The sequence below is a fragment of the Sus scrofa genome, chromosome 13, assembly GCF_054392235.1.
Source record: "Sus scrofa isolate SSC_HxYL_T2T_F1_AM1 chromosome 13, Sscrofa_HxYL_maternal_Yorkshire_Landrace_v2.0, whole genome shotgun sequence".
Lineage (NCBI taxonomy): Eukaryota > Metazoa > Chordata > Mammalia > Artiodactyla > Suidae > Sus > Sus scrofa.
The window spans coordinates 94,415,282-94,487,370 of record NC_139395.1 but is presented as its reverse complement, the minus strand read 5'-3'; the positions used below and the strand labels follow the sequence as shown (position 1 = coordinate 94,487,370).

The window sequence follows — 72,089 nt, the reverse complement described above, 5'->3', positions numbered from 1 at the left end:
TATGCCGAGAACTATAAAACCTTAATCAAAGAAATCAAAGAAGATGTAAAGAAATGGAAAGATATTCCATGTTCCTGGATTGGAAAAATCAATATTGTGAAAATGGCCATCCTACCCAAAGCAATCTACAGATTCAATGCAATCCCTATCAAATTACCCATGACATTTTTCACAGAACTAGAACAAACAATCCAAACATTTATATGGAACCACAAAAGACCCAGAATTGCCAAAGCAGTCCTGAGAAACAAAAACCAAGCAGGAGGCATCACTCTCCCAGACTTCAAGAAATACTACAAAGCCACAGTCATCAAAACAGTGTGGTACTGGTATCAAAACAGACAGACAGACCAATGGAACAGAATAGAGAATCTGGAAATTAACCCTGACACCTATGGTCAATTAATCTTTGACAAGGGAGGCAAGAACATAAAATGGGAAAAGGAAAGTCTATTCAGCAAGCATTGCTGGGAAACCTGGACAGCTGCATGCAAAGCAATGAAACTAGAACACACCCTCACACCATGCACCAGAATAAACTCCAAATGGCTGAAAGACTTAAATATACGACAGGACACCATCAAACTCCTAGAAGAAAACATAGGCAAAACACTCTCTGACATCAACATCATGAATATTTTCTCAGGTCAGTCTCCCAAAGCAATAGAAATTAGAGCAAAAATAAACCCATGGGACCTCATCAAACTGAAAAGCTTTTGCACAGCAAAGGAAACCCAAAAGAAAACAAAAAGACAACTTACAGAATGGGAGAAAATAGTTTCAAATGATGCAACTGACAAGGGCTTAATCTCTAGAATATATAAACAACTTATACAACCCAACAGCAAAAAAACCAATCAATCAATGGAAAAATGGGCAAAAGACCTGAATAGACATTTCTCCAAAGAAGATATACAGATGGCCAACAAACACATGAAAAAATGCTCAACATCGCTGATTATAAGAGAAATGCAAATCAAAACTACCATGAGATACCACCTCACACCAGTCAGAATGGCCATCATTAATAAATCCACAAATAACAAGTGCTGGAGGGGCTGTGGAGAAAAGGGAACCCTCCTGCACTGTTGGTGGGAATGTAAACTGGTACAGCCACTATGGAGAACAGTTTGGAGATACCTTAGAAATCTATACATAGACCTTCCATATGACCCTGCAATCCCACTCTTGGGCATCTATCCGGACAAAGCTCTACTTAAAAGAGACACATGCACCCGCATGTTCATTGCAGCACTATTCACAATAGCCAGGACATGGAAACAATCCAAATGTCCATCGACAGATGATTGGACTCGGAAGAAGTGGTATATATACACAATGGAATACTACTCAGCCATAAAAAAGGATGACATCATGCCATTTGCAGCAACATGGATGGAACTAGAGAATCTCATACTGAGTGAAATGAGCCAGAAAGACAAAGACAAATACCATATGATATCACCTATAACTGGAATCTAATATCCAGCACAAATGAACATCTCCTCAGAAAAGAAAATCAATCATGGACTTGGAGAAGAGACTTGTGGTTGCCTGATGGGAGGGGGAGGGAGTGGGAGGGATCGGGAGCTTGGGCTTACCAGTCACAACGTAGAATAGATTTACAAGGAGATCCCGCTGAATAGCATTGAGAACTATGTCTAGATACTCATGTTGCAACAGAAGAAATGGTGGGGGAAAAACTGTAATTGTAATGTATACATGTAAGGATAACCTGACCCCCTTGCTGTACAGTGGGAAAATAAAATTAAAAAAATAAAAAAATAAAAAAAATTAAAAAAATAAAAAAAATAAAAGATCAACATGGAGTTCCCGTCGTGGCGCAGTGGTTAATGAATCAGACTAGGAACCATGAGGTTGCGGGTTTGATCCCTGCCCTCGCTCAGTGGGTTAAAGATCCAGCATTGCCATGAGCTGTGGTGTAGGTCACAGACGCAGCTCGGATCCCGCATTGCTGTGGCTGTGGTGTAGGCTGGTGGCTACAGCTCCGATTAGACCCCTAGCCTGGGAACCTCCATATGCTGTGGGAGTGGCCCTAGAAAAGGCAAAAAGACAAAAAAATCAGCATATAAAAAAGATCATACACCACAACCTAGAGAGATTCATCCCACGTTTACAATATACGCAAATCAATCAATGTCATACACCACATTAGCAAAAGAAATGTCAAAAACCAGGTGATCATCCTAAATAGATGAAGAAAAAGCATTTGAAAAAATTCAACATCCATTCATGATAAAATAAAAATTCTTACCAAAGTGGGTACAGAGGGAACATACCTTAACATAATAAAAGCCATTTATGACAAACCCACATCAAATATAATACTCAGCAGAGAAAATCTGAAAGCCTTCCTACTAAAATCCAGAACAAGACAGGGATGCCCACTCTCACCACTTTTATTCCACATGGTATTGAAGTGCTAACCACAGCAATTAGACAAACAACAGAAATATAAAAAGTATCCAAATTGGAAGAGAAAAGGTAAAATTGTCACTATATGCGGATGACACTGATACTATATATAGAAAACCCTAAGGACTCCACACAAAAACTTACCGAAACTGATCAACAAATTCAGCAAAGTAGCAGGATACAAGATTAACATTCAGAAATCAATTGCATTCCTATATACTAACAATGAAGTATTAGAAAAGGAATACAAAAATACAATACCTTTTAAAATCACACCCCAAAAATTAAATATCTAGGAATAAACCTGGCCAAGGAGGTGAAAGACTTATATACTGAGAACTACAAAACATTAATCAAGGAAATTAAAGAGAATTCAAAGAAATGGAAAGACATTTCATGCTTCTATGTTGGAAAAATTAATATTGTAACAATGGCCATACTACCCAAAGCAACCTACAGATTCAATGTAATTTCCTATCAAATTACCCATGACAGTGTTTTGTTTTGTTTTCTTTTTGTTTTTTGTTTGTCTGTTTTTGGTTTTCTTTTTTTTGCTTTTTAGGGCCTCACCCACGGCATATGGAGGTTCCCAGGCTAGGAGTCGAGTCAGAGCTGCAGCTGCCAGCCTACACCACAGCCACAGCAACACAGGATCCGAGCCACATCTGTGACCTACACCACAGCTCACAGCAATGCCAGATCCTTAACCCACTGAGCAAGGCCAGGGATCCAACCTGCATCCTCATGAATGCTAGCCAAATTCATTAACCACTGAGCCACAACAGAACTCCTACCCATGACATTTTTCACAGAACTATAACAAACAATCCAAAAACTTATATGGAACCATAAAATACCCATAATTGCCATAGCAATCCTGAGGAACAAAAACCCAGCAGGAAGCATAACTCTCCCAGACTTTGGATAATATTAAAAAGCTATAGTAATCAAGACAGTGTGGTACTGTTACAAAAACAGACATACAAACCAATGGAACAGAATAAAGAACTCAGAAATAAACCCAGACACCTATGGTCAAGTAATCTTCAACAAAGAAGACAAGAATATAAAATTGGAAAAAGACAGTGTCGTCAGCCAGTGGTGCTGGGAAAACTGGACAGCTGCATGTAAATCAATTAAAGTAGAACACACCCTCACATCATTCACAAAAATAAACTCGAAATGGCTAAAAATTTAAACATAAGACAAGACACAGAGTTCCCATCATGGCTCAGTGGTTAACGAATCCAACTAGGAACCCTGAGGTTGTGGGTTCGATCACTGGCCCCACTCAGTGGGTTGAGGACCCAGCATTGCCGTGAGCTGTAGTATAGGCTGCAGACGCGGCTCGGATCCCACGTTGCTGTGGCTGTGGTGTAGGCTGGTGGCTACAGCTCCGATTAGACCCCTAGCCTGGGAACCTCCATATGCCATGGGTTCGGCCCTGGAAAAGACTTTAAAAAAAAAAAAAAAGACAAGACACCATAAAACTCCTAAAAAAAGAACACAGACAAAACATTTTCTGACATCAACCACACAAATGTTTTCTTAGGTTAGTCTCCCAAAGCATAGAAATAAAAACAAAAATACACCAATGGTTGTGCACAGAAAAGGAAACATTAAAAAAAAAAACACAACATACAGAATGGGAGAAAACGGTTTCAAGCGATGCAACCAACAAGGGTTTAATCTCTAAAATATACAAACAACACATACAACTCAACAGCAAAAGAAACAAACAACCCAATTTAAAAATGAGCAGTAGATCTGAATAGACAATTCTCTAAAGAAGACATATGGATGGCCAACAGTTACATGAAAAAATGTTCAACATCCTTAATTATTAGAGAAATGCAAATCAAAACTACATTGAGGTACCACCTCACACTGGTCACAATGACCATCATTAGTAGGTCTACAAATAACAAATGCTGGAGAGGGTGTGGATAAAAGGGAACCCTCCTGCACTGTTGGTGGGAATGTAAATTGGTATAACCACTATGAAAAACAGTATGCAGGTTCCTCAGAAAACTAAATATAGAACTACCATATGATCCAGCAATGCCACTTCTGGGCATATATCCAGATGTAACTTTCCTTGAAAAAAATACATGCATCCCTATGTTCATTGAAGCACTATTCACAAGAGCCAAGACACAGAAACAACACAAATGTCCAATGACAGATGAATGGATTAAGAAGATGTGTATATACACAAAGAATACTACTCAGTCATGAAAAAGGACAAAATAATACCATTTGCAGCAACATGGATGGAACCAGAGACTCTCATACTAAGTGAACTAAGTCAGAAAGAGAAAGACAAATACATGATATCACTTATATCTGGAAACTAATATATGGCCCAAATGAACCTATCTACAGAAAAGTAACTCATGGACATGGAGAACAGACTTGTAGTAGCCAAGGGGGAGGGTGAGAAGGAGGAGGAAGAGGGGGGAGGGAGTGGGATGGACAGGGAGTTTGGGGTTAGTAGATACAAACTATTGCCTTTGGAATTGATAAGCAATGAGATCCTGCTATATAGCACAAGGGACTATATCTAATCACTTGTGGTGGAACATGATGGAGGATAATGTGAAAAAAAGAATGTATATAAATGTATAGCTGGGTCACTTATCTGTACAGCAGAAATTGGCAATACTCTATACCAACTATAATAAAAAATAAAATTTTTTAATTAAAAAAATAAAATGTTTTAATTGAAAAATTACTCCAAATCATATTCTTACCAAGCAAATAGTCTTAGAAAAATGTGGTAAGCTTTCAAAAAGTGCACTGTTTTGGTGAGGGGTATGGGAAGCAAACTCAGTTTTGTAAAAAAGATTTTTAAAAGATAGCTTTTAGAGAATTATTATTCAGTCAAGAAAAAAGCAAAAGGGTATCTTACTCATCTGAATTATATTTCAATATAGTCACTATTTTTTGAAATGTAAATTGCATCATCTCAGTCTCCAGGTTACAAATAATGGTTTCTGAGTTTTTAGAATAAAAATCAAATTGCTTACCAAAAAAAAAAAAAAAAAAAAAAAGGCAGGAGAGGAGAAAAGATGAATCCACAAATTCAGAATCTAGTCCCAGCTGCTCTTCTAACAGATTAAATGAAACTCAAGGCCTCTGTGCCTCAGTTTCCCCTGCTATAATGGTACATTTTATGAATGTGTGCTTCTCTGGATGGGTTTATCAGCTGGTGTATGTGTGTGCGTGTGTGTGTTCAGAGAATACAGCCAGGGAGTCATTTGTCCGCCTATTCCCCAGAGACCTGGCTCTAACACAAACTCTGTTCTGAGCAGAGTTCCTTTTAAATCCATTCGAATTGAGATTGTCATGGGCTCCAAGTCCTGTAAGCTAAGTCTGCACAAAGACCCCTGAAAACACAGGCAGGACCCAATGAATGAACCATCAGCCCCTGTCATGCTCATTAAATAGGGCCTTTGGGTATTTTCTAGAGTTTTCTTCCTTTTCTGTCAAAGTAGCAAAGACTCCAACAGATTACTGCTTATTAACCTGTGTTCCACTAATTCCACTCCCATCCCTCTACCAACCTGTCCATCAAAATCAGGTAGGAGGGAGAAGACTCCCTTTCCCAGAAGTCTTGTCAAAAGCCTAGCCCACCAGCTTCCCCCTTCCCTCCCTCCAGACCTCTGGAAACAGCATTCCAGAAGTTTCCATGCCTACCATGACTATCTGAGCCAGGGATGAACAGTGAACTGCAATAAGTGCAACTGATGATGGGTACTTGAACAGGGCTTCTCAAACATGATTTCATTTAAGCTGCTGTTGGCCTTATTGTTATCTTCATTTTGCAGGTGAGAAAACTGGGGCTCACAGGTTCTTAAAATCAGGTGGCCAAAGTCTCACAGCTCTTAACTGTGATGCTTCACTGTCTCAGGTTGAGTCTCTAAGGATAGCAGCCCAGAGAGGCCCTCCTTGGCGAAAGTCCATAGGGATCCTGGGATACCTCTTTGCCAGGCACCTCTTCCCAAAGCAGGACGGCACTAAGACTCCTACAAATCCCTCCCTGGAAACCATCAGGCGATGGTGAGGGGCAGGGAGGGGCAGCACGCAGGAGAGAGAACTGGTGTACACTTCGAGGAAAGACCTCATGGTTGGGAAGGAATGAGCCTTAGGCACACAGACTCTAGAACAATACATGTAACTAGCATTATGTTTCCCTTAGCTGCATGATTCTGTGCAAATATCTTCCCATCTAGGGACCACACTAGCCCCATCTGTCAAATGGGCAGGTGTCAGACCAGACCTCCAAGGTAGCTTTAGAGAATATTATCCCTGCTCTATCCCTTGAAGCTGAAGACAAGTAACACCCATGACAGGCCAGAGTAGAGCATGATGAACCCGGGGAAAGAGCAAAGGGGTAGGAGAAGGGGAAAGAAGAGCAGTGCCCTAGCAAACTCCTTCTCAGCCTAACTCTCCCAGGAAGCCTTCCCTAAACCCCATCCCCATGGCCTCCTTCTAGAGCAAGGCCTGGTCCTGGCTGAGGGCATGCTGGTGAAGTGAAGGAGCAAAGTTCTGAGAAAGAAGGAATATGTGAACAAAGTGAGCTGCCTCCCCTGTTCAGCCAGCAGGTGCTGGGAAAGCCCCGTGGAATCGAGCTGACATGGTGTGTGAATCAATGATGTGTGCGTACATAAGAGAGTGAGTTGGTGAAAGAAGGACCCAGACTGGGCAGCTGCCTCCACAGAAGGGGGCTTGGGGAGGAAATGACCAGCTAGCTGGTTCTGGGGGTGAGACCAGGGGCTGGGACCCAGAGGCAGTTTCTAAAGACATGCTAAATGCCCCCAAGTCCCAAGTCCAGAACGCAGGTCCGGAGGGAGGAAAGAAGAAGCCAAAAAGCCAAAGAAAGTGGAGGAATTCGTGAAGACACCACTTGACCTCCCAGCTATGCACCTTGCTTGTTCCTGCTCACTCTCCAGCGGTCAGCATTCCAGCCCCTGACCACAAGCACAAATTCCATGCTCCTATCACAAACTCCAAACTCCCCATGCGGCCCCTTGCCCTCCTCTCATCATAATTTTAGCTAAATGACTATTCAGCAAATGATTGCTTTCTCCACAGGATCTATCAGCTGTATAAGGGCAGGGACAGCACCCTGTTCACCACTGAGTGGCCAGCCCCAGCCCTGGGCCTGGCACACGACAGTCAAATAGGAATAGGAAATAACTGCTGAATACAAGAATGAGTGAAAAAGAGCAGGGACCAGAGTCTGGAAGACCTCCTGAGACAAGGCTGTCTTCTCTCAGGGCCCTACTGGGAGTTGGCCTGCAGAAAATGGATGTGCAAGAGTGGCACGCAGGTATGCACCCTCTGCCACATTGGCCATACAATTTGGCCCCAGATCTACCAAGAGAGAGTGACTCTAGGCTGACAGATGGCTGTCTGGAACAACTCAGCACGCTCCAACAGTGTGTCAGTGATTCTTTGCCATGGCTTGAGAGCTGGGTTAAAGGAAGCTTGGGAAATTGTTTCACCCGGCTGGCCTTGCTGGGGCCTGACATCATGCCGCCCTCTACTGTGGTTTGGTGATGACGGAGCTTGCTCATTCTCCATCACACAAGCCCAAGTGAGGCGAGTTCTTCCAATTCGCACATGGAACCAAAACATCCTGGCCCTGGTTTTACTTTCCCTCATAAGCCCTTGTGCTTCCCTGACTGAGGGTCCTTCTGAAATTCTAGAGGTTTGTTCCCAAGCGGTGTATTCCATACACAGCCTGAAGTGGGATTACAGTAGAGATAAATAAAAGATTAGTTTCCGAGTTTCGGGACTAAATAAAGGATCAGATTCTTAGTGATTGAGAGATAAAAGGAATTTTTGGGTTTGTTCATGGATGAACTGATTCAGAAGCAGTTTGGGGCAGTGGGTGGGACCAAGAGCTCAGTTTTCTCTGGGGTCTTTTTGTGGGTCTCCCTCACTACCTACCCTGGCCATCTGGTTTCACTTCGGAGACAGGCTGAGCAAGTTAGGGCAGCAGGGAGCCCAAGCAAAGAGGCTGATTAGAGCCTCTGACTGGGCTGGGTGTTGAATTAGGGACAGCTGAGCATAACTGGCCCTTATGCTAGATTTGGAGGGTCTCCTAGGTCCCACTGGAGTATAATGTCCAGGTAACACTCTGCTTCTCTAGAAGATATCTTCAGGACAATCTTCACTCTCCAAAACATTACTAACAACCTAAGATAAAGCAAAAGCAGGCCTCACGCATTGGATATACTTACCCTTTTTTTTTAATGATTTCATTTTTTTCCTTTATAGCTGGTTTACAGAGTTCTGTCAATTTTTATACTGTACAGCAAGGTGACCCAGTCACACATACACATATACATTCCTTTTTCTCACATTATCATGCTCCATCATAAGTGACTAGATATAGTTCCCAGTGCTATTTAGCAAGATCTCATTGCTTACCCATTCCAAAGGCAATAGTTTGCATCCATTAACCCCAGATTCCCAGTCCATCCCACTCCATCCCCTCCCCCTTGGCAACCACAAGTCCGTTCTCCTTGTCTATGATTTTCTTTTCTGTGGACAGGTTCATCTGTGCCATGTATTAGATTCCAGATATGTGATATCATACCATATTTGTCTTTCTCTTTCTAACTTACTTCACTCAGTATGAGTCTCTAGTTCCATCCATGTTGCTGCAAATGGCACTATTTTGTTCTTTTTATGAGAGTAGTATTCCATTGTGTATATATAACTCATCTTCTTAATCCATTCGTCTGTCCATGGACATTTAGGTTAGTCCCATGTCTTGGCTATTTGGATATACTTACTCTTATCTGTCTTGCTGATTTGTCTTTAGGGCCTGATGGATTTGATGCAGCAAGTTAGAAGGTTAGAGAAGATTCCCAGAAGCAGAGACATCTGAACATATGAATGGGGAAAGGGCATCACAAAGAGAGAGAGAGAGAAAGGCAGCAGGGGAGTGTGCAACTCAATAAGCACTTGCCATGGGCCATGTTGTAGTCTGACAATCACCAGCTGGAATTCTGAGCCCAGGAGACCAGAGGAAAACTGGGCTGTGGCCATCAAGCTTTACTTATATAGGTAAGGGAGTCCAGCATGGCCTCCAAGTCCCAGTGACTAGAGGTACAAAGATCTCCTCTCTTAAAGTATAAGAGTTGAGTTGGCTGAGAATTTAATGACTATAGTAGTGGTAGTAGTAGTAGTAGAGAAAAATGGGCATCATTTTTAGAATTTATCAGACACAGTTGTAAGCCTATTTCATGTGTTAACTTGTTTAATCCTTATAAGAAGTTAATGGAACTTGTTAGCTGTAGGAAGAAGGCCCTGGGAGGAAAAAGAAAGGTTTATAAGTTTTTAATTGGATTTATTTTGAATTTTTGACAAGAGCTCAAAAATTCAACTATTTCTTAATAATTCATTGATTTGGCCTGAATGATGACGATATGACAGGGATGAATGGGACTGTGAAGTAAACTAGCATCATCCAAGGATACATTGTAACCAGTCATCTACTTGCAAGCTACACTATCACACCCTGAAACATCAGGATGAAACATTTCAATTTCCATCTGATACATGGGTGTTTGCAAAGATCTCTATATTTACTAACATGCAGGGAAAAATCCCAAATTTTTGACTATTTTCACTTTCCACTCAGTTGTTGGGGAGTTATGTAGGCAGCCAACATCAGGAATCTCTCTCTTTCCCTCTCTCTCTCTCTCACACACACACAGACACACACACCACCACCACCACCCCCTGACCAAGCCTCAGCCAACCTGCCTCTTGGTTGCCCTTCCTCAAGGATGCTGGCCTGACACTTGTGGTTGGAGCTGGGTAAGCGACACATGATCCATGCAGGATAACGGGTGATGAGCAGCCTTGGCAACCCAGCCCCCCCACACACACACACACACTCCCACTGAACTTGAGATAAAAGGGGAAATCTTCCTGACTTGGCTGCTTTCTATGTGGGCCTCTCAGGTCAGAGAATAGAAACCTAAGAGCATCAGACGGCTGAGGAGGCAGCCAATGAGGAGAGGAGGGAGCCGTCCTTCCAGGTGACCCCCTCACAGATGCAGGGAACTCAGCTCCTGGAGTACAGTTGGTAGCAAGCTGAGGGCTCCCTATTTACAAATTCTACTCTGAGCCTCCTGATTCTGGAGCTATATTTTCCACAGAGCAGACACTGGACCACCTGCAGAATTCCCAGGAGAGGCTGTTGAGCCTGTGGATTCCTGGGTCCTACCCCAGCATCTTGGATCAGTTCCCTGCACTAGGATCCAGCAATCTGCATGCTGAAAGGGCTCCCTGACCAGCCTCATGCTCCATAATTACTGAGAGCCACTTCTCTAGAGAGGTATTTCACATTTCACCCGGTGCTATTTCTTCCATTTCTACAGGTTTCATGTTTTACCCTCTTTCAAAATTCAACAAAAATGGAGTGCCTGCTTGGGATCAGCTCCTGTTCCAGGCACCAAGGGTGCAGTACTGACAGGGACCTAAGCACTATCTTCAAGGAAGATACAGTGATTTCAGTCTCATAATAATACCAACATCTACAGCACACATTGAGGCTCTCTTACAAGTTAGAAAACAGGACTCAGGAGTTCCCACCTTGGTCAGAGTAAATGAATCTGACTAGCATCCATGAGAAAACAGGTTAGATACCTGTCCTTGCTCATTGGGTTAAGGATCTAGCATTGCCGTGAGCTGTGGTGTAAGTCACAGCTGTAGCTCTGATTATACCCCTAGCCTGAGAACTTCCATATGCCACCGGTGTGGCCCTAAAAAGATAAGACCACCAAAAAAAGAAAGAAAAAGAAAGAAAACAAACTCAGTGGGTGTAGGCAACTTGCTGAAGGCCACACAGCCGCTAAGTGATGTTTCTGGAGCTAGAATTCATTCTCCTCATTTCCAACCTATGCTCCTTGCTCTGCGCCTCAGAGCATTAAAGGCTCAGGTAAAAGAGCAGTAAGGAGCCCTAGCAGACAACTGTTCTAGGAATATCTAAGAGGATTTAATTGTCATTTCAACTCTAACCAGTTTCAGTGATTACCTGATTGTGATGGAGGTCACTTCACCCATAACCAGGACCACTGATAATGATGCTGTAATCAACTAATCATGTCTACAGTGGGTGGAGAACCAGACTGGCTGCATGCAGACTGCATATGCACACTGGTCCTGTATATGGACCATTCTCTATTTTATTGATGGGGAAACTGAGGTCCAAAGAGACAGAAGTTGTTCAATTCTCAGACCTGGTAATAGACTAGAATTAAGGTCTCTAAAATTCTACTCAAGGGCTCTATCCAGTGCTGCTTCCCATGTGGCCAAGATGATTAAAATGAGAAATGGATCAAAGTGTCCAGAATCAAAGACCTCCTGATGTTGGTTCAAAGGGTCCTATGAAGCTCAGGGGAGGGAGGAGAGGCTGAAACAGCAGGAGGACCAATTAGGGAAGCAGCCTCTCCTATTTCTCCCCCACAGTGGCGGAAGGAAGGAACTCACATTACTGAGCCCTCACCTGTGCCAGGCACTGTGCTAACTATATTGGTTACCCCATTTAATCCTTGCAGTTACTGCCTGAGGAAGGAAGGAAGCAGAAGGAGAGAAGCGAAGTCACTGAGCCAAGTTCACATAACCCAAGGGGCTAAGCCAGGACAGTCTCTCAGGTCTTTGTGGCTCTACAGCCCACCCATGACTGCAAAGGGGAATTTAGAGCACATGCTTTGGGGTCAGAAAGCTCTTCTTTTGAGTCCCAATTCTCCCACACACCAGCTCTGTAATTTTCAGTAAGTGCTTTAACCACTTCATGCCTTAGTTTTTTCACCTGTGAAATAGAGAGCAGGGCTTAGCTCAGAGGTTTGTTGTTATAGTAGTAAAAGAAATAACACATAGGAAGTGCTAACCCATATCTGGCATATAGTAAATGCTCAATAAATGGAAGCTCTTACTGTTAGCCTCACCACTGCCCTGGGCATATCACCTGGACACCTGCCACCAGAGCTGGCCTGGACATCCCTCTTGGAAAAGGTCCCTTTCTGAGATCATCTTGTTCATTTCACTTTTCCTACAGCTGGAGTTAGGACCCCAGAGCCCCACATAGCAAATATATGCAAGTACTACATAAATCACAAGGGAGGGGGTTCTCTGGAGAAGTTAGAAAGCTGGTTACCCACAGGCAGACTCACCTCGGAACAACTGCCACAAGATGGCAGCCTAAGAAGTAGCCATAAATCAGCAAAACTCTTTCAAACCAGGCCACACCCTGTCAGCCAGGGTCTCTCCCGGCTGTGTTCACAGTGGCTGGAGGACCTGGCTGTGCATAAGAACCTCTTTAGAGCACTTGTCGAGGCGGTCACTGCTTTCCTGACCTCATTAGGGATTGTTAGCACATCAAAGCAGGGTGGTTGGAGTTGTAACCTAAGAAAGTAAGGCACTGTGCCTTTATTTACTCCTTGGTGCCCAAGAACAAGTGAAAGTGATGAGATTCTTTTAAATGCCTTTTCTTACTTAAGAGCCCCAAAGAATATACTGAAATAAAAAAGTGTTAGTCAAAGGCAGTTGTCTGTATTTTGCATTTTTGGAAATCTGATCCAAAGGAGCGGTGAACTTAGAAGTCCTGAGACCTGCCCTCCCCATGGATCCCTGTGTGTGCCCGCATCTTCTCTGGCTCCTGATCAAGGAAGAAGAGCACTCTCAGCCTCATTCATTCCACAAACGGACACTTACGGTGTTTCACAGGCATTATGTCATTGAACCCTCCTCACAAAACCTTATGCAAGTAAGAGAACTGCTATTATGCCCCATGTAATAGGTGAGAAAAGTGAAGCTCAGTAGTATTAACTACCTCGCCCAAAGTTCTTGTCCAGGAGGCAGACTTGGTCTCTCTGACTCTAGTACTTAGTTTCCAACAACTTCAAGGTCATCCCTGTCCCTCCACTCAGAGAATTCTGAAGCACCCATAAGGGCCCAGGTGATGAAGCTGGGGAGTGGGGAGACCATGGTCTCTGCCCTCAAGGGCCTTCCATCTATTTGGGGAGAGGTAGTTTTCTTGAAGAAGACTCTTGGGAGAGGAGGTTTTGAAAGAGAAGCTTGTACCAAAAGCCCAAGGTCTGGGGCTTCTTCCCATGGCCCACTTCTGCCAGAATCCCAGAAACTTGCCATTTTGACTAGCATTTCACTGGAACAGGCAGTGGGGGAGGGCTGGGCCATGCTCCAAGGACAGAGCCTGCCTGCTGTAACCTTAACTTGACCTTGCTGTCTACCCACGGATGTCCTGGTCCAGAGGTAACACAATCTATCACCTTAGGCAGGAGCCAATATCAAGAATGCGGTTGGAATCATCATGTTTCCCCTTGTGAACTGCTGTGACCAAGAGAAGCACTTTCAAAGGGCAGCTGATAAAATTGTTGTTTGACCCTGCTTTTAGCTGAAAACCAGACACCATCAAAATAGCTTTTCTTTTTATTAGCTGCATTACTGGAGAAATAGTGAGATTGATTTCATAATTGATTCTCCAAATAAAGATAATGTCTGTGGAGTAAGCAGGCAAGAGCTAAGCAAGGATGGATACAAGAGTGTGGGTGTGTGTGTGTTCACCTGTTGTGTGGCTGTGTCTCATCTCAGAGCATGTAGTCCCCTCAGACCCTCTGTTCAGCCTCTCAGACAAGACCTTTTTGCCCCCAGACCTCACACGGAGCACATCATGCCTGATTTCAGCCTGAAAGGCAGTAAATGCTAATGGAGCAGCCACTGTATCAACAGCCTCCAGAAAAAATAAAACGTTTCCAATAAAGTTATTCACTCACTTAGGTATCCAACAAATGTTCATCAAGCCCCAGGTGCTGGAGACACAACAGCCATCAAAAAATCTAGTCCTTGCCCCTGAATAAACTAGTGGGGGAGGCAGGCATAAAATAAATGATCATGTAAGTAAAAATAAATTACAAAAAAAATTAAAAACAAAAAGACAAGGGCTTAATCTCTAGAATATATAAGCAACTTACACAACTCAACAGCAAAAAAGCCAATCAACCAATGGAAAAATGGGCGAAAGACCTGAATAGACTGTTCTCCAAGGAAGATATACAGATGGCCAACAAACACATGAAAAAATGCTCAACATCGCTGATTATAAGAGAAATGCAAATCAAAACTATCATGAGATACCACCTCACACCAGTCAGAATGGCCATCATTAATAAGTCCACAAATAACAAGTGCTGGAGGGGCTGTGGAGAAAAGGGAACCCTCCTGCATTGCTGGTGGGAATGTAAACTGGTACAGCCACTATGGAGAACAGTTTGGAGATACCTTAGAAATCTATACAGAGAACTTCCACATGACCCTGCAATCTCACTCTTGGGCATATATCCAGACAAAACTCTACTTAAAAGAGATACATGCACCCGCATGTTCACTGCAGCACAATAGCCAGGACATGGAAACAACCCAAATGTCCATCAACTGATGATTGGATTCGGAAGATTTGGTATATATACACGGTGGAATACTACTCAGCCATAAAAAAGAATGACATAATGCCATTTGCAGCAACATGGATGGAACTAGAGACTCTCATATTGAGTGAAATGAATCAGAAAGACAAGTACCATATGATATCACTTGTAACTGAAATCTAATATCGAGCACAAATGAACATCTCCACAGAAAAGAAAATCATGGACTTGGAGAATAGACTTGTGGCTGCCTGACAGGAGAGGGAGGGAGTGGGAGGATCGGGATCTTGGGGTTATCAGATACAACTTAGAATAGATTTACAAGGAGATCCTGCTGAATAGCATTGAGAACTATGTCTAGATACTCATATTGCAACAGAACAAAGGGTGGGGAAAAAATGTATACATGTAAGGATAACTTGATCCCCTTGCTGTACAGTGGGAAAAAAAAAAAAAAAGAATAACCCACCAGGGAGATGATGGCAACTTGGCTAAAGGGGTGGCGATGGAGAGGAGAGGACAGGATGGACGGGTACTAGGAAGGTTAGACTCAGAGTGCTAACGAGGCCCCTGGGCGGTGAGGTGGGGAGGAGTCCAATGTATTTCCAGTGCCATTTGCTGGGCCTTGAGACCCTGTGAAAAAACCAGGCTGTGGGTGGAGGTGGTTATGAGTTTAGTCATGGGCATGTGAAAGCCTGGGTGCCTTGGAGTCACCAAGACAGATGTTAGGTGAGTCAGTGAAGTATAGGTTTGAGCCTTCAAGAAACAGTTCAGGAGTTCCTGTCGTGGCACAGTGGTTAACGAATCCGACTAGGAACCATGAGGTTGCGGGTTCGATCCCTGCCCTTGCTCAGTGGGTTAACGATCTGGCATTGCCGTGAGCTGAAGTGTAGGTTGCAGACAGCGGCTCAGATCCCAAGTTGCTGTGGCTCTGGCATAGGCTGGTGGCTACAGCTCCGATTTGACCCCTAGCCTGGGAACCTCCATATGCCGCAGGAGCGGCCCAAGAAATGCCGAAAAAAAAAAAGAAAAAAAAAGAAACAGTTCAGTCTGAAAACAGATATCTAGGAGTCAGGTATGATGGAAGCCCTGGGCGTGGATGAGGCTGACTGGTAGAAAGGATAGACTGAAGAGTTCCCATCATGGCTCAGCAGTAATGAACCCAACTAGTATCCAGGAGGATGAAGGTTCAATCCCTGACCTCGCTCAGTGGGTTAAGGATACAGCATTGCTGTGAGCTGTGATGCAGGTCGCAGATGTGGCTTGGATCCCGCGTGGCTGTGGCTGTGGTATAGGCTGGCAGCTACAGCTCCAATTCAGCCCCTAGCCTGGGAACCTCCATATGCTGCAGATGCGGCCCTAAAAAGAAAAAGGACAGACTAAGAAGCAAATTGGATGCACAACTAGGTCTTGAGGAGCTCTACCACTAAGCTAGCCTGGGGGCCTCTCCAGTAATAAGAGATTCTAATCATTTTGCCACCACTCCAATGGTGTGGTTTCCAGCTCTGGCACATACCCTGTATGCACCCTGAATCCAGTTACTTAACCTGTCTGAGCCTCTGTGTCCCACACCCCACACATTCTGTGTCAGCCTTTAGTTTCTCCCTTTCCCACCCATGCCCCATCCCGGCCTCAAAACCTCCTCTATGCCCAGCCCTTGCCCCCAGCCTGTCAGTGGAAGGGAAGGAGAGCTCTGAAACCAGTTGTTTTTCTTCAAAGAGGTTCTCAGGCCTGGATGCTTTTTGGAGTCCCCAGGGAGCTTATCAGGATGCTGATGACCCTCTCTGCCTAGAGATGCTGATGTAATTGGCCTGTGCGGCCAGTGCAGGGTAGACCCTGCAAAGCGCCCCAGGTGGAGGGCCTCGTTTGTTTGTTTGTTTGTTTTTTGGCCACTCCCTTGGCATGCATAAGTTCCAGGCCTAGGAATCAAGCCCTATCTACAGCAGTGACAACGCCCAATCCTTAACCCACTGCACCACCAAGGGAACTCCTCTCAGGCGTCTTTTATAAGGGCACTAATTCCATTCATGAAAGCTCTGTCCTCATGACCTAATCACCTCCCAAAGGCCCCTCCTAATACCATCATGTTGGGCATTATGTTTTCAACATATGAAGTCTGGAGGGAAACAAAGATTCAGGCTCTAGCACAGGCCTTGGGGCTGGGCAATTACCAATGCTTCCTGAGCTTCAGTTTCCTCCCCTGTAAGAAAACACAATGAACTGTAGGGTGGGACCGTCAGCAGGGCTCCAACCTCTGCACACAGTACCCACTCACAGAAAGCGCTCGGTAAATCATCACAAGTGGAACTTTTATCAGCAGCAAAGTTCCTCCTCCTTCCATAGGCTCTCTCCTCATCTCCTCTTTTATTCTTTGGATACCTCCTTATTTCCCCCAAAATGTCAAACAGAGCCAGGGACACAGGACACAGGACACATCCAACGAATAGAAATAACACTGGCTACTTGTTAAATACTGACTCTGTATCAGACGCCTCACTAGTTTAGATTTTGGCACAGCTGCTCATATCAACAGCACAAGGCAACTACTATAGCCTCTGTTCATGAGGTGTCGGGAGTTTAGGCAATGGCATTGCCCACTGTGACACAGGTACGTGGTGACAATACAGGCTTGTCTGACTTCAGAGCCACAGTTGTCCCCTGTCGCTGTCCTGGAACTGCAGTATACTGCGGTTTACAACTTCCTCATTGGTTCACTTGTATATTCAGATCACTTAAAATCACAGAATCTTAGTTTAAATACCTAGAATCTTTAAAATCACGGAATTTTAGTTTAAATGTTAAACTATGCTCCACAGGGCCTTAGGGTTCCATGTTAGGGTATCATGGACACCAGCTCTGAGACCTCCCATCCCCACCTTAATGGGAGCAACCTTACCATCTATTAGAAAAAAATCACTAATTTTACAGATGAAGAAACTTTCAGTTACCACAGGGACAGAGGCCGCCTTCCCTCCCAGAAGGCACATGACTTTTCTGGCCCAGAGCTTGCTCCGCTCTACTAAGCAGAGCCCTTCTTCTGCCTGGTGGGCTGCCACTAGGACACGGGGGGGCACGGCCCACCGCACAGGCCAAGAGGCCTCACTACCCTGTTGGTACTTGATTCCCGGGTCATCCCCATCAGCCGCCTCTGGCAGCGGTGTCAGAAAGTGCAGGTCTGCACTGACAGCCAGGTCACCCTGAGCTGCAGGGCCACCCGCTGGAGCCCCCTGTTTATTTTCCTTCCTGGGCACATCGGTGACTCGGTGTTTGAAAAGCTCCAACAAGGCCGGAATGAGAGTCCACAGGAGAATGGACGGTCACCTCACAGAGGCCTGCTGGTGATTTGGAATGTCCTTCAGAAGGCTTTTTAATAAACTTTGTTTGTATCTGCCTTGATGAGGAACACATTTGCCTGGGACCATGCAGGGATGTTTGGTTTCGAGGCTTCCCTTTCTTGGCCTTAGAAGTTCTTGGTGGCAGTGGCTGCCTGCAGGCCCCTGGGACTCCCCTGTGGAGGGCTGACCTGCCTCCAGCTTTGTCCCAGTAACTTTAGTCGTGCTACTCTCCTGGCCCCCAGTGGCCCTGATAAACTCCAGAGCTCAAAGTGCGGGGTCAGAATGGTTTGAAAGTTCAACAGGAAAAAAGGTCTCGTTACCTTTTCTAAGAAGCTTCCAGGCTCAGCACTGGAATTTGTTTTTTTTAATCCATCAAGTACTGTCTCTTTGACTCCTGCCTCTCCCAGTCCCCCGCTTTTCCAGCCTACATCAATTGTGAGAATTAGTTTCAGTAGCTTACAGACACAGCAGTTTCTGGCCAAGAACCCCCCACTAGAAAGAGGAAAACAGTTAGGGGCCTGTTGCTCCCACTGGGTTTATCTTGTAGGCAGGAGTAGGCAACGGCCAGCTGCTTTCCCAGATTCCCCATGTGCGGTGATGCCCTGGAACCCTGTGCTGAACTGCTCTGTTTGCCAAAAAGCGATGAGCACTCAGCCCAAGGTGCTCCGTGGTCTGGGATATGCACTGATCCGTTACACTCTGGGGAAAGGGTGGCGATGCCCCCCTTGCTGGTACTTCTTATTTCCGTTTGGCAGTGGTGTGCACAAAGCAGAAAGCACTCCAGGTGAGACAGGTTGCCAGTAATTCCAGGTGGGGGTTGGGAAGGAGGCAGCAGAGCCATGCTCCCGCCCCATTTACTCAGGGTGACCTCCACGTGGCCCAGTGTAACAAAACCTCCCCCTGACTGATGATCTGGCAAAAACAATAACAGCATGGAGAAGGGGCAGCAAGAAAGAGACCAGGTGAGAAGCAAACTATGGTTCACCAAGACCAAAGTCTGTGACCTGCTGGGGTCATGGCAGTACCCAAGGAAAAGGGTTTCCTGTCAGTCACTGGAGTCACATGGGTGTGGCTTTAAACCCAGCTCTGCTCCTTCCTGTCTGTGTGCCCTTGGGCAAGTTGCTTAACTTCTCTCGGCTACAGTTTTCTCATCTGCGAGAGGGGGATAACAGTACTTTCTTTGAAGGGTTGTTTTTATGGTTAGAAAATAATATATGATGTGTATGAATATAAATGCATAGAAAGGACTCTAGAAGGATAAATCCCAAAGTTGGGAGATGGGGAAGAGAGTGGGGAGGGGACTGAAGGTGGGGGAGAGGAAGGGGGGCTTTCACTTTCACCAAGAAGAGAAGGATAACACTGCGAAGGAAGAAAGAGAGAGAAGAAAAACTGTGTGATTAATTTTATAACATGCGGAGTTCCCGTCGTGGCTCAGTGGAAACAAATCTGACTAGTATCCATGAGGCAGCAGGTTCGACCCTGGCCTCCTTCAGTGGGTTAAGGATCCGGCATTGCTGTGAGCTGTGGTGTAGGTCACAGACATGACTCGGATCTGGCATTGCTGTAGCTGTGGCATAGGCTGGCAGCTAAAGCTCTGATTCAACCCCTAGCCTGGGAACTTCCATGTGCCACAGGTGCAGCTCTAAAAAGCCCCCCCAAAAATGTATAATATGCTTAGCACACTGCACATAGTAAAGACTTGATAAATAGTAACTACTGTCACTCTTGTTTTCTCTCTAGTCCTAGATACTTATGGATGTGGCAAAGGACCTGTCACCAGCAAAAGCCCCTTGTAGAAGTCCCCTTTGATTCTGACCTGGGACAGAGGAAGGAGTTTTGGTCAAAAGGCCCCTAATCCCTTCTTTATTTTAGTTCAAAACCACCAAAGGGGGAGGAAGCTGAATGTGTGAACACTCTGTGGGTCACTTTCTTGTTATGAAATCTGAGCGTGAGCAGTTCCCGCCTGGCTAGCAAACCTGCAGCCTCCCTTCCTTCCTCAGCTGGAGCCCCTCTTAGGCTGTGCTCGCACCCGGCCCCAGCAGCCCATGAAGCCTCACTCCTGATGCCATCCTGGAGGGGCCAGCAGACATTCGGTACAAAAACACCCCAGCAGCAGCCCATCTCATAACATCACGTGTCCAAATAAATGGAGCTGTTGACTCAGGCTAATTAGATGAGGGGCCTTTCCTAAAGAGCAATCTGTGTGAGGCTAAGAAAAACAGGATTCTTGGCGGACTTAGGCTCCTAATCCCTGGCTTCCCCAGCAGAGCTGTGGCCTGGAGGAGCTGGGGGGCCTCCCTGAGATGCCCTGTCAGAGGCCGGCCAGAAGGCTGCATTCCTGTTCTACTGCCTGCCTCCAGGCTGGTTCATCCTGCCTGGGCAGGAGGATGGAGGCCTCAGGGCCTCAGTGGGGCCAGGGCCCAGGCTGAGGGCTTCCCTGGGGCTGCACACCAGAGCTGTGGGCACTGGGGTTGGTGAAGGAGCCCCTCTGTCCCCTCATCATCACCCCAGATGGGCTTATTTTGATTCCAAGAGTCAGGTACCATTCAAGCCATGGCCACCCAGGCTCAGTTTCCAAGTGGAAATTGATTAAAGGCAGAAATGGGTTTACGGGGAAACACACACACACACACACACACATACCCCAGCATACAAAAGAAAACACAGAAAAACAAGAGGAGGTGAGTTACCAGGCATCTGCAAAGGGGCAAGCCACCTTGCCAGGCCCACGCTACCTTACATTCACATCTCTTCCATGAGTGCCTATGAGCAGGAACCTTGTTCAAGTTGCCTCTCCAAGTCACCTTGGGGACAGTCAAGATACAGGGCTTGCTGCAAGGACTAAAGGTGAAAATCCGTCTGAAGGGCTTAGCCTCTCACCTAGCCTGCAGCAAATGCTTTGGCAGTGGTCCACCACCGTCCATGAGGTTTGTGGGGCAGGAAGGGAGTGGGTTGGAGCTGCGGCTCCTAGCAGAACATGGGGAACTTATCAACTGGGCAGACGAGACAGACTTTGGAAAGAGGCCTGGGCCCCCTCACCTAAGAACTGGGAGAAATAGAGTTTAGAGGACAGGGAGAGATTACAATAAAGGTCAGAGAGGGCCTCCTGGTGGAGCTGAAATTCCCAAGGGACCATGAAGGGACTGGCAGGATCTGAGTAGAGGCGAGGAGAGGGGAGGACATTCAGGTGGAGAAAAGGCAAACACAAAGGTGAGAAACCAGAAAGGAGCCCAGCAGGAGCAGAATGTCTACAAGGGGCCAGAGGGAGAAGAGGGTAGCTTGCTGAAGGAGATCGTTGGGCCTGGAGTGGCCCATGATGCAGGGCCCAAAAAGGATGATCCGCAGGTAAAACGGGACATTTCACCTCACAGAGCACCACGCACAGCCAGCCTGGTCCTGCTCCGTTGCCTCTGCTCACGCAGTTCACCACCTCTCATGCCTCTTGGGCTTATCCTCTCATCTGCCCTCACATATCCCAAAACTCACCTTCCCCCAGAAGCTTTCTGTATGGGAGAAGCATGGGTTTGGGAGTCAGACTAGGCTCGAGCAAGTCATTTAATGTCAACGGACCTCGTCTTTGTACTCATACTTGCTAATCTGTGAACTGGGAAAAGTAACTACCTCCATGGCCGTACTGAGATGAAACTAGATAGGGTACAGAGAGTGTCCGGGAGGTGCCTGACACATAGTAAATAGGTACTCAGTAAACATTTGTGGTATGGATGGATTCAAAGCCATGTAACCTCCAAACTTCCCTCTACTCTCCATCCTGTGAAGCCCTTATCCCTTCTTTCCTCCCCACACTCGCTGGCGTAGGCTCTCCATGGGGATGCCTTCCCTTCACTCAGTCACTCCCTGATGGAGGTTCAGCTCAAGGCCCAGCTCAGCATCCTCAGTTCTGGCATCACATGGCCTCCTAAGGGTATACCCAGCATTACTCACTGCTCTTTCAGAAGACATATCTGGCCATCTGCTCCTTGGGGTCAGAAAAGAGCCCACCTTCCCATGTGCCCTCCCAGCACCCAGGACAAAGCTGGACACATGCTGCATGCTGGGCAGGGGGGTGCTGCCCAGATGTCTTCAAGGACAAGGATGAGGCAGGTAACATAAAGGATGGAGGCAAGTCAGATGATAGACAATAGGGCATGGTGGGGCCCGTGGCAAGCAGGACAGCCTTGCTGTATGTCGACTGGTTGATCAAGGTGCACAGGGAAGAGGTTCTTTAGAGGCAAAAGTCCTAGATCCCTTGTTCAACCAGGTGACTATAAGCCAAGTGGCTTCCCTCTCTGTGGACCACAGGGATATTGTCAATAAACCCCTAAGCTGTGAAAAAGATCAAATGAGTTGGTGCCTTTGAGAACACTTTGAAAGCCCGAGGCTCTGTGGCGACCTGAGGGACTACATTAAGAAGTCCTAACATTTTCCCCAAACCAAGCCCCAAATCTCAGATGATCAGGAACAGGTGTATGGTTAGCAGAGCTTAAAAGGCCCCTGCTGCCCTGCTGAGAGCCACCTCCTATCTCCCCAGGATCTCTGGCGGCCCTGGCTCCACAAGAGGGTGGTAATTGGGTCCCTCTGGAAAACAGCAGAGGCGGCTTAGGGCAGCTGGAGGCGGCAGAAACCCTATCCCCTCCAGAGCCCTGACATTCTCATCAGCTCCTTTTCTGCCTGCCAGCCGGGGCTGTAGCTTCCTGGGACCACCTGGCTTCCTGCCCGCCCCTGTTCCCATGGCTCCCTGCTCTCCTCTCCACTGCCCTGGCAGAGGCCAGTGACTGGAGGTGCCCCAGGGCTGTCTTCACTCCAAGGTCTTGTGGCAGCTGCCAAATGGCAGAGTGACCTCCTCAACCCCAGTCCCAGCATCACTCACCTCCTGGGGCAAGGGGCCACTGAGCCCCAACCTGTGGCCCAACCTGACCCCAGACACTGAAGCCAGCTGTCACTGGTCACCAGGAGCACAAGCTGCCCATGAACAAGTGTGCTCCTGGCTTTGTATCAAAGACGCTACTATGATAGTTACCAGGGCACAAGCACCTGCTACTTGCCCAGCACTTTCCAAACCCTCTAAACAGCTCAAGAGGCAGGGTTATTACACCCATTTTTCAGACGGGAAAACTTCAGCTCAAAAAGGTTAGGTAGCTTGCCAAGGTGCAGAAATAGAATTCACCCACAGCTCTGACTACAAGCTACATGCTTGTGCTGTCAAAATGCCACACGTGTCCACTTCACAGACTTTGAGCATGTACTATGTGCCAATTTCTGCTACAGTACAGGGAATATAATGATGCACAAAATGGCCACGCTCCCTGCCTGCATGACACTTATGGAGTATGAGGAGAAACAGACAGGGTTGAAGTGGAGAAATATATAAGCACATAAAGTGATAAATGCTATAGGAGAACTGTACCAGGAGGCTGCCCTGTGTGGGGGTCAGTCCTGAAGGATCAATCAAGGTTAACTAGGAGAAGCCAGGCTGCTGAGTGGCAGATGGGCAGAGGGACTCTTCCAGATGCAGAAAACAGCATGAGCTGGGAAGGAGAAACACCAGGGTGGCTGGAGTGCAGGTAGCCCAGGGAGAGCTCGGAGGAGGAGGCTAGGGGACCTCAGGGCCAGGCCACTCAGACTTTATAGGCCGAGGTAAAGATTTACTTTTGCTCCAACAAGTCACTGGAGCAAGAACATCTGGTTGGCATAATTCAAGTCCCGCCATAGCTGCAACTTGGATATGGGTTGTTTGCACACACATGCACATGCATGCACACACGGACACACACGCCTCCTGCCCATCCAATTCAATCATCCCTCCTTCTAGAGTCAAGGCTCCAACTAGCAAAGCTCATTCTCAGACTCAATCCAGGACAGGGCCCTTGTCTTGCTCATCTCAGGCCAGGATCCCAGCAAGCTTGGGGTTTGGGATGAACAGAAACATCCCAAACCCCAAGCCCCACCAAGGTGGTGCCAAGCCTACTACATCACAGAGAGGGAGAGCGGCAGGTCCCAAAGACAGTATGACTGAAAGCAGGTTCACTAGAGGTTCACAAAGTGTGAAGCTGAAACCCCATAGTGTAAGCAAAGTAATGATCTTGCTGGTTTACTTTTTTCCACAGACTGAAATACATGTCTCTATCTTCTCCAAACCAACCAACTTTCATCACCATCCAAAGTCTGTACTAAGCGAGTGTTCATTATCCCATTCTTCTCACTTTTCTCTTTAAATCTTTCAAAAAATTTTTAAAAGTTGGGGGGATCTGTGTTACCTCTGTGGACAGCAACTTGGCAGTATCCGTCAAACTTATGTGTGCATGAACCCTTTAATCAGGTAATCCCACTTCTAAGATTATACTCATATGCAAAATTAAATATATTATTTTTGAAGGACTTAAGGAAGATCCCATTTCCTGTGGGATACACATCTGCTTATAAATACATAAAATAGCTCAAAAAGATACACAAGAAGCTGATAATATTGGAAGCCTGTGAAAAGAAATGGTGGGTTACACAATGGAGTAGGGAAGATTTGCGTATTAGTTAAATTTTGAACTGTGCATCTGCATTACCTGTTCAGTGAATTAGGATATATATATGTAAAAAATAAGTAAATAAATTAAATAATAATAATAATTTTAAGTGTTCATATCAGCTTTATTATGATATCTAAAAACTGGAACAGCTCAGTAGTCTAACAGTAGGAGACCGGATAAACTAACTGTTACAACAAAACAATGAAATACTACCCAGCAATAAAAAATGGACAAACTACTGATACACACACACACATACACAAAACATGAATGAATCTCAAGACAGTTATACTGAATGAAAGAATAATTACCAAAGAGTACACCTGGTAAGAATCCATTTTCATGAATTTCTAAACTAGTCCATTGGGAAAACACCTAAAGAGTGGTTGCCTCTAAGCAGGAGCAGAGGCTGGCTGGAAAAGGACAGGAGGGAACTTCCTGCAGAGATGATGATGCGCTATATCTTGACATAGTTTGCATTACACAAATTATAGATGTATTAGTCAAAACTCATAGATGGTAGGGTTAATATTGGCTTATTTGTATCTAGGAGGAAAAAAAGAACCATAAATATTGAACCCTAGTTAATGATATGCATGCTGAACTGTTTAGGGATGAAGTATACTAATGTCTGCAACTTATTTTAAAATGTATCAAAATACAAGATGAAGAGAGATGAACAGAAAGATGGGTAAATTAATAGATACATAATAAAGCAAATTTAGCAAAATGATAATTGTAGAATCTAAGTGGATAGCATGTATATGTATTATGTTTGAAGATTTTCACAAAGAATGATGAGGGGAGGGGATCATTATCAAAAACTTCCTAAATGCTATGTTAAACAGAATCAGAGAAAACTGGAATTAAATTTTTGACAAGGCTATTTCCTACCCGTCTGATCTACGGTAAGACTTAGACTCGTCAAGTCTCAATATCATAATGCATGAAAGGAAACTGATGAAAAACATCTGTGTCACAGAGTTATTGTGAAGATGATATGAAAGAACATATGCAAAGGGCCTGGAAAGGTTTATTGTGACCTGAAGCTATTTTACAAAAAAGAAGAGTCTTCCATTACAAACTCACAGAAACTCTAGATTTAAAAATAACTAATAAAAAGTATACATTTTAATGGAGGGGTGAAACTGTAGATTAGATGGAGCTAAAAAGAAAATTAATAAATTAGAAAACAGCTATGAGGAAATCATCCATAAGATTGTATAGAGAGATAAATAAATGGAAACTATGAAAGATAATTAAAAGACAAAGAAAAGAGAATTTGAAGATCCAACAAATTGCTAATAGGAAAGAACAAAAAGAATCAGGAAAAGGTAATACTAAAATATGTAACAGCCAAGAATTCTCAATAATGATGAAAAATATGAATCTTCATAAAGAAGAATCACTCTCTATTTCAAGCAGATTAAAAAAAATAATTCTGGGAGTTCCCGTCGTGGCGCAGTGGTTAACGAATCCGACTAGGAACCATGAGGTTGCGGGTTCGGTCTCTGCCCTTGCTCAGTGGGTTAACGATCCGGCGTTGCTGTGAGCTGTGGTGTAGGTTGCAGACGCGGCTCGGATCCCGCGTTGCTGTGGCTCTGGCGTAGGCTGGTGGCTACAGCTCCGATTCAACCCCTAGCCTGGGAACCTCCATATGCCGCGGAAGCGGCCCAAGAAATAGCAACAACAACAACAACAACAAAAAAGACCAAAAAAATACAAAAAAAAAATTCTATGCCTAAACATGTCATTAAAATTGTAAAACATCAAAATAAAATCTAAAAGCAACTAGAGAGAACAGACACATGACCCACAAAGGCTTACCAAAGACTTCTCAACAGCAACCACAGATGCCAGAAATTAATAGAGTATTCCAAATAACTCCAAAAATATCAACTTCAATGCTCTATATCTACATTAACATTTAAGAGGGAGAATGAAATTTTAAGATTTCATCAAGACTTTTGGGGGACTTCCCGTTGTGGCACAGCAGAAACAATCCAACTAGGAACCATGATGTTGAGGGTTCAATCCCTGGCCTCACTCAGTCGGTTAAGGATCTGGTGTTGTGGTGAGCTGTGGTGTAGGTCACAGACATGGCTCGGATCTGTGTTTCTCTAGCTGTGGCATAGTCCGGCAGCTGTAGCTCCAATTTGACCTCTAGCCTAGGAATCTCCACATGCCGTGGATGCTGCCCCAAAAAGTAAAAAAAAAAGGCTTTTGGTGAAAGCACTATGAAATTCTATGGGAAGAAGGAAATTTAACTTGGAAGGAAGGAATGAGTAAGCAAAGAAAATGCCCTAAACTGGTATTAACTGTAAAAATACACAGATAATAGTGACAAAGCCTTAGCACCTGATAAGTGCTTGACTAATGTTCGTTAGTGATTCCTGATTGCACGCACCTCTTCAGAGACATAACTGCATGTGTTCTGGACATGAACTCAGAAGTATTTCAGCTTATGGCTGTCATATCCTATTCACCTCTTTATTCTAGGACTGTTTCATCATTTATAGTCTACCAAGAATATCCCTTCACAATTTAAGTACACCTCTCCATTTATTATTTTATGTCTTCAATTTTTTTACCATTTTTGGTTGGTGAGAGAGGGAATTCCAGTTTGAGTTCAGTCTACCATTTTGAAACGCCACTCAATAAATTTTCATCGAACTGGAAAAACCATTCCCACCCCTCTGGTAGTTCACCCAATAAGAACAAATCTCACTGCCTGCAAAACTCCAGGACAGTTAGTCTTACATGGCGACTCAGGGCTCCAACTACAGATCTTTCTTGACTTTGTCTCCCAATAAACTCATCATAAGTTAAAAATGCATTTAATATACCTAATCTACCAAACATCATAGCTTAGCCTAGCCTACCTTAATCATGCTCAGAACAATTACTTTAGTCTACAGTTGGGCAAAACCACCTAACACAAAACGTATTTTATAACAAAAGTGTGAATATCTCATGTAATATATTGAATACTGTACTAAAAGTGAAAAACGGAATGGTTCTAAGTGTATCAGTTGTTTAATCATGGTCTCATGGTCTCATAGCTGACTAGGAGCTGCAGTTTGCTGCCACCAACCAAGATCATAAGAGTACTGTACCACATATTGCTAGCTCAGGAAAAGATCAAAACTCAAAACTCTTATAAAGGTGAAAAATCATAAGTCAGGGACCATCTGTATAAGTAGTCCAACAACCAAAACAATGCCTGTGAAGCTGCACAATGTCATGCCCACTCTACCATATTGGTCCAGGTATTCACAAGAACACCAGACATAGATCCCACACCTCAATGGGAGAAATGTCACAGAATTCGGAAGCCATACTTTAAAACTATCAGCTGCAATTGGAACACGGCTGCAATTTGGTGCAACTAAAAGTGGAAGGTAAGGAAGCAGTAACAACAATAACGAGATCTATATGTTACTCTTAAGGTAACTGAGTAGGGATACCGTACTCGAGTCCTCGTTCACTGAGGCTGCCTGTGAGGAATTCGAGCCTAGAGCCAGCCATCGGGAGAGGGAGGTGGCACCCCAGAGCAGGGGCTTCCTGTATAAACAGGAGGCGCATGGGAAGCGGCACTGCAGTGCAGGGACAATGGGCAGTGAGCAGGCAGGGCCTCCTGTCTCCGGTGGGCGCTCAGGGCTGCGGGCGGCCAGGCAGGAACAGCTGGGGCCCTGACTCCCTGACGCCTGGCCCCAGAGAGGAACTGCCCCTCTCATGGCTTTCCCAGGAGGAAGTTCCCTACTGAGTCTCGGGAAGCCCTTCCCATCCCAGGCCTCAGCTGTGCCTAGACCTCTTCTTTCTTCTTCAGGAGTATGTTGTCTTTAGGGCTAATCTGGGAGACAGGCCTCCTCTGAAGTCCCTGTGGCCTGGAGGCTTGGCGGGTGTGGGCAAGCCAGGCCAGACTCAGATGCCAATCTAGGAGGCAGCCACCTCTGAATGTGTGCTAAGGAAAGAAGCATGGGGCAATTTTTTAAAAAAACTTGGAATATGTAATCAAAAAGACCTGACCCCACATCCCAGCTACAGTTCTAACAGCTGTGTGACCTTGGGCAAGACATGTAACCTCTCTGAGCCACACTTACAAAGTGGGGGTGTGTGAAATAATACCTGTCTGGAAAGACTTGTTTGAAGAGTAAATGAGATAATTTGTATAAAGTTATTAACTCCTAGTAAGAATTGCATAAATAGTATCTATAAGTATTTAAAGCACCTAAGAAGCCCCCTCCCTCATCTTTGTCCCATAGCCAGTCTACTGTAGCATCTGAATTTTCACCTTCAGAGAGACTCTATCACCACTGAAATACTGATCACCCCATAAAAGGCAAGGCACTCCAGGCCCAGGAAGCCAGACAAGGCAGGTCTGAGGGAGGGTCCCAAGCACCCCTCACTACTGCCTTCCCAAGGCTCCCATTACACCACATGCTCTTGGTCACCCCCACTTTTCTGGCTACTCCTGTTCAGTCATTTTACAGGCTCCAATTCTATCCAGCTCTTTAACATTTCTCTCTCTCTCTGCCCCCCCACCCTCACCCCCCCACCCCCGCTCGCTCACTCATTCCACATCCTTTCAGGATGCCCTCATCCCTTCTGTACATTAACGACTCCCAAACCTCTCTCATGAGTCCAAATCTGCAGGTCCAAATGCCTCCTACGCACCTCCACCTGGATGCCCCTCAGGCACGTCAAATGCAACATGTTCCTCACAGATAATCATCTCGCTCAAGAAATATGCGGGCCCTTCCTTGCTCCTTCCTCAGTGCAGGCCCTTCACCTCTTCTCTGAACTCCAAGTACTTCACACCTGTCACCTCCACCCATCCTCCACGCTGCAGCCAGAGTCAGCTTCCTAACACACAAACCCTCCCTTTCACTCCCATTTGACAGCTAAATGACCTCAGGATAAAGTCCAAGTCCCTCAGTGAGGTGCCCTTTGCCCTCAGTGATGTGGACCTTGTCAACCTGTGAGTCTTCATGGCCCACTGGCCACCACCCCTCTCCCACGCCAGGAACTGCCAAATTCAGCCTCTGTAATTCCCTGAGCGCACCATTCCCCCCTCAGCTCTGGGCCTTTACACACATGCTTATTCTTATTGGAATGCTTTCCCCATGACTTCCCTTAAGACTTAGCCCCAGCATCACCTCCTCCAAGAAGATTCCCCACCTTCCTCCATCACAGTTTTTATCACACTAAACTCTATTTGTCTGTTTACCTACCCAACTCACTGCTCAAGTGCACTTCCTCCAAGCCTTCCTCTCCAGATCCCCAGGCCTGGCATAAGACCAGTACAAAGGCAGTGTCTGGATATGTTCATTTGAATGAATGACAAATTCTGCCAACCAAGGAGTAGTACCCAAAGGCCACCCTTGGAGGTCAGCCAGTCTCAAACAAACCCACATATGTGATAGATGCTTCCTCCTCCCAGATGGCTCATGCATTTAATGTGTGCAAATAATTTTGCCCCATAGGACCAGAAGCCAAAGAAAATCTGATGGAGTCAACAGAAATGCCCTTCCCAGGCCTGAAAAATGGAGAAATATCAGGAAGCATTTGGTGACCACCGACTGCCATATATAATAGGCATTCTATGTGGACAGTTTTTTTAAGACTCAAAAGGAAAAGGGGTGTAGGTGCAGATGTGTGTGTGGACACACACACACACACACACACCAGTGAGGACACAAGTGCACAATGTATGTAAAAGTGTGGGCACACAAGGGCAGAATGTATGTGCAACTCTGTGGACACACACTCAGCCTACGTGATTTGTTGTCGATTCATACTCCTGCGTTGAAGTAAAGACCAGCCCATTTCATATAAATAATGTCCAGGAACGTGAGGGCACCCATTTCTCACAGAAAATTCGAGCCGAAGCAGTGCCTCCTGTCCCAAATGAAATGCCAGCCTCCCCACACAGGTGTCCCTTCCCTCTGGACTTTACCTGTCCTCCGGCGACGCCACCATCTAGAGAATGTCTTAGCTACGCCTTCTTGCGGCCACAGGAAGCTGCAGTCAGTCCCGCCGTCTCAGGGCGGATCCTTCATTCCCTTCCCCTGCGGGGCATCCAAGGCAGGGCTTAGCAGAAGGGGCAGTGGGGAAGCCAGCAACCGAGGGCGTCAGGGAGACGTGAAGATGGCGAGGGAAGATGGCAAGGCGACTGCTGGGCGGGGCCTGAGCGGTCCTCTGCGCCCTGGGCGCGCGCGTCTGCGCTGACCCACGTGCCACGCCCGGGTGGACGCCCCGCGCGCTGGGCTCGGGCGGGCTCCCTGCGCCGCGGAGGAGAAGGATAACACCGCCGCCCCGCCTTGGCCCCCACCGCCCGCGCCGCTTCCGGCGCTACAAAGCGAGGAAGCCCCCCACGTCGGGGCAGCCCTGCTTCCGGCCGAAGGGATGCGCCACGCGCGGTCTGCGTCCTACACCCTCCGCACCCGGCGGACCTGGCACACCCGGAAGGTGCGCCTTCCTTCGTCCACCCGAGGGCCTGGTGAGACTACCCGCACCCTTTCCCTTCAAACTCTCCGGGACCCTCTCCCATCCCCAATTGCTTTCCTCCTCACCGTGGCACCTCACTGTCCATGAACATTCACGTTCAGACCCCTAACGCTTGTCCTAGAGTTCCTCCCGCTCCCAGTTTCTACCTCTCACACAACTAATCATGAAATCTTAAACTTATTCATTACTAAAGTCTCAATAATTAATAACATTTGAACGCCTAATATTTTCCCAGACTAAACCTTCACTAAAAAGAAAGAAACGCTAAATATGGTTTCTCAGACATTCATTCAACAAACATTTTCTGCCAGACATACAGGTACATCAGGCACAAAGATGATAAGAACACAGCCACTGCCCTCAGGGAGTTCAGAGTGTAAAAGAAGGAGATAAACAAATTAACACATAATTTACAGCAGAGGGTAATAATTGTGGAGACAGAAGGGAAGTACAGACAAGTTGCCATGGGAGCTCAAACACCCAGCCCAGCCTGCTGAAGTAAATCACTGGGCCTGTGAATACCTCCAAGAGGAGAAAAGTCACCTTTACCAAGGCCTTGTGACAAAGGATGCACCCCTAGTTTGGGGTGAGAGGAGAGGTGCACAGGAATACAAAGCACTCAGAATATGGACATGCTGAAAAGGCCACACAGGCTGTTGAAAGTAGGGGGCATGTCCAACTTACCTTCAAAGCCCTGTTTCTAGCATAAGGTAAACAGAAGTTTCTTGAATTACAGCCAACACTCGTTGACCTATGGTGGATCAAGTGTATGTTGCTTTTCTTCCCAATCAGACTGAAAAAACTCTTCACGGGTAGAAACTAGGCCTTTTCTTAGGTCCACCAGAACCTTGGCACCTGATCAGTACAAAGCTGAAAGCACCCCTTGATTAAGGCAATAACTCGCTATCCTCTGGCCCCCAGTACCTGCAGTGGCACTGGAAGGACACCTCAGCCTCTCCTGGGAGAGGCTGCCAGGCCTTCCCAGATTACCCAGCCAGAAATCACTCCTCTCTTCCTCTTCCCTCCTATGGCCCTTGCATCTTGGGCTGGGGAGCTATGTACAGGCTATGGACTTGTCACCTGGAGCTCCCTGTGGGCAGAAATCACATGTTGCTCCTCTCTGCATCCCCACACTTGGAACAGCCACTGCACAGAAAAGAAGTCCAACACATGTATGGAGAAATAAATAATGTGATTGTGGAGTTGCTGCAGTTGTTCATTCATTCTTTCCTTTCTTCTTTTGGGTGAAAGACATTCGTGATACCTTTCAGGACCCACAAAGTCAGCCATTTCCTAAATGATCACTTAGAGTCCTATTGCCATGAAAACATAAATAAATAAAAAACAAACATAAGAAGAATCCATCATTCATCCTGCCTGTCCTTCACAGATCCTACCTCAGGGCAACCACATAGTTGAAGGAGGAATTTCTCTTTATGGAAGAGTCTATTTGATTAATGAAGAAGAAATGACAGGGTTAGAATATCACCACTTTGAACCCCAATGAATAATGGCTCTAGACAGTGATCATCAATGGCTGTTAAAATCCAAAAGAGAAAGAACAAAACGTGAGTGTTTTTTGATAGAACTATGCAAGACTACTGGTGAAATGTTCTTGTCAAAATATCAAGCCTGATCTAACCAAGCCTTTAGACCTACCAATGTGCAAGAAATACAGAGAACAGAGGCGCATGTTAAAGGATGCCACAGGAATGCCATCAGCAGAATCCAGGCTGTGAGAAGCCTTGTCCTAGAGGACAAGTGGCCGACTATTTTACGGATATAAAGCAAGGAGAAAAAAAAAAGAGAGGAGCGATATCTATAGGTTAAGAGACTTAAGAGATATATTAACCAAGTGTAATATATGGATCTTGTTTGGAAAATGGCTCAAACCAACTATAAAATTCTTTTGAGATTACTGAGAAATTTCAAACATTAACTGTGTACTTGATATTTAAAAATCACCCTCAATTTTTAGGTGTGATAATGGTATTGTGGCTATGTTTTTTTAAGTGCTTATATTGTAGGGATATGAACTAACATATAGATAAGGGACATAATAGATATGATGTCTGTAATTGGCCTCAAAATAATCTGATGGAGCAAAGGTGAAGAAATGGGTGGGGATATAGAGGAAACCAGATGGAGTTTCCTTGTACTAGTACTAAGTTCCTTGTACTAATTGAGGGTGATTTTTAAATATCAAGTACACAGTTAATGTTTGAAATTTCTCCTAGCCTCTCTCCTATTTTGTAGGTTTGAAATGTGCCCTGATAACAGGGTAAAAACAAAAAGATCAAAGATGTTGTTATTATTATTGGTATTATTATTATTAATGGGATTTTTTAGTGCTTCCCCTGTACCAGAGCCTGTGCTAAATACTTTTCACACAGTATCTTATTTAATCTTCTTATTTTAATCTTTACATAGTATCTTGTGACCTAGATACCATCAGCACTGTTTGAGGATGAGGGAACTCAGGCACAGAGAAGCTGAATAATGGCCCACAGTCACACAGCAAGTATATTGCAGAGATAGGATTTAAGTATAGACCTACAAAATGCAAGCCCACGTTCCCTCCCACTCCACCATCTCACTCACTGACACTGACTTCCCAGGGTGCAGGCATCACTCTCTCTGTTCGACAGATGAAGAAGCTGAGGCTCTGTTCAGCAATAAGTAAAGTTGAAGATATCTGAATCTTCTGACCCAGCAGTCTCTACTTGTAAACTGTAGGTAGCACATGCACACTAACAGACATACACAGGAACATCCATAGCAGGCCAGTTGGTAACCTTAAAGAATAGAAATAGCCCCACATCCCTCAACAGGAACATGGATAAATAAACCCGACTGTGTTCATACAATGGAATGGTGCAACCCAGTGAAAATGAATGCAGTTCATCTTTATGTATCAACCAGGAACTTTTCTCAAACATAAAGTTGAATGAAAAAGCAAGCACCCATCTTTCTGCAACAGTAGGATAACATTTATATAAAGTTATTAAACACAAAGCAATACTAAGTATTGCCTAGGGATGAATACACATGTTGTACAAGTACTAAAATGGCTATGGGGAGTTCTCATTAATGAACAGTGGTTAATGAACCCGACTAGCATCCATGAGAATGCAGGTTCCATCCCCGGCCTCGCTCAGTGGGTTAAGAATCTTGTGTTGCAGTGAGCTGTGGTATAGGTCGCAGACAAAGCTCAGATCCGGAGTTGCTGTGGCTGTGGGGTAGGCCAGCGGCCACAGATCCAATTGGACCCCCAGCCTAGGAACCTCCATATGCCGTGGGTGCGACCCTAAAAAAAAAGAAAATTAAAAAAACAGCTGTGGGAGCAACATGGTTGGACCTAGAGATTATCACACTGAGTGAAGTAAATCAGACAAAGACAAATACATGATATCATTTATAGGTGGAATCTAATAAAAGTGATACAAAAGAATTTATTTAAAAAGCAGAAACAGGAGTTCCTGTTATGGTTCATCAGATTAAGAATCCAACTAGTATCTGTGAGGGTGCAGGTTCAAGTCCTGGCATCATGCAGTGGGTTAAAAGATTTAACGTAGCCAGGAACTGTGCTGTAGGTTGCAGACATGGCTCAGAGCTGGTGTGGCTGTGGCTGTGGCTGTGGCTGTGGCCAGCAACTACAGCTCTGATTTTTTTTTTCTTTTTTTGCTATTTCTTGGGCCGTTCCTGTGGCATATGGAGGTTCCCAGGCTAGGGGTCCAATCAGAGCTGCAGCCACTGGCCTATGCCAGAGCCACAGCAACTTGGGATCCAAGCCGCTGTCTGCAACCTACACCACAGCTCATGGGAATGCCAGATCCTTAACCCACTGAGCAAGGCCAGGGATCGAACCCACAACCTCATGGTTCCTAGTCGGATTTGTTTTTTGTTTGTTTGGTTTTTTTTTGTTTGTTTGTTTTTTGTGGTTGTTGTTGTTGTTGTTGTTGCTATTTCTTGGGCCGCTCCCGCGGCATATGGAGGTTCCCAGGCTAGGGGTTGAATCGGAGCTGTAGTCACCGGCCTACGCCAGAGCCACAGCAACGCAGGATCCGAGCCGCGTCTGCAACCTACACCACAGCTCACGGCAACGCCAGATCGTTAACCCACTGAGCAAGGGCAGGGACCGAACCCGCAACCTCATGGTTCCTAGTCGGATTTGTTAACCACTGCGCCACGACGGGAACTCCTCCTAGTCGGATTTGTTAACCACTGAGCCACGACGGGAACTCCTACAGCTCTGGTTTGACCCAGAGCTCAGGAACTTCCATATACCGCAGGTGCAGCCCTAAAAAACAAAAACAAACTCACAGATTTCAAAACAAATCTTATGGTTAACATAGGTGGAACTTTTGGGGGAGGGAAGAATTGGGAGGGTGGAAATAACACATGCACACTACTGTATAAAATAGGTGATGAACAAGAAACTACTGTATAGCACAGGAAAATCTCAATAGTTTGTAAAAACCTATATGGGAAAAAGAATAGATATATTTATATTTATGACTGATGCACTTTGCTGTACACCTAAAACTCATACAACATGGTAAATCAACTACATACCAATAAAATTAAATTAAATTAAAAATAATAAAACAGCTATAGGGATACTTAACACCAAATTTACCATGGTAATCACTTCAGGAGAGAGGGACAGAGAGGGATCAAGGAAGGGATACAGAGGGGCGCTCAGCTATATCTATAAGATTTATTTCTTAAAAAGAAAGATGTGTGGTTCATGAGGCCGTTGAGAAGCAGCAATCCATACACTTTCAGTGGGAATGTACACTGCTTCCCTCTATAGGGAGGGTAATTTGGTAATGTCTGTAAAGTTACAAGTACACATACTCTGACCCAACTCTACACTTCTAAAAATTTTTGTACAGATATATGCACCCATTTACAAAATGAGGTATATTTAAGATTGTATATTACAGTATTGGTTATAAAAGCAAAGGATTGCCCCTCTCCATCAGCTGACTTTAAACAAAAAGCAGGAGTTCCCATCCTGGCACAGCAGAAATGAATCCAACTAGTATCCATGAGGATGCAGGTTCTTCAATCCTTGGCCTTGCTCAGTGGGTGGGGGATCCAGCGTTGCCATGAGCTGTGGTGTGGGTTGCAGATGTGGCTCGGATCTGGTGTTGCTGTGGCTGTGGTGTAGCCTGGCAACTGTAGCTCCAATTCGACTCCTAGCCTGGGAACTTCCATATGGCGCGGATGTGACCCTAAAAAAAGAAAAGCAAAGGGTTAAAAACAGGGTATACTATACAGCTCTAAAAAAAGAATGCATTGGAGTTCTCATCGTGGCTCAGTGGTTAACAAATCCGACTAGGAACCATGAGGTTGTGGGTTCGATCCCTGGCCTTTCTCAGTGGGTTAAGGATCTGGCATTGCCATGAGCTGTGGTGTAGGTTGCAGATGCGGCTCGGATCCCACATTGCTGTGGCTCTGAGGTAGGCTGGCAGCTACAGCTCCGATTGGACAACTAGCCTGGGAACCTCCATATGCCACGGGAGCGGCCCTAGAAAAGGCAAAAAGTCAAAGAAAAGAGAGAATGTATCGATAGGGAAAGAGTTCTAAGATGCAGAACACTGTGCATTAGATGCTGCCATGTGTAATAAGTGAGGGGAGTGGGGCAGAAGAATGTACGTGGTAGGTTTGCATACACATAAAATATGTCCAGAAGCATATACGTGAAATTAGGCTGCCTGTGAGATGGGTGACTTGGAGACAGTAGGGGGAGACTTTTCATTGTAAACCTGCTATAGTTTTTAAACTTTGGTATGTGCATATATGCTGCCTATTGAAGGAGTAATAAAATGTTACAGCTCAAACTCAGCAAGTTTCCACAATCTCAAGGCTGATTTCAGTAAGAACTGGGACGGGGTCTGTGTCAACTACTCCACCATGGTGGCTCCCAGCCTGTGGGAGCTATGCATAGGAGACAGTACCAGGCACCAGGACCTTTATTCCGTGGGCACTATCTCTGTGGCCTAGAACAGACTTATGTATTTCTGGACCTGAGTTCCCATCACCCACGTAAGAGGGGCCCTTCCTGTTCAGACATGCTACTAACTCCCAATCCTCAGAAGTGCTGCCCCTAGCAAAAGGCTAGGGCCAAGAGGTATCTGGAACAGAGCACATCAGCATCTTGGACCGTTCCTACTCAAATCCCCCAAATCCCGACCACTGTTTCCCCAACAAAAGCTTGCTTGTACCACCACAGCAGCCTGTCAGCAATTACCCCCAATTATGAACCCAGAGCCCAGCAAAGCCTCAATTAGTCTCAAAAGGGGCCTGAGGAGGGGCCAGCTGCACGGCGTAGTGGCCACATATCGCCTCCACCCACAAGGGCAGCACACTCCACTCAGTGAAGCCCAGTGAGCACTTGACAATGATGTCCCCTCAGGATATGGTCCTAAGAAGAAGGCTGTTGGCTCTCCTTCTCACAGTGACCAATCCCTGCAGGGCCCGGTCAAGCACTCTGTCCCAAAGGGCAGCACTCCAGACTTCATGCTCTCTCCCTGCACAGACCATACGCATCCTTCCCATTTCCTGCTTTCCAGGCAAGGTGTGACATCTGCAGGCCATCATCCATCAACCCCTACTGAAGATCCCTGGATGAACCTAAAGATGGAGGGATGCCCCAGGCTGATGCCCTTAAAGCACCATGGTTATGGATTTGGCTGAACATGTTGGGAAGAGAACCAAATGCCCATTTTTTCCCAGTGAAACATGGCCTCTGAACTCTTCTTGGAAGCATCCAGAAACAGATTTGCCCTGAGTCTAATCTTCTCCTGCAAATTCCCTAAAGGAACACCATCAGATTGCTGAGCCCAGGACTTAACCAGCTTTGAGGTTTTCCTGAATTGGCCCCCATGCCCGTCTTTGCAGTGGGTGTGGGTGTGGCTATAAGAAAGGTTGTGTGCGTCTGCGTGTACACAGATCTCAAGCCTGGGTGTGACTGTGTATGTGGGAGGATCAGAGGTTATAGGAAATGGGTTTCATAAATAGCAGCTAGAATTGGTCTGATGGAAGGAAAGATTTCCTGACCTGGCAGGAATAAACAGAAGCACACACGCAGAGGTGAAACTCAGGGCTTCAAAGTCAAATGGCCACTTAGTAGCTGGGGGCCTTCAGCAAGTTACTTAATAACTTCTCTGAGCCTCAGTTGCTTCATTTATTAAACGGGACTAGTACCAAGTCCTCATTCATTTGCCACAAAAATGAAATGAGAAAATGTATGTAATCTCCTTGGCTCAAAATAAGTGCTTAGAAAGGGTAACTATCTGGAGTTCCCTTGGGGTGGAGCAGGTTAAGGATCCAGCATTGTCACTGCAGCAACTCAGGTCACTGCTGAAGCATAGGTTTAATCCCAGACCCGCAGATGTGGTCAAAAAAGAAAGGTAGATATTTTATTTCTTTATAGTGACGACAATAATAAAAATTGCTGGAGGCACACAGAAGTCTTTAGAGAATGCTTTCTAGAAGCAAAAGGCCCTTGTACAGCATGTCTATCTGTCTGTCTACATAGCAATGTAATTTGTTCTTCCACTTTGGAAAATTGTTTGGCATTTTCTACTAAAACTAAACAGATGCCTATTCTCCTAGGTAGTCATTTAAAAGTAATGAAATGCTGGAAGATAACAAGAAAAGGAATGTATATATACGTATGACCAGGTCACTCTGCTATACAGCAGAAATTGGCACAATATTGTAAATCAACTATAATTCTTAAAAATGATTTTAAAAAGAGTAACGGAATGCCCTTAACAGGTAAAAAATGTTGACAGCTAATTTATTTATGATGTCCCAAAACTGGAAACAACACAAATGTCCATCCATAGGTAAATGGATGAGCAAATTATGGAATATCACACAACAATAAAGAAAAGTGAATGTCTGATACACACTAAAAAATAAATGGATATCAAAAATATATTATGTGGAAGAAAACATACCCAAAAGAGTACATGTTATATGCCCTATTTATATGAAGCTCAAAGCAGGCAAAGTTAATCTACAGTGATAGAAATCAGAACATTCACTACCATTGGTAGTGGATATTGATGAGGAAAATATTTGAGGTGACAGAAATATTAATGTTCTGCATTTTGATCAGAGCAGAGGTCACATGGTATATATGTAAAAATACATCAAGCTGTACCTTGAGATGCATATGGTTTACCATATGTAAGCTATACAGCACACACACACACACACACACACACAATATTTTGGCATGATGGACATCTCCTTTAGAAGGCCAGTAATAAAAAACACAAAACTCAGCCCATCCTTCCCCTGGACTTCATCAGAGCTAGAATCTAAGGAGTTCCCACTGTGGCATAATTGGCAGTGTCTCTGAAGCACCAGGATGCAGGTTCAATCCCCAGCCCAGCACAGTGGTGTAGGTCACCACTGTGGCTCAGATCTGATATCTGGCCTGGGGAACTCCATTTGCCACTGGAAGTCTGAAAAAGAAAAAAAAAAAAAAACGGAGTTCCCCGGTGGCCTAGGAGTTAAAGGATCTAGCGTTGTCACTGCTGTGGCTTAGGTCACTGCTGAGGCGAGGGGTTGATCCCTGGTGCAGGGTAAAAAAAAGAAAAACTAGGCATCTAAGACTGCCCTCCTGCGTGGAGGCTTTTTAGATGGTGCCCATTCGTGGAGAGAAAGGTGAATGAGGACCAAGAGGAAGGGCTCTCTTAGGCATCCCCCCATGGGCCTGCTTGGGGCTCCAGACAGCAGGCCTTACCTTGCAAGCCAGCCGCCACAGATGCAGAGCCCTCTCTATTTCTAGTAAAGTTTAGTTTGAATGTTTCAGACAGGTCCTTGCCATGATCAGGGAACCAGGAAGGTGGCCTATGTCCCTGCCTATGGTTCAGCAATATGGTTGCACCACCATAATGAACAGATAGCCCAGAGAACTCTCAGATCCCGAGCTGACTCTCGGTGGTCCAGCCACTCGTACTCAACTGTAGTCCCTTTCTTAGAAATTCCACTTCATTACAAGGAAAGTAGCATCTCTCAATTCTCTCTGTGGAGCACACCAATGTTCCAATTTTACTCCAATGCATTCCATCTTGGGAGGAAGCACAGATAAGAAGTAGCGGACAGAGTCTCTGCCCATCAGATCTTACGGTTTGGATGTGGAAAAAGACAACTTTAAACAACAACACATCATTCACTCGAGCATGTATCAGGGCCAAATGGCAGGAACTCACTGTTCGGGGCTAAACAACACAGCTTTGGGCCATGGGAGACATGGCCATGGAATATCAGAGGAAGGTGGTCAGCAGCTCCTGCCACCCTAGACTTCTCTTTCTAGGAACATTCCAAAGGTCTTTGGAGGGGGGAGGTCCTGACGTGGCCCAGGAAACAGACCCTCTGCCTTTTCTCCCTGAATCAGGCCTACAACTGCCATGCAGTCTGCCTGGTACAGGGTAGGGCATACATTCCTTGGGGCAAAGAGGTGCTGGTGGACTTTAGGCCCAACATCAGTTAGGTAAGGAGGAACCCAAAACTCTGGCCTACTGCTTCCCAGCCCAGCCACACAGGGTGGGGTGGGGGTCGGGGGTGGGGGGTAGGGATAGATTCAGCTAGATAGTTATGAACTAGATACAGCTCTCAGCTTTCATCTGTGAATTCTTTCCCAGAATGGGTAATGGCTTTTCTTTTTCTCTCTCTCAATCTCTTTCTGTCTCTCTCCCTCCCCCAAACACGTATTTGGGTAAGCAACTCTGCTAATCCCAGGCAGAATAATACCTGTTGGCCTGGGGCCCCGCGCTGCATGAGTATATGTGCATGCAACCTTCTCTGCAGCCCATCAGTTCTGGCAGTGCCCTCAGCTAAAAGACAGAGATGAAGCCTGTGTGAGTGGCCTGGGTCAAAGTGCAACAGGGGCATGTTCTGTACCTGAGCTTCTTGAAAGAACTCTAAACAGCACCTTCACCAGGGGAACATGCAGGTAGCATCCCAGTCACTCTAACCACAGGCCAAGGACGTCAGAGAATTCACAGGCAGGCATCTGGGAGTCAGACTTGCAGACATAGAGCCAAGAGCTATGTGTCATGGGATAGTTGGGTGTGGGAGTGTGTGAAGAGGATTAGAGTTCCAGTATCAAATTGACATGTTTTCCACCCAAAATGTGCAGGATCTGAACTAGTGTATGTGACAGCATAATGTAAGAGAGTAATGGGAAAAAGGAGAACTGGAGGGGATAGTGAGGTGGCTGAGAGGGAAGGGATGGTGGAGTGTGTGACCTGGGTAGAGAGACCTGGAGTCCATTGGGTAGGGTAGAGTGGGTCGGGGTGCTGCTGACAGTTGTTGAGGTGCGGAGTCTCATGAGGATGGACTAATACGTGTATTTCAAACTTCTCTTTTCCCGCCGTGGCGCCGCAGAGTTCTCTCTCGCCCGGCAGGAGCAGGGAGCGGTGGGTGTTGGAGGGTCCCTCCGCGAGAGAGTCGGAGGGACCTGATTCAGGCGGCTGGCGGCCGCGCTGGACGAGCCCAGAGGCCCCAGGGACCGCCTCGGGGCCGCGGGGGTCGCTCACCTAGCAGGGCCGGGCCGCCGGGATCCCGAGGCTGTTGCAGGATTGCGATGAAGAGAGGAGCCTCTCGCTCCATCAGAGCCGAGTGAACCTCTCGCCCCGGTTGTCGGGGCCTCAGCGGAGCTGCACGGGCGCGGTGCAGGCGCGGGGCCAGCGGGAGCGCTCGGTCGGCGTGTCTTTGCACCGCGGGAAGCCCAGAGCTGCAGCAGCGGGGCCCCGGGAAACCCGGCCTGAGAGGCTGGGAGCTCCGCCCGACCCTTGAACGCGGGCACCGCCCCGAGGTCACTGGGCCAGAGCCCTGCGCTGCCGCCACGCCTCAGCGAAGAGGGATGGCTCTGGGGCCCCACACAAGTCAGCGTGATCCGTCCTGTGAGGGGGATCCCGACCTTGCCTGGAAGCAGGGCTCTATGCAGCCTGTCCAAGAGGGTTGAGAAGTAAACCAAGGCGCCCCACCGCTTCCTGGAGAAATTAATACCTGGGAGGCAGGACTCTTCTTCTTTCCACTCAGAACGTCCTTTAAAGGAACCCCTTCCTTTACTCCCCCCCCCCGCCCCCCACACACACTCCTTAAAGGCTGAAAAGGGAGCCGAGTTTGGAATTCGGGGAAGTGATGACACACACAACAATGCTGTCACACCTGGCTGATGCAGGCCAGCAGCGGAAATGCCTGCAAGTGCGCCCCGCGCGGGCAGGGGAGGGGTGTCTCCGAGGAGAGAGAGAAAGACAGCCTGGGTGGTCAGAAAAAAATCGAGGAGGGACCATCCCCCCCCCCCCCAAGGTGGGCCCAGACCCAGGTGTGGAGGCTCTGGGGGAGGACGGGCACTGGGGTCAATCTGCAGCAACTCCAAACCCAACTCCCACCCACAGTCGGGGCACAAATGAGGGTAAGGAAGAAGAAAAACACCTTTCCTCTTGGTCAGGAAGCAGCCGCAGAGGTTTTGAAGAAGAGCTGCTTCCCGAAGTATGTTAGGAGCAGTGAAAGAGAACACTTTCACTGAAGCCACTCTGACATCTTTTCAATGGTGGGTAGAGGAAGGTATTTGGCGAGGTGAATTTCCGACAGCCCTGCTCCTTAATGTGGTGGTCAGATCAGGCTGCCCTGCTGACTTCTCTGGAATCATCTTCAAGATGCTGAATTCCAAAGAGCCCAATCATCCTGGTCGCCTTTCCTTTAATCAGGGGCCCATGTGGGAAGACGCAAATGCAGGTGGCCTGTGGCTGCTGGGGCCATGGGCCATCAAGGGTTCTTCAGGCTCCCTCAGAGTCTGGGCAGCTTGGGAGGAAGAGATAGTGACAGGCATTGGGCCAACCGCTTCAGACATGCCTAACACTGACAACACACACCTGTGTGACATCCACTCAGTCCACCTTCCTCCACAAAGTCTCCTGGATCCATCAGCACAAGAAGTTTGGAGCATGGACTCAAAACACTGGCCATCTCTCACGTATTTTGTGACTGCAGACTTTTTGTCAATGCTGAGTTAATTGTTAAAAGCCACACCTGACTATTTTGCCAGCGCTGATTTCCCCCGAGACAACTTCTGTGCATGCAACTTCCCAATCAGACTTCTGCTGGAAGTAGGTGAGAATTCATCCCTCAGCCCTGGAAAAAGATCAGAACAAGTGTCTTGTCAGGAAAGAAATGTTTGAACTGCCTCCTTCACAGCCTGTTGTTTTTCTTCCTAGACTGTGATAGAATATGTACACTGGCAGCGAGAGAGGGAGGAAGAATTGAGAAAGAAAGAAAAGAAAGGGGGAAGGAGGAAGGAAAGGAAAGAAGGAATAAAGGAGACAGGGGAGAGAAAAGAGAAGAAAAAGAAAATGTAATATTTATGAGCCACATTTACTGATATATGATACACATATATAAGAGGTATAAGTATAAACGTGCTTTTCCCATAAATATAAATCTCATGCCTTGTACGTGTGCATCTCTTTTTCTGTACTAGCACACGCACATCTGGAGGGCTGATATCTCTCTGCACATACATATACAGTCCCCCAAACCCCCATCGCTACATTCGCGTCGGAGCAGGAGCAGAGTGGGGTCTACTTGGCGTTATTAGAACACACATCCAACTCGTAGGACTATGACGCGCATACTGAGCAGAGATCTGGTCCCTGGGTCCAGGGGCGGTGCAAGGAAGGGCAGAGGGCTTTCTGCAGGAGCCCCTGGGCGTCTCTTCCCAGCGATCCTCTTCCCAAGCTCCGTCCGGGCTCAGTCACTCGGAGAGAAGCGAGGGACAGGCAAGGCCGAAGTTTCTTCGTTCAGCGACACGCGTTTCTGGGCGGATTCTCCCAAAGTTAACCCGCAGTTCTCTCCACTCCACCCCCGGCCGGCCCGCTCGCCATCCCGCCCCTCCCCCGGGCCGGAGCTAGAAGTTTAGCCCCAAGCCAGCAGCAAAGAGCGGAGCAAAGGAGTCGTTTTCTTCCACCTGGAAGCTGCGAGGAGGCTTGGCGCGCCTCTCCCCGCTAGGACCCGAGCCCCCTCGGCCCGGGTGGAGTGCAGACAGAGCCGCTGGGGCCCTCGGCATCTCCCAGCCCTGTCCGCAGAGCGAGCACGGGCAGATTCAAGGGCTTGTGAGAGCGTGAGCCGGGCTGTCCGCGGGGCCCCCTAAGCTCTCTGGGAGGGGGCAGGCCGGTCTTGGCTATGCGGGGCGTTTACAAAAAGTGACTTGGAGATGAACTCTCCCGTGCGCGACTGGCCTCCCCGCTATAGGGGCGAAGGCGCCTGACGCAAGCGGAACTCGGCGGAGCCCATACGAATCAGAACAGAGCGAGGCTCCTGGCGCACTAGGGACTCCAGGAGGCAGCTCTGCCAGAGACGCGGGTCTTGTCTCGGGAAACCGGAGGGTGGGGGAGGGGAAGAGCGCAGAAAAGAAAACCCACCGAGGCGGGGACTGGCCTCGGCGGGGAGGGGCGGCGGGGCCGGAGCCCCTCTCAGTTGGGCGTACTCCCCATGGCCAAAGGCTGAACTCCACTCCTGCCGGCCGTTTCCCAGGGGGAAGGAAAAGAAGAGGAGCGAGGAGCGAGAGGCCGCCAGCGAGAGCACAGACAGCATCCGCAGTCTCCAGAAGTTTGAGACTCGGCGGTGAGCGGACTTTTGCGCCTGGACTTTTTGCTGCGCCAGATCCAGCGGGAAAGAGCAGAGGCTGCCTGGCTTCGGCGTGCCGGCTTTGTCATGATGGCCAGCTACCCCGAGCCCGAGGACGCCGCGGGGGCCCTGCTGGCCCCGGAGACCGGCCGCACCGCCAAGGAGCCCGAGGCGCCGCCGCCGCTGAGCCCAGGAAAGGGCGGCGGCGGCGGCGCCAGCACAGCCCCGGAGAAGCCCGACCCGGCGCAGAAGCCCCCATACTCGTACGTGGCGCTCATCGCCATGGCGATCCGCGAGAGCGCGGAGAAGAGGCTCACGCTGTCCGGCATCTACCAGTATATTATCGCCAAGTTTCCGTTCTACGAGAAGAACAAGAAGGGCTGGCAGAATAGCATTCGCCACAACCTCAGCCTCAACGAGTGCTTCATCAAGGTGCCGCGGGAGGGCGGCGGCGAGCGCAAGGGCAACTACTGGACGCTGGACCCGGCCTGCGAGGACATGTTCGAGAAGGGCAACTACCGGCGTCGCCGCCGCATGAAGCGGCCTTTCCGGCCGCCACCGGCGCACTTCCAACCCGGCAAGGGACTCTTTGGGGCCGGAGGTGCCGCGGGCGGCTGCGGCGTGGCGGGTGCGGGGGCCGACGGCTATGGCTACCTGGCGCCCCCCAAGTACCTGCAGTCCGGCTTCCTCAACAACTCGTGGCCACTACCGCAGCCGCCCTCACCCATGCCCTACGCCTCCTGCCAGATGGCGGCGGCCGCAGCGGCCGCAGCAGCAGCGGCGGCGGCCGCGGGCCCCGGCAGCCCCGGCGCGGCTGCGGTGGTCAAGGGGCTGGCTGGCCCCGCCGCCTCGTACGGGCCATACTCACGCGTGCAGAGCATGGCGCTGCCTCCGGGCGTAGTGAACTCGTACAACGGCTTGGGAGGCCCGCCCGCCGCGCCCCCGCCGCCGCCGCACCCCCACTCACACCCGCACGCACACCATCTGCACGCCGCCGCTGCACCCCCGCCGGCGCCGCCACACCACGGGGCTGCCGCACCACCTCCGGGCCAGCTCAGCCCCGCCAGCCCGGCTACCGCCGCGCCCCCGGCGCCCGCGCCCACCAACGCGCCCGGCCTGCAGTTCGCCTGCGCCAGGCAGCCCGAGCTCGCCATGATGCATTGCTCTTACTGGGACCACGACAGCAAGACCGGCGCGTTGCACTCGCGCCTCGATCTCTGAGAGTCTGGCGCACGCCGGCTGCGAGGATGCAGGGACGCGCGACGCCAGCCTTGGCCGCAGTCACCGCCGCCAGCCGGACCGCGCGCCCGCTGAGGCCGCTCCCTGAGCCAGCGCCCACGGCCCCTCTGCGCGTCCTCGCTCCCCTCGGCTCCTCTCGCTCCCCTTTGTCTCCGCTTCTCCTCCTGTGCTCGCCTCCCTGCCCTCTATGCCCTTTAGCTCCACCGGCCTGCAGGCCGCCTCTCCTCGCGCTTTCCGTAGGCCTCGTCTCCTCCAGGCGGCCCAACGACCAGGCTGGATACCTTTTGCCAAAATTCACTGCGGAGAGGAAGTGCCCGAGGCCGTGGTGCAGTCGGCGGGGGTCGGCGGCACAGACCTCCTGGCCTTCTCTCACAGGTCGGTGCGCTCGCGCTCAGCTTTCCCGGCCCGGCTGCCCCGCCATCCTTGGCTAGAAGCGCCGGCATGGGCCCGCAACGCGACCCGCGCCGCCCGAGAAAGGGACGATCGTGTACTTGCTCCGCGTACCCACTTGGAGCTGTTCAGAAGCCCCTTGCCGGGGCCTACTGGGCAGGGCGAGGGTTGGACCGAAGCAGGGAGCCAGGGCCGCCCGCTCGGCGGCCTGTGTCCGGGTTTACACCGCATCCCGGCTCAGAGAGAGGCTGCGTTTCCTTCACTCTCCATCCCGGCGCTTCGGGCCCCTCCAGGCCCAGGCGGCTGGCTAACGTTCGAGAGGTCTATTTTAGATGATATCAAAAAAAATATTTTTTTAAGGGAAAAAAAACTCACCGGGAAAACCGGCGACGTATTGTGGCCTTGGAGTTTACTAAAGCATAACATGAAAATCTTCTATTCCAGGAGATTTGAAGTAGAATTCTTATCCAGCCTTCAAAAAGCTATGTTCGGAGAGGTAGGAGAATATGCTCAGTATCAGATGGTATCCTCTACAAATTAGAGGATACCCTCCACCTACCTTTTTAAAGAAATCAAAAACAAATTTCCCCCTATCTTCCAATGCTAGCCCCCAAGCCTGGCGAGATTCTCTGCCTGCCTGGCGGAAGCTACAGGGACGGCTCATCCCCTCTGTGATTTTTGTTTTTCTAAAGCCTTGCTTCTCCCACCTTGGGCAGGAGAAATGTGAAACCCAGCAGCAATTGGACCCAGAGGGCTTGTGGCCCAGATCCGGCCGGCAGAGAACTCTAGACCTGGTTGTTCTGTAGCGTGTCTTTGGAGGACCAAATTTTTCTAGAAAGAACTAGAGCACTTTTGTTGTTTTGTTGTTTGTTTGTTGTTTTGTCTTGTCAATTCTCGAATAAATTTTTTGTTCTTTCTTTTAACATGGACTTATATTATTTTCATTGCGCCCAGGTTGGTTTAGCAGCTAGTTAAAAGAGGATTTTCAGAAGGAAAAAAAAAAGCCTTTTTCAGATAAACAAGGCTGGAGCGCAGCCGGAGTAGGGGGGCTTTGTAGTTGTCACTGCCGCTTTGTTGTCCGGGGATTGTTTGTTTTCTGTGTCATCGCTGCTCTGTTGCGGCTGTTTCACGTCATCAGAGACTTTGTCTGCCGTGGTTCGTTCACAAGGCGACCGTAGGTAGGATTTGTTCTATTTTTGAGTCCATGCAAGTTTGAATTTTACATCTTATTCAGTCATGCTAGCTCTATGGGCCATGTTTTTATTATATTATCTTCATGCTTTTCAATTTTTCTAGTTAAATCTAACAGCCAGAAGATTATTCCAAATAGATAAAATCCTGGTTGCAGAAACACTTAGTAAGCTGCAAACCTCAGTATGAATGTAGCAATTGCCTTGTTTTTAAAAACCAGAATTTATTTACCCTGAGATATGTTTAAGGGATTTAGGAGGATGAGAGAGGGGTGAACATGCTGTAGAAATCTAATCTTTTCTCTTTTTCTTCACTGAGACTCTTCAAATAATTAAGACTGGTTCTTCTGCGCAGGCACACAAGGTTTGGCCAGATTGCAGGCCGGTGCCGCTAGGGGGATTGGGGTGGTGGGATTTCAGTCCTCCATTGGGGGTGACAAGTATCAGCCGGATTTCGCCACCACTGTGGCTCAGCTTGAGTGGGACCCCATGCCTAGCCACGTATCCCTCACTGCCCCCCTGTGCAGCTTGGACAGCAGTGGCCACAGGTCCAGGCTGACCAGTGGGCTGGAAGCGGCTGCCCTAGGCAAGGAATGAGACTGCAGGCCTTCCATTTCGCCTATACTGGTGGTTAGACCTTGGCAATGTCAAGGCAGGAGCCCTGTCATGTGTATTTGGGCCCAAGGAGAAGTGGCCCAGGCTCCTGTCCTCTCTGGCACATTTCTGGGGAGGCTGAAGGGTAGAGAATGACGCTTTGGAGCATCACCCTGAGACTGGGACTAAAGTCTACCAGGGCCAGGGGAACCGAGAAGAGCAGGCTGCAGAGGTGGCTCCGCCTGCCTGGGGCAGGCAAGAAACCCAAGACGCTGGTCAGGCTTGATGTCTGGGTGCTTCTGGCAACCTGCTGCGCCATTGTCTGGCTGAATAAGGTGAGTTGCGGAAAAGAAAATGGACTGCTGCATGCTCGTCTGTTTGTACTTTCTGTGATGTGAGCATGCATCGCATGGGCAGTTGTGTTGTCTGTGCTTGCTGCAAATGTGTACATACAGTGTAAGTCCTGTCCTGGTGACAAGGAGGGAGGTGTGTGTGACTGTCAGAGAGTGCATATATTTTAGGCATTATAATAATCATATGGCTAATATTCAAAGGATGGTTACAGTGTGTGTTGCATTCATATGTCATTGGTAACATGTGCAGTTATGTCCTGGGTATATAATCTTGGTTTGCCGAATGAAAACAGAGAATACATGCAGAGCCTTTGCTTCAGCTGGTTAAGGCTCTCTGTTCTGAGGCTGGCTCACAGTACCCCACATCTGCTATTCCAAGCAGAGAAAACAGAGGAGGGAAGTCCTCCGGGCAGAGCCTCTAGTGATGTGGGGAAGTTGGCCGAGGCCAGCACTGGAGGAGAGAGCCTCTCCCCACACCCCTAGAGCTGAAAGACAAGAGGAACACAAGGCCTCGAGGCTGAGGAAAGAGAAGAGTAGCCTCAATCTGCTCAGAGGATGAGAGGAAGGGATGGGGATGGATTCCTGGTCTAATAGGGATTTAAGGAGATGAGAGAAGGGAGTCAAACCATAGCCCACTTCCCCATGGATGCCCACAGGAAAACATCTGTCTCTAATTCCAGACCCAGGAGTGTCTCCAAAACTATAGTTTGGTCATTCGCCCACCCCCCAGTGCTACCAGTTCAGGGCAACGGTTGATTTTCTTCCTCTCTCATTTCCTCCCTCTCCTCTCCCTCTTTGCAGTTTTGAGTTTCTGTTAGAGAAGATGATTTAAGGAATTCCCTAAGCAAAGGCAAAAACTATTCAAGAGGGTTCCTGCTATGTAACAATTATGCCTTAGCATCTAGTCTGGTCTAAATGATCGGACCACGTGGGTGTATGTATATATGTTTGCCAGGCGTATTGTAAGTACAATGCAAATAGTTTGATACAAATACTCTACCAATTTCTGGCATGTCCTGGATGAGTTGTTGCACATGGCTTTGAATGAGGAGTATGTGTGTACTTCTATGCAAGGAAATATCCTCACAGTCAGCACCAACAAGATGAGCCTCCCTCCACACATTTACACACAAATTCTAGGTCACCCTAACTCCCTAGAACTGCCCAGCCAGAGTACTTGGTTTCTGGTTGGGGAGGGGGTCCTGTTCTCAGGGGGACCTGGGAGAAATCTTTGCCAGTGCAGTATATGCACTAAGGGACTGTAATATGGGGCCCAGGGGGTTCTCTGGGATGGCTCCATACCCTATTCCAGAGGGTATCCTTGGCCTGTTTTCCTCTTGCATACGGAAAGAATTCATTGCCCTGCATCCTGGGCTTGGTTGGGCATGAAACTGACGAAATTGCACCTGAGGTTAGGTACCCTCCTGCCCTTACCTGGGCCTCCCACCAGCCTGAGGCTGGAGTCCAGGCTGGGAAGAGCCCCCTGGTGGTGGGCAAAAACCAGAGGCAGATCAGGGCTTCTTGCAGCCAGAGAGGCAGGAGAGAATGGACCAGGAAACTAAGACAGACCCAAGACAGTTTGCCCATGAATAAGCTTTTCCCTTAATGGAAGTGTGGAACCGCTAAACCAGGATCCTGCCTTCGGGAGGGGGTTGGGGGCCAGGAAGCTGCTTGGTCAAGCTCAGGAGTCCTGCAATGCCCCCACTTTGTAGAATTAAGCTGGTGATGACCATGCTTTGTCAGTTGCTGTCCCCGCAGAGCAGACCCTGCTTCTGAGAGTAGCCTGTGGAACCTGTAGGAGGACAGGGGCCCAGAAGCTCACACCTCTCCTTTGTGGTGGGAACTAGAGGCAAGGAACAGTAGGGAGCAAACTTCATGCCTCAGTCTGCCTTAGTGACAACCAGAAGTAAAGAATTCTTGAAGCCAAGCAATCTGATTGGCTTTCTGATTTCTAGAGGGAGGGCTCCATTCTTTCACAGGAGTGTCTGGGCCCCAAGATCCCCAGATCTTGTCTATATTTATGGAACCTGGGGCCCAGAAAACGGCCCAGCCAGAGGTTGCCCAGCTATCTGTGGGGCAAAGAGCCTCAAACTGAGAGCACCAAGCCCGGCTGCCCACTTGGACCCTCTGAGTGGCACAGACACTACCAAACCCATGTTCAATGTTAGGGAGCTCAGTAGGTGAAGGGGGAGCCAGCCAAAGAAGGAAGCACAGGGCTGGGTCTGGGCTGTAGGACAATTGTACTCTGGGAACTTTTGCTGTGTCTGCTGTTTGCTGCTTAGGCTCCAACTCAGTGAGAAGTTCTAGCAAACTTTTTCTGTGACAATGTCAGCCCAAAGAGATGGTTTGTGCAGGATGGGGCAAAGACAGGTGTTCTGCCAATAGTGTGGAGCCCCATGACCCCCTCTAATAGTTGGGGGCCTTTGGGGGGGGGATTCTTAATTTCAGTTTTTTCTCCTTTAAAACAGAGTTGTATAATTATTAAAATAATTAAATGTTCTAATGTCAAAGTCCCCAGTTTATAGTAGATGGTCAATATGAAAAGAGGAAAGTAAGAAAGAAGTGAGGAAGGGATGGAGGGAGAAAAGGGGGAAGGGGAAGAAGGAGGGAAGGAAGAAAGGAAAAGCCTTTGGTAGTAACTCCGCAGGATCTGACACCCAAATGCAGCAGCTCCAGCCACCCCTGCCCCAAGAGCTCAGGCCACCCATCACCTTCCCAGGTCTGGGCGCAGGCGCTGCGGCCATACTGACCAGGAAGTGGTGGTGGGGGTGCTGAGGGGTCAGTGAGGTTCGTTCTGTTTCAAGGAATACCAGAGCCCTGGGGGCTCAGACGGACAGCTCAGTCCTCTGCTCCTCCAACAGCCCTCTCCATTCTCCCAATACAGTCTTCACCGATATAAGAGGCCCGCTGACCTGCGGAAGCGGCACTGACTCGGGCTCTTGGGTCCAAGCACAGCCACCACTCTCAAACTCAGGAACCTCCCTCTGGAACGCGGGGCTGTTTGAACTTTTCTCCCCTTTTTTCAGAAAAACTATAGGTAGCCACGAGCCGGAGGTGGCAGAGGTCAGCTTGTGGGAGAGGCTCCCTCTCGGTCTTTGTGGAGAAACGGGAAACCTCAAGGGGCAGACGTAGGAAGCGGGTTGGCCAAGCTGCGGCGAGTAGAGGCTCCGCCCGCGGGTAGGAGCGGGGACTGCTTGGGGCCGCTGGCTCCGCAGACTCGGGCCCAGGCCCCAGAGCCTCCGGTCCGCATGCCTGGTGGCGGCGCTACAAGCGCGGATCATGAGGTGCGAACCCGTGCCTCCTGGCAGCTCTAAACAAAATTTGGGGGAAATGACTGGGCCCGTCTGAGCTCAGGGTGCTCCCGATGGCAGGGCGGAAAAGAGTAGCGCAGCCGGCCCTGATTGTCCCCGGAGGTGGCAGACAGCGCTGGGCATTGGCCTCCGGAGCCGCCGCCACGCCGGGAGACTGACTCTGCTTCACCGCGTTGGGAACTCAACCTGACCCAGTTGTCCTTAGTAATAGTACTATCAAATCGAATAAAATAAAGCCTTTCCCCGAATTCTCCACAGAGAGTTACTTTAGGCAGGTGAAGAAAAGGAAAGGACAGCATCCCAGGAAACTTTAATCTCTTTGGACGAGAAGGGAAGGGGAATGTGCTTTTTGCTTTTTTGTTTGTTTCTAGGGGAAAAAAAGGAAATTCGACACATATTTTTAAAAATCTCCCCCGAACAAGCACTAAAGGCTGTGAGTGTGAGCAGAGTCCGGAAACGAGCCCCCGCCCGCAGTGACACCGGGCCTTTGTCTTCTTTCCTGAAGCCCCCATGACTGCTGACCGCGCTGAGATAAAGGCCCGGTCAGAGCCCTGTGGAATCCCCAGGGAGGAGGCAGCGGGGGCTGTCGCTTCCAACTGGCCGATCTTGCCCTAACGGGGCCACAAGGCCAGGGGCTGCTCCCCCACCCCCAGGCCCAACTGAGGCACAGATCTGTGTTTCCTGACTTTCCCTGAGTCTTCTGTCACTAAATTTCCTGGACCCAGTGCCCACCAGCATTACCATTTTCCTATTTAATGGCTCCTGGAAGGGTGAGGGGCCATGGCCCACAACAGACATCGGCTGACTTGGTCCTCCAGAATGGAATCGTGAACAACTGTCTCTAGCGTTCGGTTCGCGGCTGCTGGGCTCTGTTGGCCAACGGGATCCGAACCCGTGCAGAGTCTGTCGCCGCTGCGCTTTGTGCCTTCTCGCGGCCCGGACACTCCTTAAACTCTTGGCCTCAAATTCTCTGCCTAACGCCTGTTGGTCACTGTCGGTAGAACGGATCTGCGGAGGGGGAGGGAGAAGGTTTGTGCCCCTATCCTACCGCTTTATGTGAATTAGAAATGCGGGTCTCCACGGAGCTCACGCCTCCGCGGTGCTGCCTTTGCACTGCTGAGGCCTTGGGGTTTCCAGGATGCTCGCGGAATCGGTTTCTCCACAGAGACACGCAGGTGATGCGAATGAATACAGCTCAGAATTCTTCCGAAGGAAGAAAAGGACGACGAACCCGGCGACCTGCAGTGTGGAGATGGAGAGATCCGGCAGCCACCGTTGCGCACTTCCCAGACATACCAGGTTGTGCCCTGGGGCCCCCGGTCAGCGCTGCAGGGCACATTTCCCCAACCAGAGGGAGCCGGGAGAATCCTCGGTTCTCCTCCCTTCCTGACGGCTTGTGAGGCCCCGGGCCCCTTCCCTGAGCCTAATGGAAGTTCAGGATCCCTCTTTTATTTTCAGGGGGGAGGAAAAGGAAAGGCGACGGACCTGAGAATTAAGGCTCTGCAGCCTCACGTGCCAGGAGCATTCTCCATCTCTTCCTTCTCTCACCCCTTGTCTCCACTGAAACTGGAGCTGCCCACAGGCTGTCAGATGAGAGATAAAGGAGCCTGGCGGCACCCAGGCGCTGACCGGATCTGGGCTTTCCCAAACTGTGGAGCAGCACCTGAGACCCTACTTCCCCAGGTAGCACTGACCCAGTTCGAGAGAAACGGGTCGAGTGAACAGTATGCATATTCTCCCTCCGGGAAAAACAGCCGCGTCTGTATGTGGAGTGTGCATAGATACATCCTGTACCCGTGTGTCTGTACACACATACGTGTGCATTTGTCATGCGTCTAGAAGACAGGCAGACACATTTACGCACGTGAGATATACCTGTGCACTATCAGACCACTGTTCTTGTGTCTGTCCTGTTTGTCTGCTGCGCAGACACTGATGGGGCTGGCTGCTCATGAGTAGTAATTATGCCTCAGTTACACAGACCTTTATAGTTTTTAATCACTATTTTTTACAACTACCCTGGGAAATGCTGTCCTTGGCGAATTTTAAATGGGGAAAGAAGAAGTCTTTTGCACACAGACTGTGGGAGACCGGGGCCAAAGACCTCGCCCGCTGTTGAATGTAGATGTTTGCTAGACGCGCTCCGAGGTTGGCCTATTCAGCACCACAAGCGACCCCCAGTAACAGCGGGCCTTGGCCCTTCGCCAGGCTTCTCGAGAAACCCACCGCGCCGGTGTCTGGCCTCAATTCGTTCGCTGATAAGTGCGTTCTACCGGAGCTCGATGACCAGGGTTACTAGGGCGGAGGAGCTCGGGGCTTGCGGGAGTGCGGCGAAAGATCGCCTGAAGATTCCAGGGCCGTGGCCGCCCACGCGCAGCTCATTCCCGAAGCTCAGCGGGCCTGTGTCCCCAAGGCAGCGACAACAGGCAAATGCGAGCCATTCTTTTACCCCAGCCGCAAGCCCGGTTGCCCTGTAGGAGCAGCGACGAACGAATTCTGCACTCGCGAATCTCTAATGACCCCACAAGACCTGGAGCCCACCAAGCCCATTTTTACCTAGGTGATTAGTCGGAAGCTAGAGAGGTACAGTAAGTTCCGCCAAATTTAACAGCCGGGAAGTGGCCAGAATCGGGGTTGCAATTCCCAGTTAGCTGTGTCTGGATCTTTAGACTGCATTCCTCTGCCCCTAGCCAGGATTGCCAGGTCCCTGCTTGTGCCATGTCTCCTGTACGCAGCTCGTAGCCACCGTGGCTCTTTGCCTCCGACTTTGCTCGCCAAGGACGCAAATACCATTCTAATTCTCACCAAGGCATCATTTAAAAGATTCTTACATACTTGGAACCTGTGGTGTATATCTACACCCTGTGTATATTGGGTTTTGCTTCTTGCTTCTTCTGGGGCATTTGGTTCTCCCCAGCCCCCACCCCCACGCCATCCCCGCCCCAAGCCTTCGCCCTCTGAGACTGAGGTTGCCCGAGGGCTGCAGCTTGACCACATCTCACCAGGTGCCCTTGGGCCTCGGCGCCCGGCTTCTGCAGACTGAGGTCGCTGGTGTCCGGGCTTCAAGGCCACCCCCACCCGCAGGGACAGGGCTCTGGAAGGGAAACTGCGGCGTGGCGAAGTCTCCTTGAGGCCTCACAGCCTCGAGGCTGCCATCTGCTGGCACCAAGCGACTTCATCGCCGCCTCCCTCAGCGGCCCAGGAGCTGAGCGAACGAGAGAAGCGCGCTCAAAGCAAGGCGACCGGACAGCGCAGAGCTGGCGACTCCACTCTCGCTGGATCCCAGGAGTGGCCGCCGCACCTTCAACCACAGCAGATATCCTCCTATATTTCTCACTTTCTGGCCCCTGCTCCCACGGGCACCAGAGACTCCAACCAGGGAGATGTTCAGGGAGCCCAAGCTCTACTCTTGCAGTCCAGCTGCTCTGGAGCTTTCACCGGGATCCTGAAGCCACCGACCCTCGGGGCAGCGAGGTGAGGCCTGGTAAGCCATAACCTGCAGACACCCACCAGGAGCGTCCCCGCAGGCCATTGGTGGACTCTGGGAACCCTGGGGAGAGCTGGGCTCAGGCCACTTTACACTCAGCACCGTGGCATTGATTGGCACCCCTGGGTCAAGCCCTGAAAACTCTGACCTCCCACCTTGAACGACTTTCCAACTCCACTTAATAGTTGTCTTGGCCTTGGCGCTTGGCTGCTTCTATTTCTCACAGTGCACTTGTCTCCTCATTCAAATTAAGAAGGCTCAAGTTTGGGAAGAAACCCGGTTCCCAATCCGCACAGCGCATGGCCTCACTCAGAGTGTGCCCAGTGGTGAAAGAACTGGTTCAAGATGCCTCAGATGGTCACTCTTGAAATAAGCCTTAGGCAGTGAGATGGGTAGACACTTCTGCCTGCTGAAATCCACAGTGAGATAAAAATTATTCAGTACTCATACCTGTGCACTTAGAATGCTGTATATTAGGACGGAATGCTGTATATTAGGACTTTGCACGTTTTCACGTTCCCCCCATTTACAAAGATAACTCAAATAGAAGAAAACTGGGAAAATAGAATATTAAGATGCACAAATAAAACAAAAGTTTTCCCACCCCCACCTCCACAAGGTAATAGCAGTTAACATTTTGGTGACTTTCTGCTGATCTTTTATTTATATATGTTAACAAGTATAATTTCCATAATTAAAAGAATGTATTATATAGAATTTGCCATTTTGTATTCTACTTCTTTTAATCTTTCACCATGGGGTTTCTCCATATATTCTTTGAAAGACTGACTTTCAATGACTGCTTAATAATCCATCATATAGGTGAGCCATAATTTTTTTATATAACAACACTAATCCGCTTTGTTTCAGGTCTAGGAAAGAGACACTCTTGGTCACTAAATATATACTCAGTAGTCAATCAATAAATCTTGAATCCCTTGCTAGCCCAAAAAAAGGAGTGTTGTGGTCCCACTCTTAGGGCACAAATAATCCACCCAGAAATTTGCCTGGAACTGAGAGAGGGCCTTCCAGACCCTGCTGACAGCTCTTTCTCTTTGCTGGAGACCAGTGGAGCTGGGGTGCTGGAGTTAATGTTCTGAAAGAAAGCAGGCCCTAGCAATGTGCCTGAAGAGCTGCCCTGGCCTGCCTCTAGGACCAAAGCCCTATATCCCTAGTTGGCACTCAAGATGGTATCTGTGTTTCTGCGTCCAGCATCTTATAAAAGGAGTCAAACATGAATTTATTTGGATCCTGGGTCTTCCCTTAGAGGCTGTGTGACCTCAGAAAAGCTGTTCAACCTCTCTGAACGTCATTCTAAAAATTAGAATAATAATGCAACCACACTGAGCTTTTTTAAAGCATGCAAACAAATGATTACATAGCTTAGCCTGGTGCCTTAACAGGCTATCCTCAATACATGGTAGCTACTGCTCCTACTGCCTCTGCAGCTGCTCCTGCTATTGCTTCTGGCATTAGCTTTGGTCTTGGGGATCGCTGCAGTTGCCCTCTCCCTCAACTCCTGACCCTGTTGCTACTGTTAAACACAAGCCTGAATCCTGGCACTAAGCCGGGTCCAGGTTCTCAGGGCTGAAGGAGTCATTTCCAGCACTCTGGTTGGGCTGCTCAGGACCTACTGACAATCAGGCCTGGGCTTGGACTGTTTATACTAGAACCGTTAAAACAGGAAAATATGCAAACCCTTCATTCACAGGGATCCGGCTATTGTTGGGTCAGAAATGATATTTTTGTTTCTAAAATAAAAAGTACATTTGCTGCTTTACTCACACACATAGAGACACATTTGGGGTTGAGGGGGAGTTGTGTCTACAGACAAAGTAAACGATCTGGTTCATTTGACCAGCTCGACAAGACTGAACTTCACTGGGCTCTGTTTTATATGTCCACAGACGGAGCTCTTATCCACCTCCTGAACAAAATGCCTTTAAAATCCATCTCCCAGACATGGGGGGGAAGAGAGAGGAATACCACCTCCATCTAGAAAAGAGGCCATGGGGGAATTTCATAAATCACATTAATTCAGCCAGCCTGATCCCCATAGGCTCAACTTCACATCAAAATCTCACAGAGAAAGTTTTATTATTTTTAATTTTTTGCTTTTTAGGGCTGCAGGTACTGCATATGGAAGTTCCCAGGCTAGGGGTTGAATCAGAGCTGCATCTGCCAGCCTATGCCACAGTCACAGCAATGTGAGATCCGAGCCGTGTCTACGACTTACACCACAGCTCAGGGTGACACCAGATCCTTAACCTACTGAGCGAGGCCAGGGATCAAACCCACATCCTCATGGATACTAGTGGGTTCATAACCTTCTGAACCACAACAGGAACGCCCTCACAGAGAAAGTTTTAAAGGAAAGATGACATGATCCTCTTCAAACTGGATAGCTTTTGCTTCTCTGGGGCTGGTGCTTGGCAATCTGTATGTGTCAGTCAATTCCTCCAGGTGATTCTGATGAAACCCATGGAGCCACATTAAGGAACCACTGCTGTTCCCAATTGAATTGAAAGCTGGGGTTTCTCCAAGTGGACTCCGGAAAATACAGATTCCAAAGAATCTTCCATTGGGACCACATGGAGTTACAAAAAGCCTGGTTCAAACACCGGATGTGTGTGAGAGTGTATGTGTGTTTGTGTGTGTGAGTGTATGTGTGTAAGCGTGTAGGGCGAGGGGGTGAGCGCATGTTTGTTTTTGTGTGCTTTTGTTGTACTGTTGCCTGTGCATGTGTCAGGCCTCTTTGGTCACAAGTAACATAAACCGACTAGAGCTGGCTTAAACCAAACAGTAGGAGTGGGGCGGGGTGTGGGGGGGGGTTGTTCTAAGGATTTGTAGGTGACCTCTGGAGACCCTGGCAGGGTGGCAGCCAGACTTTCTGAAGGGCTAAGACAAGGACTGTGGTGATGGCAGGAAGCCAGGTAGCTTCTCTCTACAGATCAACTTTTCTTGCTGCTCTGACCAGACCTCTGCTCTGTTCAAGGGAGAAGCCCCGTTCTAGGTAAAATCTGAGTCCCAATTCCATTTTCCTGTGAGAGAGAAACTGTCTCACCTGGGTTGGGTCCTGTCTACTGGAGCTGAAGGGGAGGATCTGATGGGAGTTTCTGCTTGCTGGGGAGAGAGTGGTCATGGCCCTCATGAAAGGCTAAGCAGATACCACCCCCCAGAAAATCTGATTTGCTTCAGTGGGGCCCCTCCAATCACTCAGTTGGTAGCTCAGGGGTTCTTGATGCTAGCCACACTCCAAAAATCTCCTGGGGAGCCTTAAAAAGCATTGTGCCCAGGGGTGTACACGTGGGGTGTACCCAGGGCATCAGCATTTTTCAAAGCAACGCTGGTGATTCCAGCATGCAATAGCAATAACTAAATAGGGAACCTAGAGCCAATTTAGCCATTTCCTAAATATACGGTCTCAAAGTACAACCAATTAGGAGGAAAAATATGAAAACCTAATGGGTTGCACATGGGTTATTTTCATTTAATTGGAGACTGACATCCTAATCCCAAAGTTAAATGCCATGATTATTCACATTTGACATTTTCTAAACCTCTTGGTGTAAATGTTCAGTTACATTCCTAAAGAAACTTGCCTTTTCTGGAGATCCTGAGGTACCAAAAACAAAGGCTGTCTCCCCATGGCTTTGGTTGACCTGCCCCTCCTTTTCCAAGGTCTCCAGCTTGGCTCAGGCAGTCCCAAAGCTCCCAACCCTGAAGCACACTGACCTTGCTGGCTCCCATCCCAGGCCCATGCTTCAGGGTTCCCACCCAGGAGCCTCTGACACAGGAGACCAAAGAGGAGCGACACTGCCTCCTCAGCCAAGCTGGCAAATGCTGATCAAAACCTTGGCCAAGTCCATGGTGGCCTTGAGGAGGGTCTTCATTTTGTTTTATTTCCCCTCCCGGTAAGTTTCCCCAAACAGTTGTTCAGCCTATCAGCATATATCCCATGAATTGCTATAATAGACAAAGCGGGTGGGGGTGAGGGGAGCCTCACTCCCAGGACATCCTGTCGCTGGCAGAAGTGCAACAGCGACCCCTCTAGGCCTAGCTTTTGTATGGATCCTAAGGAGCACATTAAAGGGATCCCTTCCTCAGGTCCTTTCCATCCTGGAGCAGGGCTAGGACTCAAGCACACCTGTAGGGTGAGGGATGGTAAGGAGAAGGAGCTGTCATGCCTGGTTGTGTGCAAGAATGAGGGTGGGGGATGCTGCTGTCCTCATGCCTGAACCATCCTGAAAGCTGTTATCTGCCCCAAGAACTAAATGGCACAGACGGTGAGACCAAATTGCCTCTGAAAGCTGGGAAAGGCGGTCAGCACAAAGGTCAGTGACTGATGGGGGATGTATAGAGGGTGGAGGTGGGAACACATACCAGGACCATCTTACGGCCACAGTAAAGGCTTGGAGATGCCAAATAAAGCCTAAGGTAGTGGTTTTCATTTTGTCTTTTTATTTTACTTTTTTTCAGTGGCATCCATGGCATGCAGAAGTGTTGGGACCAGGAATCAAACTCAGATCACAGCAATGACAGCACCTTAACCCGCTGTGGCACCAGGGAACTCCGAGGGTAGTGGGTTTTTAAAGTGTGGAACCTGGATCATCAGCATTATCTGGGACCTTACTGAAATGCAAATTCTCAGATGATTCAAAGCCACTGAACCAGCAACTCCAGGGGTGGGGACAGCAATTCTCATCCTCCAGGTGATTCTTACACACAATCAAGTTGAAGAAACAATGGACTGCTCCAGGGAATGCAGGAAGGGGAGGGGCTCTTTCCAGACACTGTAAGTCTAATAACTCTTCCAGATTCTTTGATCCCTAAATGGATTCCATGACACCAGGCAGGATCTCAGAGATGTCACCCCAGCAATAATTACTGCCCCTGTCCTCCTCAGTACCCACTCACTCACCCCTATACACACACACACACACACACACTGCCAGGAACTTCTGGCCCAGGCAGGGTGACACAGAGCCAGGGGCCTAAGAGGCAGGAAAGCTGGAACAGAAGCTTCACCCGGATTGGACTTCCTAGAGTCTAGAGCTGTTGCCAGTTTTGGCGGGTTTTTTGTTTTGTTTTGTTTTGTTTTCAAAGGCCTTTGGTAGTTGCCCACTTACCAGCACAGGCCAGGCACAGGCGGCTGAGAAATTCCAATCCATGAGCTTTGGAGTGGGAGTTAGCTGGTTCACTTTTGGATGGAGGTGATCCATCAAAAACAGGCACTTCCGCCCCCCCAAAAAACCTGTGAAGCTAGGAACATTCATTAGCCAGTGGGTCCTTTAAGCAGTAACTGGATAGCTGACTCCCTGTAGACCTCTCCAGAACCCAGCAATCTGAATTCCAGGGCAGGGAGGCCAAGCTCCTGCCTCCATATTTGTCAGGTGGTTCTCAAAGTGGTGTCCTGGACCAGCAGCAACAAGCATTACCTAGAAAGTGCAAATTCTCAGACCCCACCCCACCCCACCCACCGAATCTGAAATTCTGGGGCTGGGGTTTAGCAATGTGTGCTTTAACAAGGCCTCCAGAAGATTCTGAGGCTCCCTCGCCCAAGTTTGAGAGCCACTGGCCTGGGAGTGATTTCGGCTCCACCGGGAGCCAGCCCAAAAGCAGGGAACTCCAAAGACTTAAAAGTTTCGGGACCCTCGCCGGCCAGGGGCTCCACCCTCCCCGACGCCGTGTAGTGGGCAAGCAGCCCATCAGTGCACGGTCCCTGCCAAGCTGCGCGGGGTCGGCAGGCCCGGGGCCGCTGGCAGTGGCCTTGCGGGCGGGAATGACGGCCATGAGACTCCACTCTGACTTGTTTTGTTCTATTCCGGGAGGAATAATTTGTTTCGTATTGAAATCAAAGTGCCTCTTGCGGCGCTTCCGTTTTATCTCGGCGGCTCTCGGGCAGGGGCTCGGCGGCTGCTTCCCATTAGGGCGGGCATGGTCTCCATTACGCGCTGAGCCCGTCCCTGCAGCTGACCCGCCTCTGTGCTGCGACACCCAGAAACCCACCCTTCCCCCTGTTACAGATGGCCCAAGGGAGAAGCGGGACCCGTGGCCGGAGCTGGCAGCTGCTTGGCTGCCCCATGCCTGCCATACAGGATTAGGACGCTCCTTGGGATCAGGCACTGCCCCTTGGGATTCACGTATAGGCCCACTCATCTCTTGAGTGGAAGTAAGTTCAAAGGGATCTCCGATTTAGCACCTGGGCCTAAAAAGGAGCCTCTGAGGAGGAAAGCATCACAGGGATTCCCTAGACAGAGAGGAAAATGTCTCCAGTTTACCTGTTTACATAGCACCTGAGCCCAGGTCCTTCACAGCTGCTCAGGGAAACCAGGTCCACCTGGTTTTCGCCTACTTTGGTATCCATTTTACAAACAGTTTAGAACATCAGTGAAGAGAAGATTTTTTTCTCTGTATTTATTTATTACCTAATGAATTTTATTACATTTATAGGGTACAACAATCATCACAACCAAATTTTACAGCATTTCCATCCCAAACCCTCAGTGCATCCCTCCACCCCCCAATCTGTCTCTTTTGGAAACCATAAGTTTTTCAAAGTCTGTGAGTCAGTATCTGTTCTGCAAAGAAGTTCATTGTGTCCTTTTTTTAGATCCCACATGTCAGTGATAGCATTTAATGTTGGTGTCGCATTGTCTGACCGACTAATGAAGAGAAGATTTAAAAAAGAAAAGCCACACTCAGTCCCCCAGCCTTAATATCCATTGCAGCTAAGGGGGATGCTGAAGGCTTACCACCACCTACTGGAGAAAGGATGGTCTCCACACGCCCTGGCCAAATCAAGGAGCTGTGCCTGCCACATCCTGGCTTCCCCAGGGTGCAAAATGTCCCTGCTGGGGACTTGCCAGGGCTTGAGGAAAGAACCAGACAACCATGCAACCACCAGAGCAAAATGCAACAAATAGCCCTAATGTTTCCAACAAACATCATGCTTATTTTCTTTGATTTCATTCATTTTTTAAAAATTGCACAAATAATATTCTATTTTGGGGGGGTGAAGGAGAAAAAGATAGCTTTATTTATTTTAATTTTTTTATTACTCAAATGAATTTATCACATCTGTAGTTGTATAATGATCATAACAATCTGATTTCACAGGATTTCCATCCCACAGCCCAAGCACAAATAATATTCTATTAATCACGACAACTTTAAAATAGGATGGAAAGGAGTTCCTACTGTGGTACAATGGGATGTGTGGCGTCTCTGCAGCACCAGGATACAAGTTTGATTCCCAGCCCCTGGCCTTGGGAGCTCCATATGCCTCGGAAACAGAATGGAAGAAAAAAAAAAAAGCATGGAACGTCAACAATCATCCAAAGTCTGATCACTAACAAAGCAGGTATTTTCATTTTTCCATTTTGCTACACAGTTCACAACTATTTAAAAAATGCACGATATTCAGCCATGTGGATATAGCCTAATTTATTTAACTCTGCCATTTAGGATGATCTCAAGTTTTTCATCATAACTAAGTGGAAAAATTTGTTGAGGAATGTATGCTATACTATATCTTAATAACCTTTATGGGATTAGGCAATCGATATTCTTTGCAGAGAATTTGAAAAATTCAGAACATTATAAAAGTCAACCTGATTAGAGTTCCCTGGTGGTCTAGCAGGTTAAAGATCTGGCATTGTCACTGCTGTGGCACAGGTTCCATTCCTGGCCTAGGAACTTCCACATGCTGCAGGCATGGCAAAAAGTAATAATAATAATTATTTAATCAACTATGATCCCAACTCCTCCTTTTTTGAAAAGGCTGTTCTCACCTCTGAATTCTTACATTCCTACAACTTCACCTCCTGTCAGTTCTTGCTTTGTATTTAATGGCTGTTTGTCTTTTCTATACTCTTTCATTGTAGTATTATTGAAACAAAGACCATACCCTTTTCATCTCGATAATAACCATAAAAGCTACTTTTTATTGGGTGCCTGGTCTGTACTAGGCATAATACAATATTATCTCACTGAATTCCCACAGGCTGTGTTTTATTTCCTTTTACTATATGAGTAAAGTGAGACTAAACTAAAAATAAAAAATAGAGTGAGGGTGAATTAGATTAAATAACTTGCGCAGGGTCACTCAGCTTGTAAATAGCAGACTGGAACAGAAACTGATACACACACACACACACACACACATATATATATATGTTCTTTTCCCTTATAGGCTATTATAAAATATTGAGTATATTTCCCTGTGCTATTAAGTATGTCCTTTTTAGTTATCCACTTTATATATAGCAGTGTGTATATGTTAATCCCAAACTCCTAATTTATCCCTCCCCCCCACCCCAGCTTCCCCTTTGGTAACCATAATTTTGTTTTGTTTTCTTTTTTAAAAAAATTTTTATAGCCACACCTGTAGCACATGGAAGTTCCTACGCTAAGGGGTGAATCAGAGCTGTGGTCACCAGCCTATACCACAGCCACAGCAATGCTGGATCCCAACCACATCTGTGACCTACACCGCAGCTTGCAGCCAAATACCAGATACTTAACCCACTGAGCGAGGCCAGGGATCAAACCCACATCTTCATGGATACTAACCAGGTTCATAACCCACTGAGCCACAATGGGAACCCCACCATAAGCTTGTTTTCTATGTCTGTGGGTCTATTTCTGTTTTGTACATAAGTTCATTTATATCATTTTTTTTAACCTTCCACATGTAAATGATACCATATATGTCTTCCACTGTTTGACTTACTTCACTTAGTATAATAATCTCTAGGTGCATCCATCTTGCTGCAAATGGCATTATTTCATTCTTTTTTATGGCTGAGTAGTGTTCCATAGTGTGTATGTGTGTGTGTGTGTGTGTGTGTGTGTGCACGTACACATACATACCACATCTTCTTTACTCCTCTGTTGATGGACATTTAGGTTGCTGCAATGAACATTGAGGTGCATGTATCATTTTCAATTATGGTTTTCTCCAAATATATGCCCAAGAGTTAGGATTGCTGAATCATATAATAGCATTATTTTTAGTTTCTTAAGGAACCTCCATGCTGTTCTCCATAGTTGTTGTACCAATTTACATTTCCACCAACAGTCCTTTTTCCCCACACCTTCTCTAACATTTATTATTTGTAGACTTTTTCATGCTGGCCATTCTGATGATATGAGATGATGGATAACTCATTGTAGTTTTGACTTGCGTTTCCCTAATAATTAGTGATGTTGAGCATCTTTTCAGGTGACTTTTGGCCATCTGTATGTCTTCTTTGGAGAAATGTCTATTTAGATCTGCTTTCCTTTTTTTTTTTTTTCTTCTTAGGGCCATGCCTGTGGCATATGGAAGTTCCCAGGCTAGGGGTTGAATCGGAGATGTAGCTGTGGGCCTGCACCACAGCCACAGCCACACGGGATCCAAGCAGTGTCTTCAACCTATACCACAGCTCATGACAATGCCAGATCCTTAACCCAATAAGTGAGGCCAGAGATCAAACCCGCATCCTCATGGATACTAGTCAGTTTTGTTACTGCTGAGCCATGATGGGAACTCCCCCCATTTTTTAATTGGACTGTTTTGTTTTGTTGTGGGTTTGTTTTTTGTTTTTGTTTTTGTTTTTGCTTTATAGGGCCATGCTCTCCGCATATGGAAGTTCCTAGGCTAGGGGTCGAATTGGAGCTACAGCTGCAGGCCTACACCACAGCCACAGCAATGCCAGATCCAAGCTATGTCTGCGACCTACACCACAGCTCGTGGCAATGCCAGATCCTTAACCTAATGAGAAAGGCCAGGGATCGGACCCCCATCCTTACTAGTGGGGTTCTTAACCTGCTGAGCCACAACAGGAACTCGACTGTTTTTTTGATATTGAGCTGTATGAACTGTTTGTATATTTTGGAAATTAATCCTTTGTCACATTTTTTGCAAATATTTTCACCTGTTCCGTAGGCTGATTTTTGTTTTCTTTATGGTTTCCTTGGCTGTGCAAGAGCTTTTGATTAGTTGCCATTTGTTTATTTTCATTTTTATTTCCATTACTCTAGGAGATGGATCCATAAATATATTACTGTGATTTATGTAAGAGAGTGTTCTGCCTATGTTTTCCTCTAGGAGTTTTATAGTGTCCAGTTTTATGTTTAGGTCTTTAATCCTTTTTGAGTTTATTTTTGTGTATGGTGTTAGAACATGTTCTTATTTTATTCTTTTACATGTAGCTGCCCAATTTTCCCCACACCGCTTATTGAAGAGACTATCTTTTTCTCCATTGTATATTCTTGCCTCTTTTGTCATAGATTAATTGACCATAGGTGTGTGGATTTATTTCTGGACTTTCTATCCTGTTCCATTGATTTATATGTCTGTTTTTGTGCCAGTACCAGTTTTTATGACTATAGCTTTGTAGTATAGTACACATTCATATATTTATTTATTTATTTATTTAGCCTTTTTTTTTTTTTTTAGGGCTGCACCCATGGCCTATGGAAGTTCCCAGGCTGGGGTCAAATTGAAGCTACAGCTGCTAACATTCACCACAGCCATAGCAACGTGAGATCTGAGTTGTCTCTGTGACCTATACCATGGCTCACAGTAATGCCAGATCGCTGACCCACTGAGCAAGGCCAGGGATCGAACCCAAATCCTCATGGATTCTAGTTGGATTCATTTCCAGGCACCGTGAAGGGAACTCCCACATTCAGATTTTTGGATGTCCGATAGGAAAAGGAAATATCTCTTTCGGGCTCTTTCTTAGGAAACTGGACCACTTGGACCCCTCTCCAGAAGCTCTTGGCAGACCTCTCCATTCATCTCATGGGCCAGGACCAAGCCATAAGTTTGTCCCTATTTGCTGGCAAAAAAAATGAGACCATCATGGCTGGCTCAGACTAACTGGGGTCTGCCCAGGATTGGGGTCAGGGTCTCTGCAGTATTTGAGTTACTTGCATCGCTGAAGAAAATTAAGGTTCTCTGAAGAAGGAAGGCTGGGGGAAATGGCAGCTAACATGATCATCTTAGAGGGAAAGGTACCCAAAAATTAATGTATGTGAGCTAAAGTGAAAGCAATTTGGAGATCCGCCCCCCCCCCCCGCGCCGGACTTGGAATATTATTATTTGTCTTTAAGTCTGTCAATAGTTGGTAAGTAAATCAGTTAAATGTAAACTGTCAAATGTGTTTTAGTTAGACGATGAAGTGACTTTAGGGAAAGAAAAGAGGTTCAAATGTATGGCCTTGAGACTGGGCTGCTGTCAGGAGCAGAGGTTAATTCGCTGTCTGGTCCCTTCTCTCTCTTCAACTTCCTGGTCTCCCTAGGACCTCCCTGCCTCCCTTGCATGTCTCCCTGGTGCTGCTCTATCAACTGCTCCCTCAGGCACTGGCCCCCTCCAGGATTTGGTGGTCACCAGGGCCCCTCCGACCCCTACTCCTGCTGTAAATTAACAACCTCTCTTGGAAATCCCTAATTCCAAGCTCCAAGAGAGGTGACTCTGGGGCCACTAATCCTGTCATGACAGCCATCTCTGAGGTTGCTGGCCTGACCAGCATCTGGAAGAGATGCCCTGGGTTCATGAGCTACCCTGGGTCCAATCAGCTCTGACCAAGGAAGGGAGTAGGGTCATTTGTTACAAAAATTTCCTGTTGAGATCTGGCCCTTGAAGGCTGTGGCAGGGGCAGGGGAGAGGGAGTGAAACTGGGCATGTCCCATTAGAAGGTTTGACGCTTGGAGTTCATGTTGCTTTTCTTTTTTTTCTTTCTTTTTTTCCCTTAATTTATTTTATTGAAGTATAGGTGATTTACAATGTTGTGTTAATTTCTGCTGTACAGCAAAGTGATTTAGTTATACATATATATATATATATTCTTTTCATATTTGTTTCCATTATGGTTTATCATAGGATATTGAATATAGTTCTCTGTGCTGTATAACAAGGAAGACCTTGTTATTATCCATTTCTACATGTAATAGTTTGCATCTGCTAATCCCAAACTCCCACTCCATCCCTCCCCCACCCCACCCCACTTGGCAACCACAAGTCTGTTCATTTTGCTTTTCTATAGCCAAACTTATACTCCAGGTATGTCAGCTCCTTATCTCATTCAAATATGCAAGCTGGTTGGTCTAATCATCCTCAGGGGCGGTTATCCTCCAGGGTTTATCCAACTTTAATGAGCATGCAAGTCACCTGTGTCTGGTTAAAAATGCAGATGTGGGAGTTCCCTTGTGGCTCAGTGGATTAAGGATCCTGCATTGTCCCTGCTGCAGCTTGGATTGCTGCTATGGCGCTGGTTTGATCCCTGACTGGGGAAATTCGACATGCCACAGACTCAGCCAAAAAAAAAAAAGAAAAAGAAAAAGAAAAAGATGAAGAGCTTGCATCAGAACCTACATTTTAACAGGGCCCCAGTTGATTCACCTGCATATTAAAATTTGAGAATCGGCGTTCCCGTCGTGGCACAGCAGAAACGAATCTGACTAGGAACAATAAGGTTGCAGGTTTGATTCCTGGTCTCGCTCAGTGGGTTAAGGATCTGGCGTTGCTGTGAGCTGTGGTGTACGTTGAAGACACGGCTGTGGCTCTGGTGTAGGCTGGCAGCTACAGCTCTGATTAGACCCCTAGCCTGGGAACCTCCATATGCTACAGGTGAGGCCCTAAAAAGACAAAAGACCAAAAAAAAAAAAAAAAATGAGAAGCATTGCTTATGATACAGCTCCAGTGCAGAACATCTCCCCTCTCCCCTGACCTCTCAAAGCCCTTACACTCTGTTCCTCTCATCACATGATCCTCACTCCTCTTCCGTACTATTATTTAATACTAGCTGGGTTCCCAGCTTGAGCCTTACTTGCTCTCCATGCTGGGATGCAGATGGGCCTGGATGTAGAACACACCAGAAATTTTGGTCCTGTGTGGCATCTATTCTCCTTCCTTCTTCTAAGAGAACCTTGATTTTCTTTGGGGGAACTACCTTCTCCCCCTCATTCCAGTAGTTCATATAGAGCCATACACACTCCTACCTCTGCTCTCATGGGAGGGATGTATGTTTCATCCCCATTTTCTGCAGGGATCGCTTCAATGGCAGACAAGTCACTGAAGCCAAGGAGACCAAATTCCAGAATTTTGTGGAGACTGAGGGCAAGGAGAAACTCTCTTTCCACCAAGACTGATAGCTCTAGAGAAGACATAAGCCTGGAACTCTTGAGGGCACCCAAGTGGAGAAATTCTGCCTGAGAGTGAAGTCAGTGCAAAGGAAAGCAGAACAGACAGGAGAGATTGAGTTCCAACCACATTGTTTGAGCTCCTGGTTCCAGCCATACCTGAAGACTTGCCATGGGTTTTCAGTGATATAAACCAACTAATTCCCTTAAATAAAAAAAATTGTGGGAGTTCCTGCTGTGGTACAGTGGGTAAATGATCCAGATTGTCTCTGTGGAGTTTCTGGTTCAATCTCTAGCACAGTGGGTTAAGGATCTGGTTCAGCCAGTCCTAGCTCTGACCCAGGAACTTCTGTATCCCAAAGTGGCGGCCAAAAAAGATATTTATATATCTTAAATTGTGGAGTTCCTGCTGTGATGAAACAGGATCTCTGAAGTGTCAGGACACAGGTTCAATCCCTGGCCTGGCACGTGGATTAAAGGATCTGCCGTTGTCACAGCTTCAGCATAAGTCGCCACTGTGGCTCGGATCTGATCCCTGGCCCGGGAACTCCATATGCCGTGGGGCAGCCAAAAGAGAAAAAAAATGTAAGCAACTCGAGTTGCGTTTCCTTCGCTTGCAAACAGTAGACTCATGACCAATATGTGGGGCCTTTCTGAGGAGTAGGTTTTCAGATGTATGGCAGGGTCCAATGAAGCCATAGGATGACGCAGAAGAGACCTCATTAGGAGGGTCCCAAGAGCCCCAGGAACACAGGTAACTCTACATCCATGCCCAGGTCAACCCTGAACACCTCTGCCGAGGTCACAGCCTAGCTGCAGGGAGAACACAACTGTGTGGCCCCTTGGACCCTCAAAGACTACAGATTTGAGAGGCGGACAGATGTCCCCGCTCCCCCCGACAGAGAAGAGACTCAGCCCTGGGCAGTAATGGCAGTAAAGCATCCCCACCCACAAGTGGCTTCACAAGCAGCCAAATTCCACCAGGGGGCGGGGCAGACCAGAGTAGAGGAAGGTGAGAGGAATGTGTTTGAGGCTCCCCCAAAAAACTTCCCTGGCAACTCTGGAAGCAAGGAAGGTGGCTGGTTTTGCAGCAAGTTGAGGTCTTGCATCCTGCAGATGGAGAACAGAGTCATCCAAGTCGGGCTTAGCCCCCACACCCAGAACATTTTCCCTGGCTCTAAATTTCAATGTTGTTCTGAAGATGCCCTGTGGTGGCAACAGATGCTCAGAGGGTGACCATGGGCTACACTGCAACCTGGTCACCGGGGTTCCCAGCTTTACCAGCATTGCACTGAAACAGTAGAGATGCCCAAAGGGACCGCAAACAACTTGGCAGTAATGTCTGAAGACTGATGTCCCCAGGCCCCTAACATCAGGCAGGATGAGGCATAAGTCAGAATTAGAATCGTTTGACGAGGACCACAGCTAGGCTTTTGTTTGTTTTATTTTGTCTGGCCATGCCCATGGTGTGCAAAGTTCCTGGGCCAGGGCTCAAACCTATGCAGGGACAGTGCCACATCCTTAACCCACTGAGCCGCCAGGGAACACCTGTGCTGTTTCTTTTTCACCAAAGTTTGTGAAACAGCATTCAGTCCTCTGTATGTGGCCTCTGCCCTCTTTGAAGCAAGTTTTCAGGGAAGGGAATGTCTCCAAGGACCTGAGCAGACTTGGAAGAGCATTCCGGCAGCAGAGACCAGTAGGAGCCCAGCTTTCTCAGGTCCCAGGGCCTCCATCCCTAGGAGCCTGGGTGTGAGGTCCGAAGCATCCTTTCCAACCAGGATGGGGCAGCCATGATTCAGCCAGGTGGCCTCTCCCTTGAGCATAAATACAAATGCCCCAACCCGCAACCATTTAGGAAGCAGAAACCAGATGCCAACAAGTAAATAAAGAGCATGAAGTGGATACTGGCCCTTGCCATCTTCCTCTACACATATTCAATCATGAGCCACTGCAACTGCTGACCCTCCTGAAAGGAGCTGAGGGTGGGAATCAGGAGTGAGGTACTCTGTGCTCTGGAAAAACTGGCAGAACAGGTCTTCAGATAGATATTTTCAGGAGAAGATTTTATGAGCCCAATTCTTGCATCTCCTCATACATATCTAGAAAAGCACTAAAATCCTTCCTGGTGACATCTGCTTCTCTCAACTACCAGTAACCTTCATGAAACTAGCAGCAACCTTCTGTAAAAATATGTGCTTGGTTTCATGTGCCCTCCCCCTTCACCAAAATCACATATGCACTGACCTTCCCCCGCTGCCTCTTTGGACCAGTACTTCAGAGCTATCTGAAATGCTGCCTCCGGGGATATAGGCCTCATGTTGCCCAGAATAAAACTTAACTCTCAACTTTTAGGTTGTGCATAGTTTTCCTGTTGACAGCAGACTGGTAGGAAACCTGCTTTGCAAGTGGATGCATCAAAGGAAACTCTAGACCCAGAGGCTCCGGGATGGATACCTCCTCACACATCACCCAGCCCAACCTGCTCAGGAAGACACCAAAGGCAGGGGACGTTCCTAAGGTCACACAATGAGTTGATGGCACAGCTAGGAGCCAAAACCAGGGCTCCCAACCCCAGGTCGGGGGCTCTGTGCCCTATGCTTCATGACACTACTCCCTCCAGGGAATTTCTACATCTCAGAGGAAGAAAGGGGTAAGGACATTCTGGGCCATGTGTTCATCTTGGCATCTGGACTTCACTCTGGAATTTTATAATGGGAGCGCATCGCTATCACTTTCTTGGGATAATGCACTTTGTCCTGCCCCATAAAGCTGCAGCCTTACTTACTGCCCCAAAGCAGCCTCAGGCGGTATTGAGTTAGATGGTAACAACAGTAGCCATCACTGATTGAGCACTGCGCTAGCCAGGCTTCTCCAGGGAAACAGAACCAATAGGGAGAGAGAAGAGGGAGAGAGAGACTGGTTGATCTTAAGAAATTAGGGGCTGGCGAATCTAAAATCCTGAAATCTGCAAGGCACGACAGCAGGCTGGAAATTTCAGCAGAAGTACACGTTGCTGTCTTGAATCCAAAGGGAGTCTAGAACAAAAACAAAAATAGAAACATAAAACAAAAAAGGAGGTGTTCCCTGGTGCTCAGGGGGTTAAGGATCTTGCATGGTCACTGCTGTGGCACAGGTTCCATTTCTGGCCTGAGAACTTCTGCAGGCCACAGGCACAACCACAAAAGAAAAAGAAAAGAGAGAAAGAGAAAGAAAGAAGGAATAAAGGAAGGAAGGGAAGGAGAGAAGAAGGGAGAAAAGAAAAAGAAAGAAAGAGAAAGAAAGAAAGAAAAAGAAAGAAAGAAAGAAAGAAAGAAAGAAAGAAAGGAAAGAAAGGAAAGAAAGAAAGAAAGAAAGAAAGAAAGAAAGAAAGAAAGAAAGAAAGAAAGTTCCCGTCGTGGCGCAGTGGTTAACAAATCTGACTAGGAACCATGAGGTTGTGGGTTCGGTCCCTGCCCTTGCTCAGTGG

The 72,089-nt window shown here is 47.7% G+C and overlaps 1 protein-coding gene, 1 long non-coding RNA gene and 1 pseudogene across 3 annotated transcripts; 2 read left to right on the top strand and 1 right to left on the bottom strand.

Moving 5' to 3' along the window:
- Positions 1–30,499: 30,499 nt before the first annotated feature.
- On the bottom strand, positions 30,500–41,910 carry LOC146397474 (uncharacterized; annotated as a pseudogene).
- A 3,105-nt stretch (positions 41,911–45,015) lies between these two features.
- On the top strand, positions 45,016–46,149 carry FOXL2 (forkhead box L2). Its single transcript, NM_001244665.1, is given in 1 exon segment — positions 45,016–46,149. A coding segment is annotated over 1 exon segment (1,134 nt).
- Positions 46,150–47,696: 1,547 nt separating this feature from the next.
- On the top strand, positions 47,697–62,855 carry LOC106505699 (uncharacterized). 2 transcript variants are annotated; one of them, XR_014824025.1, is made up of 3 exons: positions 47,697–48,676; positions 53,171–53,304; positions 53,464–56,209. It is a non-coding gene; the product is annotated as an uncharacterized LOC106505699 (long non-coding RNA). The 2 variants fall into 2 exon arrangements; XR_002337698.2 differs by lacking the exons at positions 53,171–53,304; positions 53,464–56,209 and adding exons at positions 59,972–60,287; positions 62,612–62,855 and having other exon boundaries at positions 48,258–48,676.
- The last annotated feature ends 9,234 nt before the right edge of the window (positions 62,856–72,089 follow it).